Raw genomic sequence first — 67,982 nt, 5'->3', positions numbered from 1 at the left:
CCCGTCCCTTTTGTCCCTTGGGTGTGTGGCTGTGACCCAGAGCCTCTCCGGGAACACAAAGGCTTCAGAGGAACAATGGGAGTGTTTGTGGTGTTTACTCATGACTCATTTCCTGGAAAACAATTCCTATTTATTTGTCCCTGTGGCTTTTGTGTGACTGGTTCCTGTTTGCTGTATCCTGTCTCACTGCCTTTCCTGGTCTTTTGCAGGAGTTCTGCAGGACAAGGATCTGTTCTCTGTGTTTGCAGACCCCAACATGCTGGACACGTAAGTTCCCCGAGCTGGGACAGTGATTCAGCAGTGCCTTTGTGTCCCTGTGTGTCACCTGGGTGGGACAGAGCTCTGCTCCTGCCTGCCAGGCTGGGTCACTCCTCTCTCAGGAAACACGGATCCACCACTTGGGTTAATGCAGAGGGTGTTTGGTGGGAGGCAGGGCCATCATTGCCTCCAGATCGGGGTTCAGACCTGGATGAACTGCTCACAGCAGAGAGCTGCTCCCATGAGAACCTTGGAAAAGTCAGCATGGGTCCAGAGGGATCCTTGGAGAACCATGGAAAGGTCCAGCGTGGGTCCAGAAGGATCCTTGGAGAACCAAGGAACGGTCTAATGTGAATCCAGAAGGATCCTTGGTGAACCAAGGCAAGGCTGGGCCCAGAAGGTTCCTTGGTGAACTGAGGACAGGTCCAACATGGGGTCCAGAAGACTCCTTGGAGAAGTGAGAAAAGGTCCAGCATGGGTCCAGAAGGATCCTTGGAGAACCAAGAAAGGGTCTAATGTGGATCCAGAAGGATCCTTGGAGAACCAAGGGAAGGTCCAACATGGATCCAATAGGATCCAAGGCTGGCTCCACCATGGGTCCAGAAGAATCCTTGGTGAGCCAAGGCCAGGTCCAGTATGGGGTCCAGAATGATCCTTGGTGAACTGAGGAAAGGCTGGGTCTAGAAGGGTCCTTGGTGAGCTGAGGCAATGTCCAGTGTGGGTCCAGAAGGATCCAAGGCCAGGTCCAGCATGGATCCAGAAGGATCCAAGGCCAGGTCCAACATGGATCCAGAAGGATCATTGGTGATCCAAGGCCAGGTCCACCATGGATCCAGAAGGATCCAAGGCCAGGTCCAACATGGATCCAGAAGGATCCAAGGCCAGGTCCAACATGGATCCAGAAGGATCATTGGTGATCCAAGGCCAGGTCCACCATGGATCCAGAAGGATCCAAGGCCAGGTCCAACATGGATCCAGAAGGATCATTGGTGATCCAAGGCCAGGTCCACCATGGGTCCAGAAGGATCCAAGGCCAGGTCCAACATGGATCCAGAAGGATCCTTGGTGAACCAAGGCCAGGTCCACCGTGGATCCAGAAGGATCCAAGGCCAGGTCCAACATGGATCCAGAAGGATCCTTGGTGAACCAAGGCCAGGTCCAGCATGGATCCAGAAGGATCATTGGTGATCCAAGGCCAGGTCCACCATGGGTCCAGAAGGATCCAAGGCAGGTCCAGCGTGGATCCAGGAGGATCCCTGGCTGCCTGGAGGAGTTTGTGCCAGCAGCAGAGGCAGCAGTGGCTGTGCCCCGGGTGCCTCAGGGCTGGTTCCTGGCTTGCCCTGTGCCCTCGCTCAGCTGTGCCTGTTTGTGCCCAGGCTGATCCCGGCTCACCCTGCCCTGGTGAACGCCATCGTGCTGGTGCTGCACTCAGTGGCGGGCAGCACCCCGCTGCCAGCCCCGGACACGTCCTCGCGGGCCATGGCCCTGGGCTCCTACCGCGACATGCCAGGTACGTCCCCCTGCAAGGGGAGCTCTCAGGGTGCTCAGCCAAAAGCTCCACAGGGTTCTCATCTGCTCCCAGTTCCTGCTGGTTTGCCACATCCTTCTATTCCCCTTTCTGGTGCAGGTGGCTTTCTCTTTGAGGGGCTCTCTGATGATGAAGATGACTTCCACCAGGTAAGCAGCCAGGTTGGGTGAGCACTTCTTTTTGGGTTTAATTGGTAGCTCTGAGACTCCCAAGCTCTTCCTTTCCTGTCTGGTGAGCAGCTCTGGCTCCCCAGGGGGATGTGGAGACAAACATATTGATCCTGGCTGCTTCCACGCTGCCCAGGAGAGGGTTTTCCTCAGTACTGAACACACAACAGGAAAATGGAACGGAGGAAATGCCCTCACAGCCATAGTGGAGCGTGGGAGTGTTGATTCCTGCCTTTCTGCACTCTTCCTCTCCATAGGACAAAGGGTTCTGGAAGAAAAACTGGATATTTGGGTCCAAACGTGCCTGTAGCAGGGAATTGTTTTGTTCCAAGCTAACATCACTCTGGTTTGGGGCTGGTGGATGATAGATTGAAAGGTTTCCTGCCAGTTTCCACAGCTGACTCTGTGGAAAAAAAGCACATCCCACTCTGGCATGTTTGTCTTTCAGAAGTGTCACCCTTGGGACATTTGGGTATGGTACGATCTGTGGTTTAACTGGGACACAAACACCGAGAAAGGTCACAGCTGGAGCTTTTCTCTGTCTCCACACAGAGCACCAGGTCCACCCCTTCCAGCAGCACGTCCGGCTCACGCCCGGCCTCGCTGGGCTACGCGGGGGCGGCGGGGCGGCCCCGGCCCATCACCCAGAGCGAGCTGGCCACAGCCCTGGCCCTGGCCAGCACCCCCGAGAGCAGCTCCCACACACCCACCCCGGGCACACAGGTAACCCCTGGGGCTGGCACTCCTGCCTCTGCATTCCCTCAGGGATGGGTTCTCTTCCCTTTGATCCTACTCTGGGCACCCAGGGAACAGCCAGCACCAGCCCTGCTCTGTGCTGGCACACCTGGCTCTGAATTCCCTCAGGGGAGAGTTCCCTGTGTGATCCTAACCCTGGCACACCTGGCTGTGCCTTCTCTCATGGATGGGTTCTCTTCCCTTTGTTCCCAGCCCTGGCATCCAGGGAACAGCCCTGTTCTGGGCTGGCACACCTGGCTGTGCCTTCTCTTATGGATGGGTTCTCTTCCCTTTGATCCCACCCTGGGCACTCAGGTAACACCCAGCACTGGTCCTGATCAAGCCTGGCACACCTGGCTCTGCCTTCCCTTAGGGAAGAGTTCCCTGTGTGATCCCATCCCTGGCACACCTGGCTGTGCCTTCTCTCATGGATAGGTTCTCTTCCCTTTGATCCCACCCTGGGCATCCAGGTAACACCAGCCCTGCTCTGCACTGGCACACCTGGCTCTGCCTTCCCTCAGGGAAAAGTTCCCTGTGTGATCCAAACCCTGGCACACCTGGCTGTGCATTCCCTCAGGGGAGAGTTCCCTGTGTGATCCCATCCCTGGCACACTTGGCTCTTCATTCCCTCATGGAAGTGTTTTTTCCCTTATGATGCCACCCCTGGCACCCAGGACACAGCCAGCAGTGGTCCTGGTCAAGACTGGCACACCTGGCTGTGCATTCCCTCAGGGAAGAGTTTCCTGTGTGATCCCATCCCTGGCACACCTGGCTCTTCATTCCCTGAGAGCACCATTCCCTGTGTGATCCCAGCCCTGGCACACCTGGCTGTGCATTCCCTCAGGGCACAGTTCCCTGTGTGATCCCATCCCTGGCACACCTGGCTGTGCATTCCCTCAGGGGAGAGTTCCCTGTGTGATCCCATCCCTGGCACACCTGGCTGTGCATTCCCTCAGGGAAAAGTTCCCTGTGTGATCCCATCCCTGGCACACCTGGCTCTGCATTCCCTCATGCAAATCCATGTGATCCCTATCTTCCACACAATTCCAGCACCCAGGGGACAGCCAGCACAGCCTGGATCAGCTCTGGGGCACCTTCCTTCCCTCCTGGAGGAGCTCCCTTCCCCATGGGATGGAGGGTGAGGGGTGCTGCAGATGTTGCTGTGTGCTGGTTCCTTCTCCTGACCTGTCACCTCCTCCTAGGGCCACTCCTCCGGGACGTCCCCGATGTCATCCAGTGTGCAGTCAGGGACACCCATCACCAACGACCTGTTCAGCCAGGCCCTCCAGCACGCCCTGCAGGCCTCAGGGCAGCCCAGCCTCCAGGTCAGTGGCATTCCCTGGAATCCTGCATCCCCCTGCATATCCCAGCTGCCTCCTGTGGTGGGACATCAGCCTGGGAGGGGCACCACTGGTGCCTTTTTGGGCTACCTAAAAACAGAGGCCAGACAACACTAAGGGAATAAAAAGCTCTTCTATTTATTGAAGGGCCATTTGGAGCAGATAAAGCCCCCCAGGGGCTACACCCAAAATGGACCAATGATCACAGGTTTTCAGACTTCTGTAAATCTGGGCCATTTGCATATTGGGGGTTAATCTTCTAATTACACCTTGAGGTAATGAAGTCATTTACCCCAAGTTTCTAAAAACAGAGGCCAGACAAAATTAAGGGAAGAAAAAGCTGTTCTATTTATTGAAGAGCCTTCAGTACATTTGGGGCAGATGAAGCCCCCAGGGGCTACACCCAAAAATGGATGATGGCTCACAGGTTTTCAGACTTCTGTAAATTTGGTTCATGTGCATATTGGGGGTTAATCTTCTAATTAAACCTTCAGGTAATGAAGTTATTTACCCCCAGTTTGCTCCTCCAGCTCACTCTTGTTTACATTTCTGGGGCCTGAGGCAGTGAGTTGTCCTTGATTGCCAGGCCTGGAGAGGAATTGTTGTGTCTGCCCAAACAGGGAAAGCAGCAGCTCACACTGTATATGGAGTTTAGAATTATACAAAGAATTACAGGATTACAAATGTATAAATAATATAAAATCTAAAGTCCTAAGGCATCATCACAGCCACTGCAGAAGTACTGGGTGGAATTGGGATGGAGGTGTTATAAATGCACATTTTATTGCTGGCTTTTTGCAAATATTAAGATAAATACTGTATGTATAATGTTAAAAGAACTTTTATTTCTGCTATTAACATAAAATTTAGTAATAGTAGTAGCTAATATAGTTATAAATGAACTGTTCAATCAAGATAACATCCAGTAAACATATAATGAAGACCTTGCTATTAATATACTATCAACATTTATCATCTGAAGAAAGTATAGACAAAGCCCAGACTATAAGTAATAAAGAAAAAAAAGCCAAAACCACAACTAAGAAACATGCATACTCTAAAAAAACAAACCCAAAGAAGAGCCATACAAAATATTCCTAAAACAGATAAACTAGTCTATAGAAAAATATAAATATACATAAAAGTCTATGAATATACAAGCGAATGTAATGGAAAAAGTATTTTAAAAATATCCCTGAAAGTAAGTGTGCTCTTGGCTGAGTGCCAAGACACACCCAGCCATAATCTTTACTATCTTTATCTCCTATTGTCTTTTATTAAACTTCTAAATTTTACCAAAAAAACTCCTACCTTTTTCACAGAGGGGTGGTGGCTTTGGGGACTTTGCAGCATCACTGAGCTTTCAGGAGCTGTTTGCACAGGAGCTGCTGAGGTGGGTAAAACCCACGTTCACTCCTCTATGAAAATGTCAACATTTAAAAACCACATTTTGAAAGTTTAATAAAGGACAGTGGTAGACAAGGACCATAGAGCAAAGGTCATTGTGGCATCAGCCAAGAGCCCCCTGTTATCTTTGGAGTATGTCCTGGTTTAGGGCAAATTTAACCCTAACCCCTTAAATACCTTCTAATCACATCAGCCCTTTGCATATTCACAGACCCTTGTGCACAGTACACTTTTCCCCAAAGTGGTTTACATGTTCCAGGAATTGTTTAGCACATCTCTGCTTTGGATCTACTCTTTTAGAGCGTGTGGATTCCTGGATTGTGGTTTTAGTCCCTTTTTATCCCCTCCAGTTCTGGGCCCTGGCCCACACTGCCTGCAGAGGGTGAGTGCTGCTGGCTGGCACATCTCTCCGGGTGTGCTCACCGGTGTGGCACATCTGTCCAGGTATGTTCACCTAGTGTGGCACATCTGTCTGGGTGTGCTCACCCCGTGTGGCACATCTGTCCAGGTGTGCTCACCCTGTGTTCACTGGGTGTTATCCCATCCCAGCAGGCACTGTGACACTGACAGCAGCTGCTGCACTGAGCTTCATGAACAGAAATAAAACCCGTATCTTTATAACAAAGTCACTTTAGCACCCCACATCTAAAATCCATTTTAATATTTGCAAAAAGCCAATATTATAACGTGTGTCTATAACAGGTGGGACACTGGGCAGTGGGAAGGGCTGCTGGTTTTGCTGCTGGGATTCTCACACCAAATCTGCTGCGATTCTCATCCCTGACTTCTGTTGGCTGTGAGCAGAGCCAGTGGCAGCCCCAGCTGCAGCAGCTGCGAGACATGGGGATCCACGACGACGAGCTGAGCCTGCGGGCCCTGCAGGCCACAGGAGGGGACATCCAGGCTGCCCTGGAGCTCATCTTTGCTGGGGGGGCCCCCTAAACCTTCCTGCTGGACTGGTGAGTTGTGCTGAGGCAGCAGCTGGGCTGGTTCTGTGCATGGGGAGCACTAAAGGCAGCTGCAAATCCTCTCTGCAACCTCCTCAGGACTCAGCATGGAGAAGGGAAGAGGTGGCTCGGTGCTGGAGACGTGGCCCCTCCAGCTGTGCAATGTTTTATCTGTCACCATCCTCTGCCTGAATGTTGTTTCATTCCCTGCATTAAATGGGCCCTGCTCAGCTCCCTGCCTGCTGTGTGGGTCGTGCTCTGTCCTGGCTTGTGTTGCAGATCCCTATCTGGCAGGGGAAGCATTGCTGGCCAGGGGTTGTGTACAAATCATGAACAGGACAGGACTGCTGTGGAGCACGTCTCAAGCTGTTCATTTTCCAGCATCAGTCTCATTACATGGATATGACAATGGGAAGATGCCAACAGCAGACAAAGAACTCAGTGTCACAACTCACTTTAAAAGTTTTTTGGCTAATCACACAAAGCAAAAGCACATTGATATTAGTTCTGTCCAACCACTGTAAACACAGATACCTTTGATTAAAACAATGCGTGCTTATCTCGAAAACAGTACCTGCTTGTAAGCCTTAAAACACAATGCACAGAGCTCCATTATTAAGCTTAGAACTTCCTCCTATCTTGCTAGATACACTTCTCTGTAGCTTAGCGAGTTATTCTAGCCAAGTGTTAATACACAGACCATTGTTCTAGTTGTCCTTATTTTCTACATCTTACATAACTTTTCTGCTGACAAATCTCATGGCTATCACTTAGCTCTAATTGCAGTTCTGCTGTCTCTGAGGCCCTGCCTTTTGCAGCTTTCCCAAAACCCTCTGATTTTAAGGATTCCCACAAACTGCGGGAAAAGCTCTGCCTCGGTGGGACGTGGTGCTTTCAGCAGAGGGCACGGCCACCACGAGGTGACAGTGACAAAGAAATGACGAGGGCTGAGTGGGAGCTGGAGGAATGCCCGGTGTGGGTTCCTCCACGTGCCGCGGCTGCAAAGCCAATTAACGGCGTTCGCCTGTAATTGCAATCAGTGGGGGCAGCGAAAAGCCAGGCCTGGAGCTGGGCCCGGCATCGCTGGGACTGCGCGCCGGGGTTAACGAGGCGTGAAAACGGCGGCGGGTTCTCGGAGCGGAGAGCGCTCTCCGGCCTCACCTCCAGGCTGCTGTGCTGCCCTCTAATCCCCGTGCAGCTCTGTGATCCTCGCTGATAGCATCTCGGTGTCACCCTGCAAACGCGGGATTGTTCTCTGCGGGGAGCCCTGCGCTGATAGGCTTTAATCCTGTCGAGAGGATTAATGCCCGACGGAGGGAGGGGCTGGTTTTGTGCTCAGTCTGGAGCAGATAAGATGTGATGGACATAAATGGCTTTCCTGACACCCTCCTGGGTCCCTGCCCTCGGCACGCACACACGGATTTTATGTGTAAGAAAACTGATTAATCCCTTCCCATCGCTGGATCCTGCCTTTGCAGGGACAGGATAGAGCACATGCACAGCACCCTCCCTGCCCCTGCTGGCAGCCCCAATCCTCCGGGATAACCACGGATTAGCCGGATCACAGATGCTTCTGCCCAAAGCCGGGGAGCATTGCAGGCTCTCCCGGCCACCAGCACGTCCAGTTTGCCTTCCTGCACCACCTGAATTCTCAATTTCGGGCTCACTGCTGTCCCAAAACGGTGCTTTTTGTGTCAGTCCTGAGATTTTTTGATCCCTCTTTTGACCCGCGTTTGGCATGAAGCCTTTTTCGCTGCTATTTCTGCTTCCCAACGCCCCCAGCGAGCTGAGAACTGCCTGGATTTTTGGGGGTTTTTTTTGGGCTGGAAGTGACTTGTGACTTTTCCCAGATTTCCTTTCCCAAACGGCAGGGCTTGGCTGGGAGCAGCAGCTCAGGCACATGCACTGGCTGCAGCAGAGGAGAAGTTGGCAGCGCTGCCGCTCACGACGTCGCTTCCCTCGCCCCGGCAGAGCCGTGCCTGAGCACAGGGGGAGCTGCGGGGAGGGGGAGAGGCTCTGCTGCCTCCTGCACGGCTGGGCAGCGACTGAGCTCTGCTGCAGCAGCTCCTGCAGCAGGTCCTGCAGCACACGGGGAGCTCGGAGGGGGCTGGGAATGGTTCTGCAGTCGCCCCGGGGCTGCGCGTTCCTGCTCCCAGCCTCCTCACGTGGGAGGGATGCTCAGGGGCTCTGCAAGGGCAGGAGCAGCAGAACAGCAGGGAAAGGCTCCAAAGGACTGGGTTAGGTTGGGTATTAGGGAGGAATTGTTCCTTCTGAGGGTGCCCAGAGAGCTTGTGCTGCTCCTGGATCCATGGCAGTGTCCCTGGCCTGGCGGGAGGGGTGGAATGGGATGGCCTTAGGGTCCTTGTCACTAATTGTGAGTGGTTGAGCATGACAGAGACAGAGCAAACTGATGCCTGCTCCTTGTGCTCCATCCCTGTCCTCCCCCTGCCACGCTGGGAGCAGAGTGGATCTGCTCTGCTTGGCTCCCAGTTCATCCCTCCTGCCCCTCTCACACTCCCTTCTCCAGCCAAGCAGCCCTGGCTGGGCTTTACTGGGAGCAGACTGGGAAGTAGGTGTTGCCTGACCCTGGAAGAGCAGGAGGTCAGGCCACAGTTCCCCAACGTCAGCAGGGACCTTCTGTTTGTGACATCAAAGAGCTGCTCTTGGTCTGCTTCCCTGCTGGCCTCACCGGGGCTGCCAGGGGAAAGCTGTGACAGCAGGGATGGGTGGCAGCAGCTGCTTTTCCTCCCCTCTTTTCCATAATCCTGTTTTTCATCCCGCTGCTGGACACCTGGAGGGGGTGGAGGTTTGGCTGGGCCCTGCACCATGTGTTTTCTGGAGCCCTTCTCCTCCTTGTCTCTCTCATTTAGGGCTGATTTCTCTCTGCTGGTTCATTTTCCAGCAAAAAGGTGGAGAGGAGGCAGAGCAGAATCTCCCAGGTGGCTTTTGCAGTGCCTCAAGCAGTGTTGGACAGATTTCCATGGGATAATGTTGGCTCCTTGCTCCCCCAGCTTGACTATTCCCAGTTTGTCCCAGTCACATCCTGGGGCTCCACACCTTGCCCTGAGCACATAAATTCCAGAAAATTGGTGAAGGTGACTTTCCCTGATTCTCCAGGATTCGTTGGGCAGGTACATCCAGCAGGAGCAGCAGCAGGGATTTGTCTGGCACAGCCTTTGCCCATCAACTTGCTTTTTTTTGCAGAGGTTTCCTGGCTGCTCCCAGCTTTGTCCTTGTAGGAAAGTCCAAAACACCCCAAAAATTTGACTTTTTCTTCCTTTCCCAGCTCCGTGCTGGTTCAGGGAGCTGAGGGGTCTCAGGGAAGGGACAAAAGAAGAGGGGACAGAGGTGTCCTTGTCAATAAGGACATTTTGGTCTTACTCTTTCTCAGAGAAACCTTGGAGAAAGGAGCAAAGTTCTGATTTTGGGACAGCTGATGAGGTGAGAGCACGGAGACAGGGCAGGTGACACATGCCAGTGACCTGTGTCCTGTGGGGTTTGCTCCCTTCCCTGCCAAGAATCACCATTTTCCTGTTAGAAGTGACAAAAAGGGAGCTCTGATTTCAGCTCCCTTTTAAGGTTACAGAGTTGAGAGGCCCCACGTGATCCACAATAAGAACCAGGCAACTATTTTAATTTGTGAAAGCAGAAATGGGCTGAAAATGTCACCCTCTGAGGATATTTCTATTTCCTTATGTTCCCTTTTATATTTATAGTGTTCTAATATTCATAAACGTGTCCCAAAATCCCTTTGAGAGGGTTTTTCACCCCCCTCCCTCTATCTCTGAAATAAATTGTGATTTAAGAGCAGGGTCTGCTGGTTCAGCAGGGATGAATTAATTCAGGGGTTGAGTTGGAGCTGTGGGGTTCCACTCCAGGAGCCATAAAAGCATCAGAGGGGATCCAGAATTCCTTTTTTTCCTGCAAGAGCCAAGAACAGAGACTGGATCAAAACTTTGGAGCAGGGTGAGCAGAGAAAAACCCATTTCTAAGGGATTTTCCAGCATCTGCCTGTCAGAGGTTGGGGCACTTTCAGAGCTGGGTGCTGGGAACAGACCCCACACAAGGTTTGTCCTTAAATTGGCCAATCTGTGGCCTCTGTGTCACCCCTGGGGGTGGCCTCAGGTGCCAAGGCTGTGCAGCAGCTGAACAGGAGCAGCTGTGGGACTGGGGCATGTCCTGGGTGCCAGCAAAGCTTTGAGGGTTCCTTTTGGGGTGCTCTGGGGCAGCAGGAGGGGACAGGGACAGGGCAGCCAGCAAGGACATTGTCCCCTGATGTCACTGGGGCAGGAGGAGCTGGGTTTCGTTTTGGGGGGGCTGTGGTCACTGGGGCAGGAGGAAGTGACAAGGACAGCCAAAGGAGTGGAGTAGCCAGCAAGGACATTGTCCCCTAATGTCACTGGGGCAAGAGGAGGTGACAAGGACAGCCAGGGGAGCGGGGCAGTCAGCAAGGACATTGTCCCCTAATGTCACTGGGGCAAGAGGAGGTGACAAGGGCCAGGGGAGTGCGGCAGTCAGCAAGGACATTGTCCCCTAATGTCACTGGGGCAGGAGGAGCTGAGTTTCATTTTGGGGTGGCTGTGGCCACTGGGGCAGGAGGAAGTGACAAGGACAGCCAGGGGAGCGGGGCAGTCAGCAAGGACACTGTCCCCTGATGTCCTGGGGTAGGAGGAGGTGACAAGGACAGGGCAGCCAGGAAGATTGTTGTCCCCTGATGTTGCAGGAGCAGGAGGAGCCAGCCCAGCAGGTCCCAGCATTTCCCCACATGGTGCTGGATTAAAGTTCTGGAATGTTCTGCCCAGGGAGGTGCTGGAGTCCCCATGCCTGGGTGTGTTTAACACGGCCTGGATGTGGCACTGGGTGCCAGGATTTAGTTGAGGTGTTGGGGCTGGGCTTCACTTGATGGCCTTGAAGATCTCTTCCAACCTGGTCATTCTGTGATTCTGTGATTTCTGTGGGTCTGTGTGCTGTTCCTGGGGAGGGAAGCAGTGCTGGCCCCTCAGGATCCCTTTGTGGGGTTTTTCTGGCTGCCCTGAAGCTCTGACCCCGGAGGATTCTCAGTTACACATCATTTAATCACCTCAGCTCCTGCCAGCTGCTGTCTGCTCAGATGAGTTCCCAGCTGTTTTAATGCCTTGTGAAGGCTGACCTAGAGCAGGGGCTAGACAGAGCTCAAGAATAAAGCAGGGATTTATTAAAAGGCCTCCATGGATCCACCTTGGGCAGCACAAGAGCCCAGCCAGGGCTGCACCCAAGATGAACCAAACTGGTCACAAAAACAGACAGCTGGTCATGGGGTCTCTCACTTTTGTAAATTCTGCTCCATTTGCATATTGGAGTTAATTGTCCCATTCCAGCTTTAGCCCATGCAGTCCCACCCTGCTTGTTTTTCTCTCTCCAGCCCACGTTGTTTGTGCCCTTGGGGCTCAGATTTGGATCATTTGTCCTTGGTGCCCAGCTAGAGCAGGAATTGTTTTGTCTCCCTGCTCTGTGCGCAGAGCTCACCATCCCATAATACGAAGCCCAGACCCACACACTAAATCTGAAGAATAGAAAAGCTCAAGCTGAGGCATCAGCTTTGTTCTACCCCCACCCCATTCCTCATGCCCATTTTCCTCCCTGAGCTGATCCCTGTCCCAAAGGGGCCCTGTGGGACCGGGCTGGCCCCACAGCAGGTGACAGGCGGCACCAGGAAGGACAGATGGGACATGGGAAGAAAGCAAAGCTCTTCCCTGCCCAGCCCAGTGCACAAACGAGCCAAAGGATGTCTGGGGACATCCTGCTGCAAGAGATGGAGAGCTCCCCGTGTGTGTGCTGATCCCTGTGTCACCACAGCCACCGTCCCGCTGCGTCACCAGCCTGGGGGTGGCTCTCAGGGGTCACACTGGGGAGGAGAAGCAGGACAGGACCCTTTTCCCTCCCTGTTTTCCTTGTTTCTCCCTTCCTGTCGAGACAGATATTGCTGCTGGAAGAGCTCCAAGGTCACAGCCAAGGAGTTTGCTTTTCCTGAGCTTGGGTTTATGAGGCCTGAGAGGGCTCTGGCACTTGGCCCAGCAGCCTCTCCAGAGCCAGGTGAGTTTGTTTGGACTCCCTGCAGAAGAATGCAGGCTGGAATTCCAGGCAGATTGCAGAGGGGTCAGACCTTAACCAGCTGTGTGCAGGAGGATTTTGTGTCTCTGCTGGGGCTGATAAGGGGGGTTGTCATCTTGGTTAGGGGATGGTGGTGCTGGAGCGTCCCTGGGCATCCCAGAGCTGCTGGCAGATGTGGGAATCCCATTTTGGGGAGCCTGAGACGTGGCCATCCCCATTGCAGTGCTGCCCTGCAGCACAGCACACAGGGAGGGCAGGCTCAGGAGCTGCAGAGCACCTGCTGGAACCTCACAGAGATAATATGGAGCTGCCATGGAGCTCTCATGGTGGCAGTGTGGTGAGCAGAGCCACCCATTCCTGTTCTTTTTGTTGTTCTAACCTTGTTTACCGGCTGAGACTCCACACTGGATTTTGTTAACTCTGCCTTTTTGGCACCCCTGCGTGGTTTCATGCCCCACCAGTGAGTCCCCTCTTGTGGGAAATGAATTTGTAGAAATTTCTCCAAGTTTGATATTTGTTTACATACAAATCCATCCTATGCAAACCTACTATTTTTGTTTACTTACTATGTAAACCTACACACCATGTAAACATACTATTTGTGTGTAAACAAATATCAAACTTGGAGAATTTTCTACAAATTCATTTCCCACGCCCTCTGAGGATGTGACACCTTCAGATGTGATGCTCCAGAGGGGGTTTGGTGACAAGGGTGGGCTGTGGCTGTGGCCAGTCCTCAGGCAGGACCTGTGAGCAGTAAATCACATTGTGACACTGGTCTGGAAGGTGCTGGGCAAGTCCCTGGGCTTTCCTTTGGAGGCACAGGAGGAAGGGGACGCCCAGCTGGGGTTTTGTGCTGCTCTCAAAATCACTGAGTGCAAATCAGCTCGGTCACGAGTTCCCTTCTGGCCGAATCTCTTGGGAAATCTTTTCTGTGGAGGTGAAATCTACTGGGAAATCTCATCTTGGGGCCACATGGCTCCTCCACCCCTTTCCTGAGGGGATTGTAAAGCCCTGGAGGTGGCTCTGAGCTCATTTGGGCCCCTTTGGTGGCACTTGTGCTTTGGCAGGACCCAGGGGGGAACTGGTGCCAACTGCTCAGAGCCCCCAGCCTCAATCCAGCTTGAAGAGGTGAGCCTGGAGAGCTGGGAAGTTCCCAAACTCTGCAGGGCCGTGGCCTTGGGGAGGGATGGCTGAGGTTTTTTTGGTTGCTGCCTGCCAGGAACATGAGCTGGGAGGGAGAATTTGTGTGTGGAGAGCAGAAACTGCAGCAGCTGATCAAGGATCTGCTCTGCTCACTTCCCTCCTCACTCTGTCAGCACCACGAGGAGCTGTGAGGGGGATTTCACTGATTGCCACTCCAAAGCCAGCCTTCTCAGACAGCCTGTTCCCAAAATGAGGGCTGGGAGCTCTGATCTTCCGAGAGTTCTGTCCAACCTCCTGGGCTGTCAGTCCCTGCCACAGCTTTAGCACGGGATTTCCCAGGTGCAGCATCCCAGTCTTGTCTGGGAAGGGTGATGGAAAGGGGGATGAGGATCATGCTCATCCTGTGTCCAGCTCATCCTAATGGAAAAGGGGGATGAGGAACATCCTCATCCTGTGTCCAGTTGATCCCAATGGAAAAGGAGATGAGGAACATCCTCATCCTTTGTCCAGCTGATCCCAACCTTGTCTGGGAAGGGATGATGGAAAAGGGGATGAGGAACATCCTCATCCTGTGTCCAGCTGATCCCAACCTTGTCTGGGAAGGGATGATGGAAAAGAAACATCTTCGTCCTTTGTCCACGTCATCCTAATGGAAAAAGGGGATGAGGAACATCCTCATCCTATGTCCAGCTGATCCCAACCTTGTCTGGGAAGGGCTGATGGAAAAGGGGATGAGGAACATCCTCATCCCAATCTTGTCTGGGAGGGGATGATGGAAAAGGGGATGAGGAACATCCTCATCCTTTGTCCAGCTCAGCAGGGTCCCTCTGGCAGTGTCACAACTGCTTTGTGGCACAGCAAAGGTCCTGCCTGGCTTAGCCAGGGCTGAGATTTCTCTTGTTGTTCCTTTTTTCCGCCCTGTTGGTGCTTCCAAGGGTCACATTCCTGGCCGAGGGAAGGTAACAGATCTGTTTTTGTGGATAAAATCACCACAAGCCTGCTCGGGTGCCAAGTGCAATCTGAGCTCTCTGGGTTGCCTGGGCCACAAACATGATGAATAAAACTGTTCCTCTTGGGGAAAAAAATCTGTGCTTCTGACAAGATTCCTGGGGGAGGCTGCCTCCTGATCCGTGCTGGAAGCGAGGCGCATGATCTGGGAGAGAGCTGCTCACGAGTTGTGCTGGGGAAGTTCTGATCCCAGAGTGGAGCAGATGGAAATTTCTGCAGGAAAGTGCTGAGCTGCTGCCTAGAATCTGATGCTGCCTGTTCTTGAGCTACCAAACTCAATCTGGGAGCTCCTTGCCTGCTTTGGGAAGGGTGTTTTTCATTCCAGCACCTCCTGCACACCGGGCCAGCCTGGAAATGGGCTCTGGGGAGCTGTGCTGCTCTGCAGGGTTGGATTTTCCTGGGGGTTGTGTTCTCCACATCCTGCCCATCTCCTGAAATCACTTTCCCAGGCAATGATCTCATGGTTCTGGGAGCCAGGCTCCCCCCTGGCTGCCCTCACCCTTCCCTCTGAGGCTGCCTAGAGCAGCTGGAAGTGCTCCAGGATGGGCTTGGAGCAGCACCCTGGGACCGTGGGAGGTGCTGGGCACCGAGGTCCCTTCCCCCCCAAACACTCCTAAAATCCTCAGGGAGCTTGAGTCCTGAAAACTCCTTTTTCAGGAGTGGTTTTGGAGAAGAAAACTCATTTTTCAAGAGTGTTTTTTGGGGGAAAATCCTCCTTTTTTGGGGGGTGTTTCTGGGGAAGAAAATGACTTTTTCAGGAAGAAAACTCTTTTTTTCCTGCTGGAAACCAAGTGATAATGGGGTCTGGCAGCTCAGGGAACAAACAGGGACCTGCAGCTGCCCCCAGGGCAGTTCGGGCTGAGCTCAGAACGCTTCAGGGCTGGAAATCACCACGGCCAGAAGTGAGTGTGTGTCTTCCCCCTGTAATTACCCCGTAATTACCCCGGCAGCTGCGTGGCCAAAGAAAGGTGAACCCACACACACAAAGAAGCGCCGGGAAATCCCTGTGGCTCCTTCAAATCCACCATTAGCCGGCTCATTAATTTATTTTTGCTCCTTGCAGCGTGCCCCTCTTGCCCTGCCCCTGCTCGTCCCTCCAGGAGCGCAGCGGGGCCGGGGCCGAGCTTCAATCGCCGCTTTAAAGGGCGCAGCTGCGGCTCCTTCCCGGTGGGCTTCTTCCATTCCGGTCACGTCCCGGCTCGCTCTCCGTGCTTGGAATGCCCCGCTCTTCTCATTAACCACAGCCACAAAGGCTCCCGGGCCTCCCCGGGGGGACCTTTGCGACAAAAAGGTGACCGTGCCACCCGCGGGGTGTCCTTAGGGGGAGCAGCCGCGTCGCCAAGGTTCGGGATGCTCGGGCAGGGCTCACCTTCCTGTGACATCCACTCGGGGATGGCGTTCCCCGCCACGTGTGCCCGGGAGAGGGGGTGTGACAGCGTGGTGACACTCGGGTGTCCCTAGGAGTGGTCCTTTCCTGCTGGCCCGGCTGCATCCCGCTCCTCCTGGATCCAGCTGTGCCGTTCCCCATCCAGCTGTTCCCCTCGTGCCACCGCACCTGGCTCAGGGCACACCCCCGTGTCACACCACCCCCTCTCTGCCCCTATTCGCGGCCCTATTTCCGTTCCCCTCTCACTCGTCCCAACCTCTATTTCCCCTCCGCAGCCCCCGCGGGAAGTTCTTGGCAAACCCCGGCCCAGCTGCGACTTTTCCGCGGGGGACAGAGCCACCGACCCCCGCACCTTCCCCTCACCGAGGAGAAGGATGAAAACCCCCCCAAAAAAGACCCCAAACTCTTGCGGTAAAAGCTGTGCCGGAGCTCAGGTGTGTTAAGCGAGCTGCTGAGGGGTTTACTCCATCTTTCCGACGCAAGGCCCGCCCTCTCCGCACCATTGGCTGCGCCCGGCAGCTCTCCAGCCTTTTGTACGCGGGGAGATGCAGCTGTCAGCCCGCCCGGCTGCCGATCCCGGCTCGCTCCCGGACTAGGAATGGGCAGGAGGAAGTCGCCTGTTGCCCTCCTGGTGGCCCTGTGGCTCGGCCAGCTGGGCACGTGGGCAGCGGGGCGCCCCAAGGTGAACCCCAGGATCATCGCGGCTCCCCAAGGTGAGTCCGGGGCTGCGCCCTCGGCATGCGGCTGCTCCCCGCGCCCGCTCCTTCCTACCTGGGGCTCGTCCTTTGAGCACTCGGGTTATTTCTGTTTCTTTTGTGTCCTCGGGGAGGCTTTTGGCTCTCGTGAAATGCCTGTGGGCTGAGGCTGTTGGCTTTTAATTGGGTTTTTAGACCGTTCTTTCTTTTTCTTTTTTATGTTTTAAAAGCATTTTCCTACGAGCTGGGGACATTAAAGGCTGTCGAAAAGCACTTTTCCTCCCCTATCTGCTGGGTATATTAAAGGCTGTCAAAAAGCTCTGATACATTTCCTAACTTGCAGCTCTCCAGAAAGCAGAAGTATATATTTACATAGTTAATGCATTTATTTATCTGCTTGAACTCGCCCTGCTCGCTGCAGACGAGTTTGGGGAGTAAATATTTGCCGAGGACCGCTGGTCTCAGGGGAAAAAATTTACAAACGGCACGTAAGGACTTTGTAACCAGATTGGATCTGGGCGAACCCGAACAAAGAAATGTTTTCAAGGCTCCGAGCCTGGTGTGTCGGCGCTGGTTTCATCCCGAGTTTTGGGATGAATCCCCTCCGGGCTGGCTGGAACAAAGACCCCGTTGGCTTTGCCGGGCGGGCTCTGCAGCACAAGGGCTCCTCTGTTGCTCCCCATTCCCTGGCAACTTCCGAGAACGCCCATTTCCCCCGCTTCGTTCCGTGCCATCTGTTCTCCTCCGCTGGCATTTGCGTGCCCTTCGCCGGGCTGGCGGAGAGGGAAGGGGGGTGCTGGCCGTGTGCGCGGCTCGGGGGTGGCCTCTGCTGTCACCTTGTCACACAAAGGGGAGCGGCACCGGCGCGCAGGGCAGGGGAGGCTGCTCCGCTATGGCGTCACCGGCGCTGGCTGCGGGAAAAGGGGACGGGAGCTGCTGCTCCGGGGACATTCCTCCTGTTCCCTACAGCGGTGTGGCTGGAAATCGAGGGACAGGGAGGGACGATCCCCACCTGTGTCCCTGCACAATGCTGTCACTCGCGTCTGGGTGGCACTGAAGGCTGCTAGCACCTGTCACCGAAACCAATCAGGACATTCACCTGCTCTCCTTTCTGTGCTTATCTGTGCCTGTAATTATTTCTGAGAACTCGGCAGGGCCCCGGGCTAGAGCGGGATTGCAGTCAGGGAGCGATTGGAGCGAGCCGTGTCCTATTTCACATCTCCTTGGTGTCACCTCTACCCTCCCGAAGCAGGGCACTGGGTGAGCGAGGAGGAGGAGGGTGAGGAAACGGGCTGGGGGCTGCTGTGGCCGCGAACCCCCGCTGAACTTCCCGGTGGCCCGGGCGCACTGAAAGCTCAGCGTGTTCAGCTTTCCGGGCTCAGCACGTGGCTGCCGCAGCTGCAGCCCGCTCCGAGCCCGGCCCTCGCCAGCCGAGCGGGGGGGATGGAGCCGCAGGGCCGATTTCCAGCTCGCAGTGCTGCTTTTCAGCTCGCAGGGCTGATTTCCAGCTCGGCCCCCCTTTCCTGGGGGTGGGGAGCAGCGTTCCGGGCCCGCTGCTGCCTTTGCAGTGGTGCAGGGCTGGCTCTGGGCTCTGCGGGAGCTGCCAGTTCTCCCCTAATTAAATTTCTTCCACGCCACGGCCCCGCACAGGCAGCAGGTGATGCGGCTCGGCAAAGGCACCTCCACGTGTCCCAGCCCCGAGGAGGGCGAGGGTGCGGATTTGTGGGGCTGGGCAGAGCCGGGCTCCTGCAGGAGCGATCCCTCCCTGCCTGCAGCGCTGGAAATCGGGCAAAGCTGCAGCTGCTTTTCCATCCCTCGGCCTTACTCCCCTCACCAGCACCATGCACAGTGAGTCTGTGACACCAGAAAGCTCAAATCCACCGGTTTGGTGACATCTGGAGCTTCCCAGTGTCCCCCAAACCCTGCCCTCCCTGCAGCTCCCGCTGCTTTGGCCCTCATTTCCCAGTAAGAAATATCTGAGGGGACGTGGGGATGTGGGACAAAACCTCCCCAGTTGAGGTGGCACAACCCTGGGCTCACCCCTGCAGACAAAGGGAGCACCGCAGGCCTGTCCTGCTGCTCGGAGCTCCTGCATTAACAATTCCCAGCACTTTAGGGCTCGGTGTTCTGCAGCTCCGTGGCCCCTGCAGCCCGCACAGGTGGCCGTGGGCAAGTGGTCACTGCCGGGCACTCCTGGCCCTGCAGGGTTCCCTCCTCTCACAGAGCAAAGGTCAGCTCCACATCGCTGCTCGAGTCATTTCTGCCGGCAGGGCCTTTGCCACATTCCCTTTGGGGACACGGGGAGTGTCCCGTGTGCCCTTCCCCGTGTCCTGCTGAGGGACGGGCAGCGGCCGGGGACACACAGGGCTGAGGGAGGGCTCCGAGTTCCTGCGGGCTGAGCTCGAGGAGGTTCCCATCACTCCTTCTCTCCCCTGCCTCCCTGGATTTTCCCCTGCCCGGCTGGGCTGCGCTTTGCCAAAGGTGCAGCCGCATCCCGCACGGAGCTTTCGCTGCTCCCGCGTGTCCCGGGGCCGGGGGAGGGTGACAGCGGAGGGGACAGCCCAGCCCGGCTGTCTCCTGACCGGAAAGTCACCGAGCATCTCAAAACGCTGAGCGCGGCACGGAGCCTGGGGCGGGCTCGGGCTGCTGCAGCCCGCGGCCTTTGCAGCGCGGGCTGGGCTGGAGCTGCTGCCACGCTCAGCAATTCGTCCCTGCTCAGCCACACGTGCAGAGCGCCGAGGAAAACTCATCCCACCGCGGGGTGGGCTGGGCTCCGGCTGTTTAATTACTCCCAGCTCATTAACAGGTGAGCTGGAAGCCGCAGGCAGCAGAGATAAGCAGGTCCCCGAGGGAAGGGCAGGATTACACACTTGACCCACGGCTACAGCGGGCCCTTGGATTGGCATTTCTGGGAATCCGCCTGGAACAGCTCCTGGGCTTTGCCAGGCTTGGCTGCCTCCCTGACTGGGAGAGCTGTGTCAGCCGGGCTGGCGGGGAGCTCTCCGTGCCCTGGCACGGCAGGGCTGGGTCCCCCCAGAACCTTCTGGAAAGAGCTGCAGAGGGGCTTGGGGTCAGGGATGAAGCGGCAGGATGCAGAGAATGGCTCCTGGGCAGAGGTGGATGGGATTTTGGGAAAGAATTCCTGGCTGGGATGGGTTTCCCAGAGAAGCTCTGGCTGTCCCTGGATCCCTGGCAGTGCTCAAAGCCAGGCTTGGAGCACCCTGGGACAGTGGAAGGTGTCCCTGACCATGGCAGGGCATGGGATTGAGATGATCCTTGAGGTCCTTATCTCCTCCTGTTGCAGCAAACGAGGGATTTCTGGTGCCAGCATCAGCTTTTCTCCTCGGTGACAGCATCTCTGGGGTTTTTTGTGGTCCCATGGTGTGAAACATCTTTGTAGGACACTTTCCCACCAAGCTCTCAGAGCATCACCATTTCCAGGAGAAAGCTGCTCGCTTTCCCAGCAGTGCTATTTTCTCCTTTTTCACAGGGTTGGGGAATGCTGGGAACTGAAAATGTTAGTTGGGGAAGGAAAAAAAAAGAAAAGGAAAAAGAAATATGTTTTGCTGTGCGCAGATTGAAAAAGAAGAAAAGCAAACCAAACAAATGGAGTGAATCACAGGCACCTCCTGTTGCAAGAGCACGACACAAAAACAACAGGCAGGGCACGATTGATGGAAGTTGTGGCTGGAAAAAGGAGCCAGATGCCAATTCCTGACCAAACTCCCAGCTCTGCACCAGCCAATTTGGGGACAGAACTGCTGAAAAGCGGCCTGGGAAGGTGTTCTGTGGGTGATGCAGTCGGTGCCTTAAATGGGACACACTAAATTTAGACCCGAGCGCTTGAGTACAAACTAAATCTGAGCTTGAGCATGGAATAAATCTAAGTCCAAGGTGCTTTTTAGGGAAAATCTCGCATCCTAAAAAGGGCTGGGAGGTGAGCGAGGAGGGGAAATGGGTTCCAGCCGGCTCCGTGGCTATTCCAGGCTCCTCCAGAAATAGGGCTGGTTCCTCCTGCTGGGCACCCTTTTGCTGCCAGCCCCACCCGTGTGGCAGTGCCAGGGGAGCAGGACGTGGAGGTGTAATTGAGGTGTGCGGTTCGGGTGCTACAGCCCTTAATGACAGCTCTGCCTCTGTCACCTGTTCCCTCCCCGGCTCGGTTCACTGGGCCAGGCAGCGATGATTCCACCTCTCGTTATGCGCTGGGGGCAAATGTTCCCGTCTGGCAGGTGGGAGGGATGGGCACGGCGAGTTTCGGGAGTTGCCTTGAGGAATTCGAGGCCAGACATCTGCCCTCGCACTGCCCCGGCCGCGGCTGTGCTGCGATCTCGGCGTTTTGGCAAGGCCGGTTTCGCATTCCTGCCCCCGGGGCTTTCCGGCTCTGGGGAATGCGGAGCTGCAGCCGGGGCTGGACGTGAGGGGAATGGGAAATCCGTGTCCCGGCTCAGCGGGCACACAGGGGGTGCTGGGGAGGGCATTCCCTGGCACAAACCCGGAATGGCCATGGCTGGCACTTACCTGGAGTTCATGGCAGGTGTGGGAAGTAGCAGGAGAAGGCTGGGAGGGCACAGTGGGGCCATTCCTGATCCCTCTGGGATCCTTCCTGATCCCACTGGGAAGGGCACAGTGGGGCCATTCCCAATCTCACTGGGATCCTTCCCAATCCCACTGGGAGGGGCACAATGGGGCCATTCCTGATCCCACTGGGATCTTTCCCAATCCCACTGGGAGGGGCACAATGGGGCCATTCCTGATCCCACTGGGAAGGGCATGGCAGGGCCATTCCTGACCCCAATGGGATCTTTCCCAATCCCACTGGCAAGGGCATGGCAGGGGCATTCCCAATTCTGTTGGAGTCCTTCCCAGGCACAGTGGGAAGGGCACAGTGGGGCCATTCCCAGTCCCATTGGGATCCTTCCTGATCCCCCTGAGAAGGGCGTGGCAGGGCCATTCCTGACCCCACTGGGATCCTTCCCAATCCCTCTGGGAAGGGCATGGCAAGGCCACTCCCAATCCCATTGGGATCCTTCCTGATGCCGCTGGGAAGGGCACGGTGAGGTCATTCCCAATCCCACTGGGAAAGGCATGGCAGGGTCATTCCCAATCCCATTGGGATCCTTCCCAATGCTTCTGGGAAGGGCATGGCAGGGCCATTCCAAATCCCACTGGGATTCTTCCTGATCCCACTGGGAAGGGCACAATGGGGCCATTCCCAACCCCACCGAGAAGAGCATGTCAGGGCCAGTCCCGACCCCACTGGGATCCTTCCCAATCCCACTAGGAAGGCCACAGCAGGGCCATCCCTGATCCTGCTGGGAAGGGCCTCACCTGCATTCCACAGGGATAAAACCTCTGGATCTTCCCACTCAGAACCTCCCCGGGGACACCAAGGTGGCCGTGCACTGTGCCCCCCTCTGTTCCCACCCTTGCCCTGGAAGGGTTTTCCAGCTGTGGGGAGCTGGGATAGGGAAATGGATGGAGCAGGGTTGTTCTGCTGCTGGAGCTGCCTGGGGCAGTTTTCCCTCTGGAAGGCCTTTCCTGGGAAATCAATGTTTGACTTTCCTGGGCTGGGAGGGGCTCCCGGGATCCGCCGAATCCATCCTTTGTTGCACTGACACAACATCCAGCAGTGCTTGTGCCATTGTTGGATAAAATTCCATCATCACAGCCTGGGACCGGCACTGCAGAGCGGAGCTTTTGGGAAGTGGCAAAACCTGGCTCTAAATTTAGCCCCTGCAGCCGTGGGGTGCAGCCGGGAAGGCCGGACCTGGCGGATGGCACAAATCCACGGAATCAAAGGCTCCGGCCTCGCCTTGCAGCTCCAGTGCTGCATAATTATGGGGGGAGCGAGAGTGGGGCCGTGTTAGTATTCATGGAATTGCTGCCGAGCCCGCCAGCCAGGGGTTTGATGTTTAATAAGGCGAATTCCAGCGTTCCCGGAGCGTGGGGCGAGCAGAACCCCGGCTTTGAATCCAGGGCTTGTTCCCTGCAGGATGCGGGTTAGGGGGTCTCTTTTGTTGCTGGCTGAGTGGGTGTTTGGGATCAATTCCAGCTCCAGCTTGGAGCAGGGATATCAGCAGCTCAGCTCCCAGAAGAGCTTTTGGGATCCCAAATCCCAATCCCAAACCTGGCAGCTCAGTTCCCAAACCAAAAGGGATTTTTTCCCCCCAAGGCGCTCCCAGAAATAGCTCGGGAATGCTTGACGTGCCAGGATATTTCCTTTCGGAGAGTGCCTCTGAAAAAGCGCGTTTGTGTGCTCCGAGAGTGCTCTGCAGCGTGGCCCTGCCGGGCATTGGGATCGCCGGCTTTTGTGGGATGGATTATCCCTGCTAATGCGGGCTCCATTGTCTGCCCGGCTCGGGGAAAGCTGGGAAGGGCAGCGAGCTGCCCAAGGCACAATGAGCACCCCGGGAGTGCAGGGATAGAGGGGAAAAGGGGAAAGGGAAAAGCTGGGCAGGGCAGGGAGCTGCCCAGGGCACCCCAGAGTGCAGTGACAGGGGGGAAAGGAACATGGGAAAAGCTGGGCAGGGCAGGGAGCTCCCCAGGGCACCCCGGGAGAGCAGGGACAGGGGGGAAAAGGGGAAAGCTGGGAAGGGCAGCGAGCTGCCCAAGGCACAATGAGCACCCCGGGAGTGCAGGGATAGAGGGGAAAGGAACAAGGGAAAAGCTGGGCAGGGCAGGGATCTCTCCAAGGCACCCCAGAGTGCAGGGATAGAGGGGGAGAGGGGCCAGGGAAAAGCTGGGCATGGCAGGGATCTCTCCAGGGCACACCGGGAGCGCAGGGACAGGGGGGAAAGGGGCTGGAAGAAGCTGGGCAGGGCAGGGAGCTCCCCAAGGCACAGTGAGCGCCCCGGGAGCGCAGGGACAGGGGGAAGAGGGGCAAGGGGAAAGCGGGATACAGGAATTCCCAGCTGGAGCAGAAAGCCCCTTGGGGTGAGGATGTTGGTGGTCCTGCAAGGCCATGCGCTTAGCTCGGAGGGGAGCTCGGAAGGGCTGGGGAGGCAGAGATGAGATGAGATGAGGTAAGAAAGAGAGAACGCGGTGATGAATCGCCACTCATCTCCAAAGCGTCTCAGGGGGGATGAGAAACTCCGGATGAGCCCCGTGGCCGCCCCTTGCTGGGATCTCAGGGTGAGACAGAGGTTTGGTGTGGCTCAGGCTGCTTTCACACCTCTTCCTTTGGGGTTTCCTGCCAGCTCCTGGGCCCCTTAGTAGGGTTTTAGGGCTGTGTGTCCCCCTAGTCCCTCTCTCCTGTCTGTGCTGGTTCTGAGTGAGCAGCTGGAGCTTCCCCCAGCTGGAGAATGGGAAGGGAAGCAGCCCACAGCCCCAGCCCCTGCTTTTGGGAACCACAGCCTTTCCTGCAGGATGGAGGGAACGGCAAAATTCCCGTCAGGGCTTTTACCCAGCCCGGGCTGATGGGAAAGCACTTTGGAAAACCTTTTAATGCTCCTTCCTGGGATGCTGCTGCGGGAAGGCCCAGCCCAGGCATCGCTGCGAGCCTGGGCCCTGCCCTTCCCTGCCCCAGGGGCACGAGAGAGGCTGGGCTGGCTTTGGAACACCAGGGATTCCACCAGGACTCGCCGGTCCACGTTCCAGCCTCGGGGTGGGATGGACACACAGCCGTGGCAGGGAGCTGCGTGTTGCCCTGCCGAGGGAAGCAGGGAATGGCTCACCTCACTTTCTGTCTGGTTTCCCCAGGAGTTTTTTGGGAGTCCCTGCTCCTTTCAGGGACAGGTGACCACGATCCTGTCAGCTCCGAGCTGGGCAGGAGAGGGGAACGTGGAGGGAGTGAGAGCCGGGCCAGGGTGGGATTTGGACCAGGAGGGAGCTCCTGGGGGATGGGACAGAAACCTGGAGGTGTCACTATCACTTCTGCTCTGCTGCTTCTGCTTCCTTTGTGAAATGACTCAGGTTGTGGCACGGGACAACCCGAAACACCACAGGGCTGCCCTGGGGTGATCCCTCAGCCTGGGGTGATCCCTCACCTTTCCTTCCAGGCTCTTCTTCTCCAGAGGGGCGTCCCTGGGGACTCTGGGGATGCAGGGCCCTGCTCCTGGGGTGCAGCCCTGGCAGAGGCTGGGAACAGGGGGGCACAGCAGAGGAAGTGGCCTCCACACATTTCTCGCCACTAACGTTTCTCCTTTCGCCTCCTTCTCGGAAACCCGTCCAGAAAATGAGAAATGTGTCACTTCTCGTGAGGTGTGGGGTGGTGCTGGGACCTCACAGTCACAACCCTTCAAATTTTCCGTGGCAGGTCAGAGCAAACCTGCCCAAAACTCCTGAAATGCCTCATTTACAGTCAGGCTGTTCCTATAAAAAACCCCATTGCTGCAGGCTCTGTCCCAAGTGGCTGCCAAGGCTGCCTGAAGCTCCATCCCATGGGAATGGGACATTCCTGTCCCACAAGGCTGCCTGAGGGGTCCATCCCATGGGAATGGGACATTCCTGTCCCACAGGGCTGCCTGAGGGGGTCCATCCCATGGGAATGGGACACTTCTGTCCCCACTGTGCCCTCCCCCTCGGTGTCACACTGTTCCCTCGTGTCACTCTGTTCCCTCTGAGCAAAGTCACGCTGGAAGGAAAACTTAGCACAGCAGCTCCTTGGAGACATATTTCCTCTTCCTGAAATGCCTCAATTTGGGAATTTATAGAATGTCTAAAAAAAAAAAAAAAAGAGAGAGAAAATGCAGCTTGGCTTCTTGCTGGAGCTCGGGGAGGAGGGAGGCAGCAGTGTGGTGACTCCAGCCCTGCTCTGGGGACAGAGGGGACCCTGGGGTGTCCCTGTCCCCCTGGAAGAGGGTGGGAAGGTGGGAAATGCAGGGATTGTGCTCCTGACCCAGCCTGGACTGAGGGATGATGAAACTCCAGCCGCACTGCGGAGTTCGGGAGCTGGGATGGAGTCCTGAGTGACTCAGGGAGCGGCCCTGAATCACATTCCCGGGAAAAGGGGACCTGGGCTGCTGTCACACATCCTGCGGGAAGAGGGAGTGGGACAGGGATTGGTGTCACTGCATTCAGACTGGCAATGGGACAGGGATTGGTGTCACCACATCCAGATTGGCAGTGGGACAGGGATTGATGTTGCCACATCCAGATTGGCAATGGGACAGGGATCGGTGTCATCACATTAGGAACAGGACAGGGATTGGTGTCACTGCATCCGGAGCGGGACAGGGATTGGTGTCACTGCATTCAGACTGGCAATGGGACAGGCATTGGTGTCACCATATCGGGAGTGGGACAGGGATTGGTGTCACTGCATCCAGACTGGGAGAGGGACAGGGATCGGTGCCACCCCATCGGGAGTGGGACAGGGATCAATGTCACCACATCCAGACGTGGAGTGGGGCAGGGATCAGTGTCACAGCACTGGGAGCAGGGGCAGGACACAGATCAGTGTCACTGCATCCAGACCAGGAGAGGGACAGGGAATGGTTGTCACCACATCCAGACTGGCAATGGGACAGGGATTGGTGTCACTGCATCGGGAGTGGGACAGGGATCAGTGTCACTGCATCCAGAGCGGGACAGGGATTGATGTCGCTGCATCCAGACTGGCAGTGGGACAGGGATCGGTGTCATCACATTAGGAACAGGACAGGGATTGGTGTCACTGCATCCGGAGTGGGACAGGGATTGGTGTCACCGCATGCAGACCCAGAGTGGGATCGGTGTCACCACATCAGGAGTGGGACAGGGACTGGTGCCACTGCATCCAGACTGGCAGTGGGACGGGGACCAGTGTCACCTCATCGGGAGTGGGACAGGGATTGGTGTCCCCACATCCAGACTGGCGATGGGACAAGGATGGCTGTCACCGCATCCAGGCAGCTCCCGGTGCTCTCCCGGCAGCCGGATCGATGTGGAGCGCCGGGGTTGCTCCCCAGCCCTTCAGTCAGCGCTTCCTGCTGCCTCCCGCGCCGATCCCAGCCGGCCGCGCTGTCATCGAGGTGGGAACGTGTCACGGCGGTGGGGAAAGGAATCCGAGCTGGGGAATGTTTGGCGGCTGCGCGGGCAGCGGAGCAGGTGGCAGTGCCATCGGGGCCACCGCGAGTGACAGCGCTGCCACGCGTCACAGCGACACTTCCCGGGGCCGCCTGGGCGGCGGGGCTCGGCTGCCAGCGCTCGGCACCGCGCCCGTGCCAATCCCGGTTCCCCGTGCCAATCCCGGTTTGCCCCGTGCCAACCCCGGTTTGCCGCATGCTGGCGGCTCGGCCTCGTGTCCCCGTCCTGTGACAGCGACAGGAGAACTCGGGGTGGCACGGCTCAGCCGAGGGGCCGTGTGGGAATGGGCAGTGCCAGGGGAGGGCAATTCCAGGGAGAGGGTATTTCAGAGAAAAGGACAATTCCAGGGAGAGGGAATTCAAGGGAAAGGGAAATTCCAGAAGGGGGCAATTCCAGGGGTAGGGAATTTCAGGGAGAGGACAATTCCAGGTGAGCGCAATTCCAAGAGAGGGCAATTCCAGGGGCAGGGAGTTCCAGAGAAAGGGCAATTCCAGAGAAAGGGCAATTCTAGGGGAGGGCAATTCCAGGAGAGGGCAATTCCAGAAGGGGGCAATCCGAGGGGCAGGGAATTCCAGGGACAGAGAATTCCAAAGACAGAGAATTTCAGAGAAAAGGGCAATTCCAGTGAAAGGGCAATTCCAGGAGAAAGGGCAATTCCAGGAGAGGACAATTCCAGGAGTGGACAATTCCAGGGGTGGACAATTCCAGGGCCAGGCAGACTCCCTTCCCTACTCTCCCACCTAACAATCCAAGGTTTTCCCCACTTGGAAGGGATTTAAGGGCAGGAAATGAAGGAAGTGCCTGATGCCCGCCCCACTTCCCAGAACCCAGCAGGTTCTGCTCCCATCCCACTTCCATTTATTTCAGATAAATATTTCAGATCAATGCTTTACCTCGAATCCTGATTTTAGCCGTTCAGTACCACCCCCTCCACCCTGCTCCGCATTCCCACAGAATTCCTGTCGGATTTAACGGTTTCCTGACCCAGAGATGGGGCAGCTGAGAGGCGTTTTAAAACCTTTTATTCCATTTTCAATCTCGTGCGAAAGGTGAGGCAGTACAGATTGATAAATCACGCCATAGGAATCAGAAGAAGTCAGAAAAGGGCTTAATCCCAGAAATTCCTTTTTTTTGTTTCCGGAGCCGGGAGCGGCGCGAGCCGGTGACTCAGGAGCGTCTGGGCTGCGGGAGGCGCTGCCAGCCGGGAATGCTGCGGAGAGGAGGGGAGAGGGAGAGGGAGAGCCGGGGCTGACTCAGCCCCAGGCGGGCCGGGAGATGGGCTTTGCCGGGAGAGGCTGCAGCCCACGCTGCCCCTCTGCTCCGGGGGTGGGGACAGCCGGCTACGGGATGCTCCAGGATGCTTCAAGATGCTCCAGAATGCTCTGAGATGTTCCAGGATGCTCTGCGATGCTCTAGGATTCTTTGGGATGCTCCAGGATGCTTTGGGATGCTCTGGAATGCTCTGGGATGCTCCAGAATGCTTTGGGATGCTCTGGGATGTTTTGGGATGCTCTGGAATGCTCTGGGATGCTCCAGGATGCTTTGGGATGCTCTGGGATGTTTTGGGATATTTTGGGATGCTCCAGGATGCTCTGGGGTGCTCCAGAATGTTCCAGGAGGCTCCCAGATGCTTTGTGATGTTCCGGGATGCTTTGGGATACTCTAGGATGTTCCAGGATGCTCTGGGATGCTTTGGGATTCTCCAGGATGCTCCCAGATGCTTTGGGATGTTCTGGCATGCTTTGGGATGTTTCAGGATGCTCTGAAATGTTCCAGGATGCTTTGGAATGCTCTGAGATGTTCCAGGATGCTCTGGGATGCTCCAGGATGCTTTGGGATGCTTCAGGATGTTCCGGGATGCTCTGGGAAGCTTCAGGATGCTCCAGGATCCTCCCAGATGCTTTCGGATGCTTGGGGATGCTCCAGGATATTCCGGGATGCTTTGGGATGTTCTGGGATGCTTTGGGAAGCTTCAGGATGCTCCAGGATGCTCCGGGATGCTTTGGGATACTCCAGGATACTCTGGAATGTTCCCGGATCCTTTGGGATGCTCTGAGATGCTCCAGAATGCTCCAGGGTGCTCCCAGATGCTCTGGGATGCTCTGGTGCTTCTCAAGGGGCTCTTGGTCCCACTGGGAACCGCTTGCTCTGTCACCAAAGATGTGTCCAGGTGTGCTCACCCCGTGTGGCACATCTGTCCGGGTGTGCTCACCCTGTGTTCACTGGGTGTTATCCCATCCCTGCAGGCGCTGTGACACTGACAGCAGCTGCTGCACTGAGCTTCATGAACAGAAATTAAACCCATATCTTTATAACAAAGTCACTTTAACACCCCACATCTGAAATCCATTTTAATATTTGCAAAAAGCCAATATTATAATGTGTGTTTATAACACCTCCATCGCATCTGGAGCATCTCCTGGTTCTCATCTCTGCTCCCCTCTCTCCCCCAGGCACTCTCCAGGATGTCCCTGTCCCCGATTTGATGTCCCTGCTCCCTCTCTCTCCCCCAGGCACCCTCCAGGATGTCCCTGTCCCCGATTTGATGTCCCCACTCCCTCCCCTCTGGTGGGAGCTCAGCCGAGCACAAAGCTGCCCTTTCTCCCATTCAGGCCCCGCAGCGGGGACATTTCCAGCGACAGTGGTGCCATTGATTGTCACCCGAGCCGCGGGGCTGGCGGCAAACGCCGGGCACGGGGGCTCGGAGGGGTCAGCCAGGCTCTGGGAATGAGCCCTGTGTCCCCCGGAGCTCCGGGGATGGATTTGGGGACAGGGGTGACGGCAGGGCCAAGTCCTCCAAGGGCATGGGCCTTTTCTTTCCAGCGTCAAAAGCAGCTTTTGAGAGATGTCGCGTTCTTTGGGGACACAATGGGACATGGCCCCATCCCTGGAAGTGTCCAAGACCAGGCTGGATGGAGCTTGGGGCACCCTGGCACAGTGGAAGGTGTCCCTGCCCTTGGCACAGGGTGGGATGAGATGAACTTTGGGGTCTCTTTCATTGCCAGCAATTCCATGCTTTTCTGGCACGGAGATGATGCCCTCTGCCTCCTCATTCTCATCTTCTGATGCTGTTCAAACCCCAGACTCGCAGCTTGGGGTGCAGAGATATTCCCCCATCCCACCAGGGAAGAAAGAGTTCAAACCCCAGACCCGCAGTTTGGGGTGCAGGGATGTTCTCCCATCCCACAGGGATCCAAACCCCTTCCCTAACCCAAGCTGCTGCAGGCAGAGCAGGACTTGGAACCGGCTCTGCAGGGCTTAGGTAGGACCAGCTCTGCACGGCTTAGGTAGCACCAGCTCTGCAGGGCTTAGGTAGGACCAGCTCTGCAGGGCTTAGGAGCAGCCCTAGAGGAACCCCCAGCCCTACAGGGACCTCAGCGGGCGCTCCTGGAAGCGCTCGGAGGCTCCGTTGCCAGCTCCGAGCCCAGCCCAGGCTCGCTGGAGGCTGGCAGAGCTGTTTCCACTCTCGGCTCTGATTCAGTCCCCGGGGAGCTGCAGGATAAACAACAACCTCGGCGCCGGCCAAATGATTGTTTAGGGCTGCTTTGTTTGCGGCTCCGCAGCTCGGCGGGGCTCGGGGAAACTCAGGAAGAGCCCCCAAAGGAGCCTCAGGGCAGCAGGAGAGAAATGTGGGAGAGGAGGAGGAGGAGCTTGGTTTGGAGCTCCAACTCAAAACTTGGAGATTTGCCTGGTTTAGCAGAGATTTAGGGGCTGGGGTTTCAGACCCAGTGAAGTTTGGTGAGGTCTGGGCAGACCCCCTCGGGGTGTGTGTTGGTGATGGGGTCACGGCACTTTAATGGGGTTTTTGGGAAGGGAGAGGGTGTGGAGGGGATTGTGCCTGTCCTGGGCAGGCTGGGACTGAGCCTGGCTGCAGAATCAGCCTGGAAAGTTCTGTGCCAGCTTCTCCAGCTCGGGCTCAGCGGTTTCTCGGAGCCTTTGGGCACAGGGAAGGCTGGGCAGGGCACAAGGGAGGGTGGGCAGGGGACAGGGAGCTGTCCCCTCATTGTGTCCCCAAATTGGACCCGGGCAGTTCTGGCAGCTTCCCCAAGCCCTGCTGGGAAAACTCTGCTTGTTTTAAGGGATGAGAGACCCACAGGAGATGGGAATAACCCACAAACCCAGCGGGAATTCAGCGCCCCGCTGACCTCCGAGGTGCCGCTTGCAGAGGGAGCGCCGGGCTGGGCAGTGCCAAGTGCCAGCCCTGGCAATTAAGAGCCACGCGCCGCTGATTAATTGCCCGGCGGTGCCGGCTGCCAGCTCCAGCGGCGCTCCCCGCCTTTGGCCGAGCGCTGGGAGCGCTGCCCAGGGCAGAGGCCGCTGTGTTTGGGAAAGGGAAAAGCGGGAATGGAGAGCTGGGAGCGCCGGGCAGAGGGCGGCCCTGAGCCCCGGAGCGATCCCCGTGCACACCGCGGGTTTTGGGATCCCGGGGGGGGAGCAGGGCCAGCCTCGCCCAGCCCACGCAGCGGGAACGGAGGGGGTTTGCAGGGAAGGGGGGCTGGAGAAGGTGGGGTGTGAAAGAGGAAGGGCAGAGGGGCAGACGGCTGGATCTGCTGCCAGCTGGGACGTCTGAAGGCTGGCTGTCACTTTTTGTTCCTGTCTGGGACATGGAGTCTGGGGGTGGTGGTTTTGGGTGGAACTTTCATCTGTCAGACATGGGCTCTGGCCTGGGATCCATTCCTTCTGGGATCCAGACCCTGTCCAACCCTTCTGGGATCCAAACCCTGTCCATCCCTCCTGAGATCCAAACCCTGTCCATCCCTCCTGAGATCCAAACCCTGTCCATCCCTTCTGGGAGATCCAAACCCTGTCCATCCCCCTGGGATCCAAACCCTGTCCATCCCTTCTGGGATCCAAACCCTGTCCATCATCCTGGGAGATCCAAACCCTGTCCATCCTCCTGAGATCCAAACCCTGTTGATCCTCCTGGTATCCAAACCCTGTCCATCCCCCTGGGATCCAAACTCTGTCCATCCCTCCTGGGATCCAAACCCTGTCCATCATCCTGGGAGATCCAAACCCTGCCCATCCTCCTGGGATCCAAACCCTGTCCATCCCTTCTGGGATCCAAACCCTGTCCATCATCCTGGGAGATCCAAACCCTGTCCATCCTCCTGAGATCCAAACCCTGTTGATCCTCCTGGTATCCAAACCCTGTCCATCCCCCTGGGATCCAAACTCTGTCCATCCTCCTGGGGTCCAAACCCAGTCCATCCCCCTGGGAGATCCAAACTCTGTCCATCCTCCAAGGGCATGGGAAGGGATGGGCTCAGCGGGTGCCCCCAGAGCAGCTCCCTGAGGTGTGTGCCCTTCCCAGGTGCCAAGGAATATGTGTTCCCACGGAGGGAGAGGTTCCCAGTGTTCTTCCACCAGGAAAACTCCTCCTCCATCTACATCGGGGGTGAGGGGAGGCTCTACTACTACGACTTTGCAACGCGTGAGAACTACACGGTGAGGGGCGCCGCTAACGGGTTTGGAGCAAAACCCCATAAAAAGGATCTGGGATCCATCTCCCAACCCACATTCTGGGCCTGGATGAGCCTGGTCTCTGCCCAGCTGGCTCCATCCTGCCAGGAAGCAAAATCCCAGCAGGAAAGAATGGCTAGGGTTAGGTTGGTGTTGGGGCTGGGGTTCAATCTCCCCTGTTGGCCATGGGCAGGTTCTTCCCTGGGTGGGATCCCTCCGGGTTAAGTTTAGGGTTAGAGTTATGTTTAGGATTAGGATTAGGCTTAAATCTCCCCTGTTGGCCATGGGCAGGTTCTTCCCTGGGTGGGATCCCTCTGGGTTAGGGTTCGGTTTAGGGTTATGGTTAGGATTAGGATTAGGATTACTGTTAAATTTTCCGTGTTGTCCACAGACGGGTGGGATCTACCTTGGGTGGGATCCCTTCGAGCTTCTCACTGCCCCACAGGGCAGATGTTTCCAGCCTGAGATCCTTTCTGGATCCATCATAGATATTGCCAGGCAGGGATCCTTTCTGGATCCATCCTGAATGTTGCCATCCAGGGATCATTTCTGGATCCATCCTGGATGTTTCCAGCTTTAGATCCTTTCTGGATCCATCCTGGATGTTCCCATCCAGGGATCATTTCTGGATCCATCCTGGATGTTTCCAGCTGTAGATCCTTTCTGGTTCCATCCTGGATGTTTCAGCTTTAGATCTTTTCTGGATCCATCCTGGATGTTCCCATCCAGGGATCCTTTCTGGATCCATCCCAAATGTTTTCATCCTGGAATGCTTTCAGGATCCATCATGGCTCTTTCCATGGGATCCTTTCTGGATCCATCCTGGATGTTTCCTGCTGGGGATCCTTCCTGAATTGAGAGCAGCAATGCTCAGATTTCGTCACTGGCATCCAGCCTGGCCTTCCTGCTGGATTTCAGGCGCCAGGGGTGGGGGACAAGGACACCTCGTGGGTTTTGGTGACCTTGTGGCATGCTGAGCCCACGCCTGGTGGCCTTGGGAGAGCAGGAATGGAAACGTTTCCCTCTCCTTTATCCTAGGAAGAGTTCCCAGTGAGAAATGAAGGCCAGTGCATGTCCTCTGGGAATTTGGTAGGTCCCACCCGTGAGGGAGTAATGGGATGAGGAGGGTTTAGGTTGAAGGAGGGAGCGATGGGATGGGGAGGATTTGGGTTGAAGAAGGAATAACAGGATGGGGAGGATTTGGGTTGAAGAAGGAATAACAGGATGGGGAAGATTTGGGTTGAAGGAATAACGGGATGGGGAAGATTTGGGTTGAAGGAGGGAATAATGGGATGGGGAAGATTTGGGTTGAGGGAGGGAATAACAGGATGGGGAAGATTTGGGGTTGAAGGAATAACAGGATGGGGAGGATTTGGGTTGAAGGAGGGAATAATGGGATGGGGAGGATTTGGGTTGAAGGAATAACAGGATGGGGAGGATTTGGTTTGAAGGAATAACGGGATGGGGAGGATTTGGGTTGAAGAAGGAATAATGGGATGGGGAGGGTTTGGGTTGAAGGAATAACAGGATGGGGAGGACTTGCATTGAGGAGGGAACAGCAGGATGGGGAGGGCTGGAGTATTTGGTTGAAGGAGCTGTGTGTGCTCCTCATGATCTCCCTCCGGATGAGGAGATCTGGGAAATCCCAGGAAGGATCGGGGAATTGGCGTGGTGCTGGGGGCTCTGTGCCATGGGCAGGCTCCTCTCCCCGTGCAGGAGGACAGCCGGAATTACCTGACCCTGGTGGAGCAGTACGGGGACGGGCTCCTGGTGTGCGGGACTGGCGCCTGCGCTCCCACCTGCTGGAATGTGGTACGGATCCTTCCCCCTTCCTGGCTGGGGAAAACCCGGCCTGACCCCACTCAGGATCCCCTTCTGTCCTTCCCCAGACGCAGAGGAAGGAGAGCCAGCCCTGGGATGGGAGAGGGATCGCTCCCTTCACCCCTGACTCCAACACCCTTGTTGTTGTCGATGGTAAGTGGGATATTTTCCCATTTTCCTGTTTTCCTGTGGTTTTGTTGTGCTCAAAGCCTCCCTGGCACAAACAGCAACCTCCTGAGGCTGCTCTGAGGGCTTTGTCCCCTTGGCTCTCCTCATTTTGTTCCCATGGAAATGCACATCCCATTGGGACAGAGGTTGGAGATTCCCATGGGAGGCGTGAGATGGGGACCCTGTGTGGGAGGAATGTTGGGAATCAGGAGTGCTTTGGGTCAGGAGGGACCTGGGCAGGACCTGAATCAGGAATGTTTTGGGTCAAGAGGGACCTCAGAAGGAGGGACCTGAATCAGGCATGCTTTGGGTCAGGAATGCTTTGGGTCAAGAGGGACCTGGGAAGGAGGGATCTGAATCAGGCATGTTTTGGGTGGGGAGGGACCTGGGAAAGACCTGAATCAGAAATGCTCTGGGTCAAGAGGGACCTTGGGAGGAGGGACCTGAATCGGGAATGTTTTGGGTCAGGAGGAACCTTGGAAGGACTTGAATCAGGAATGCTTTGAGTTGGGAAGGACCTTGGGAGGAGGGACCTGAATTGGGAATGTTTTGGGTCAGGAGGGCCCTGGGAAGGAGGGACCTGAATCAGGAATGTTTTGGGTGGGGAGGGACCTGGGAAGGAGGGCCTGCAGTGATCCCACTGCTCCAGGCCTGCTGTGGGGACACATGAGGATCCTTCCAAGAATGTGTCCCTGCCACGCTTCAAGGACTGGGTGTCAGCACTGGGATTCCTGTTCCATACCCACCATCCCTGCGACGCCCAGGAAGCCCTGGCTGCTTTCACTCCTCCTCATCCCCTCCCCACAGGCCAGGACATCTACTCCACCATCAAGAAGAGCCAGCAGAACGGGAAGATCCCTCGATTCCGCCGCGTGAGGGGCGGGGGAGAGCTCTACACCAGCGACACCGTGATGCAGAGTGAGTGGGGACATTCCCACCGAGGGGACATTCCCATCGGGGGGACATTCCCAGCAGGGGGACATTCCCACTGGGGGGATCCCCACCGGACTCTGCCCCCCACAGCTGGCAGGGGGCAGGAGAAACTCCAGAGCCTCTTGTGGGGGCTGATCGGTGTCAGATTAAGCAAAACTTGTTAGTTTTGCTTTGCTGCCTTTTGCAGCGCAGATAGGGCTGGAGATCCACCAAAAAGGAATGTTTGGGTTGCTTTAGCCAAATCAGCAGGCTCAGACACCAAATGTTTGACCAGCTCAAGCCCAAACAAACCCTTTGTGACCTGTTTGGTGTGCCGGTGCTAGCCAAGGATTGGCCAGTACCCAATGGTCATAAATATTGGTGTAAAGCTGCCAACGAGATAAATCCCATAACCAGTTAACATCACTGGGTCCCTGATCTTCTTAAAGCACCTTCTGAACTGGAAATTCCTGGTTCTTTGGCAATGGAATTTTGTGCTGAGGGAGATCCACAGTTAAATGTTGCTCCCCACCATCCTGTGTAGAGAAGCTCCAGTTTGTGGTGCAGCTGTACTGCCCCAGTGCCCCCTGAGCTTAATCTGAGTGATGGGTGCCCTCGGTGCCAGCCAGGAGGGAACCAGCTGTCTGCTTCCCCTGAGCCCTGTCCCAAACCAGCGCAAAAGTGACTCCCCCGTCCTTGGGGCATGGGGAAACGAGGCTGGCAAGTCCCCTCTGCGGGGTGGAAGGAAATTGGGTTGTGCAAAATGCCCGGCAGCTGCCCCGCAGCGTTGGGCAACTTCCACTGCAGGCAGAGGCCCTGGGCAAACACCAGCCAGGTCAAACCCAGGGCAGGGACAGGGAGGGGACACGGGGAAAGGACCCTGCTCCACTTCCCTGGGCTTGTCGTGGCTGCTGTGGTGGCTTCCGGGGGGGAAATGGGGCATTAATGGGATAAAAAATGGAATTAAAATGACAGCGGGATAAAACAGGGAGGGGAAAACCAAGCCAGGCCTGAGAGCCCCAGGGCTGCCAGACTGAGCCTGGGACATTCCCTGCTGTTCCCACAGCAGGGCTCTGGTCCCTGGAGATTCCCTGCTATGGAAACAGCAGCTCAGGATGCTCAGAGGGACCCAGGGGTGCATTAATAGGAACGGCATTACGGGGTTTTCCCAACGCACAGCACGGATTGCTCCTCCTGAGGGATCCTTCCTTCCTTCCTTCCCACAACACTCCCAGAGCCAGGGGGGCTCAGGTTTCTGTGGCTGCCAGGGCTTCCCAGGCTCCAGGGAATGAGTCTGTGCAGGCAGGCAGGAGGCACTGGGAAGGTGGCACTGATGCCTCAGGCTTAGCTTTCCTATTTTCACATTCTGCGCTGCTTTAGTGTGTGGGTCTGGGCTTCATGTCAGGGGATGGTGGGCTCTCCTCACAGAGCAGGGAGACAAAACAATTCCTGCTCTACCTGGGCACCAAGGACAAATGATCCACATCTCAGGCCCAAGGGCATGAACAACATGGGCTGGAGAGAGAAAAACAAGCAGGATGGGAGTTCATAACCTGAAGCTGTAATTGGACAATTAACTCCAATATGCAGATGGAGCAAAACTTATAAAAGTCAGAGACCTTTGTGTCCATTTTTGTGACCATTTTGGTTCATCTTGGTTGGCTCTTGTGCTGCCCGAGGTGCATCCATTGAGGAGATCCTTTTAATAAATCCCTGCTTTATTCTTGAGCTCAGTCTAGTCTCAGTTCTAGCTCAGCCTTCCCAAGGATCAGCAAGGCCAGCCTGGGCTCGGAGCTGTCCTTTCCCTGGGCCACAGCCATGTCCCACTCCCTGCCCTGTCCCCACTGCTGGCTTCCCGGATGAAACCAGGTCCAAGCTCTGTCCCTTGCCTCCCCAGACCCTCAGTTTGTCAAGGCCACCACGCTGAGGCACGAGGAGCCTCACCAGGACAAGATTTATTACTTCTTCCGCGAGGACAACCCGGACAAGAGCCCCGAGGCGCCCCGGAACATCTCGCGGGTGGCCCAGCTGTGTAAGGTACCTTGGGGACAGGCTGGGGTGGCAGCCAGGACAGCTCCGGGGGGGACAGGGCACGTGCCAGCTCCCCTGGGCTTACCCAGGCTCGGTTTGGCCCCTCTGAGTGGGGCACAGCCTGGTCCCTCAGCCTCGTAGGGGAGAGAATTCCCTGCTCGGTCTCACCGGGATGGCAGGAACGGGATTGTGGCAGCATCCCCATCAGGATGGGCATTTTGGGGTGTTCCCCCCCAAACCCTGACCCTCTCCCTGCTGTCCCTGTCCCCCAGGAGGACAGGGGAGGAACCAGCTCCCTCTCAGCCTCCAAGTGGACCACGTTCCTCAAGGCCACCCTGATCTGCGTGGACCCCGTCACCAAGGGCAACTTCAACTGGCTCCAGGACGTCTTCTTTGTCCCTGCCAGTGACTGGCGGCACTCCAAGGTCTACGGGCTCTTCACCAACACCTGGTGAGGGGCCCTGGCCCAAATCCTCCCTTCCAGCCCTCTTTTCCCTCTGGAAAACAGCACGGCGGTGAGCACAGCCCAGTGTCCCCCCTGACCCTGTCATTGTCCCCTCAGGGGGAGCTCTGCCGTCTGCGTCTACTCCTTCGGGGACATCGACAACGTGTTCAGGACATCGCGGCTCAAAGGCTACAACGGCCCCACCCCGGAGGTCAAACCCGGCCAGGTGAGGGAGGGGCAGGAGCCGCCCCGCGGGAGGCCCGGGGGACCTCGGGAAGGGGACATGGAGGGAGGGACGAGCTGGGAACGGGGGGAGGCTGGAAAAGCTCCGGTCCTTTCGCGGAAAGCACGGGGAGAGAGGATCTCAGAGGGCACCTGGCATGGGCACAGTGACAGCACCCCCGGGGTAGAGCTGTCCCCTTCTCCCGCCATCCTCAGCGCCCCGCCCACCTCTGACTCTGGTCCCTTTTGTCCCCTCTGCCCGCAGCGCGTCCTCTCGGGGGCAGCACCCTCTGACTCCGGTGCTTTTTGTCCTCTGTGCCCGCAGTTTGTCCCCTCCGAGCAGCACCTCTGAGTCTGGTGCCTTTTGTCCCCTTCTATCCCCGGTCCTGCAGTGCGTCCCCTCGGGGCAGCACCCTCTGATGGTCCCCTTTGTCCCCTTCTGCCCCCTCTCCCGCAGTGCGTCCCCTCCGGGCAGCACCTCTCACAGGACGGTCCCTTTTGTCCCCTTTTGTCCCTTCTGCCCGCTGTGTGTCCCCTCGGGGCTTCACCTTCTGATGGTCCCTTTTGTCCCCTTCTCTCCCCTGTCCTGCAGTGTGTCCCCTCGCGGCAGCACCCTCTGATTCCGGTCCCTTTTGTCCCTTTTTGTCCCTTCGCGGCAGCACCCTCTGACTCTGGTATCTTTTGTCCCCTTCTGTCCCCTGTCCCACAGTGTGTCCCCTCGGGGCAGCACCCTCTGATGGTCCCTTTTGTCCCCTTCTGTCCCCTCTGCTAGTAGTGAGTCCCCTTGGGGCAGCACCCTCTGACTCCGGTCCCTTTTGTCCCCGTGGGGCTTCACCCTCTGAGTGTCCCCTTTGTCCCCTTCTGTCCCCTCTCCCTCAGTGCGTCCCCTCCGGGCAGCACCTCTGACAGGACGGTCCCTTTTGTCCATTTTGTCCCCTTTTGTCCCTTCTGCCCGCTGTGTGTCCCCTCGGGGCAGCACCCTCTGACTCCGGTCCCTTTTGTCCCCTTTGTCCCCTGTCCCGCAGTGTGTCCCCTCGGGGCAGCACCCTCTGACTCGGTCCCTTTTGTCCCCTTTTGTCCCCTGGGGCTTCACCCTCTGAGTGTCCCTTTTGTCGCCTTCTGCCCCCTGTGCCCGCAGTGCGTCCCCTCGGGGCAGCACACGCCGAGCGAGACCTTCAAAATCGCGGACAGCCACCCGGAGGTGGAGGAGCGGGTGGAGCCGCTGTCGCCGTCGCGGAGCCCCCTGTTCCACAACAAGCACCGCTACCAGAAAATCGGCGTGCACGAGGTGCCCGCGGCCGACGGGCGCCGCTACAACGTCCTCTACCTGGCCACAGGTGCGGGGACACCGCGTAGGGGACGTTCCCCGCGGGCAGGGCTGCGTGCCCAGCCTGGCATATGTTCGTCAGGCAGCGGCGAGCTGCCAAATTTCGGGAAGAGCAGAACGCTGCCAGGCTGGCTGTGTGGGCACAGGCGGGATCCGGGCAGCGTCCCAGGCACGGGGGAGGCAGGCACGGCTCGTGCTGGGGGGCAGAAATCCTTCCCCAAGGAGCAGCTCCGTCGGTTTTTGGTGCTTCCCGAGCTGTCCTGGTGCCTCCCATCTGTGGGATGTGTTCCCTGGTGCTCGTGGAGGGACCTGCAGGGGTTTAAATTCCCGATTTTGTGATGGAGACAGTGCAGCCGGCTCTCGGTGGGTGGCTGGGGTTGGATTGGGGCCCACGAGTGATGGATTTGGGATTTTACAGCTAGAGAGAAACAGAGAGAAATAGAGAGAATTAGGGAAACAGAACAAGAGAGGTAGGAACAGAGAAATAGAGACAGTTGGAGAGAAATAGAGAAAGAGAGAAACAGAGAGAAATAGAGAGAAATAGGGAAACAGAACAAGAGAGGTAGAAACAGAGAAATAGAGACAGTTGGAGAGAAATAGAGAAAGAGAGAAACAGAGAGAAATAGAGAGAAACAGGGAAACAGAACAAGAGAGGTAGAAACAGAGAAATGGAGACAGTTGGAGAGAAATAGAGAAAGAGAGAAACAGAGAAATAGAGAAACAGAGAAATAGAGAAACAGAACAAGAGAGGTAGAAACAGGGAAATAGAGACAGAGAAACAGAAAAAGACAGAAATAGAAAAATAGAGCAACAGAGTTAGAGAGAGACAGAGAAACAGAGTTAAAGAGAAACAGAGAAAGAGAAATGGAAAAATAGAGCAATAAATAGAGAAACAAAGAAATTGAGAAACAGAAATAGAAGAACAGAGAAACAGAAATACAGGGACAGAGAAAAAGTTAGTGAGAAACAGAGAAATTGAGAAATAGAGAAACAGAGCAATAAAGTTAGAGAGAAACAGAAATAAATACAGAAACAGAGAAACAGAGTTAGAGAGAAACAGAGAAACAGAGAAATAGAGTTGAAATAGAGAGAAACAGAGGGACAGAGCAATAGAGAATTTGCAGAATCCTGGGTCTAAACACAGCCAGTGCCCTGCAGGGTCCCCCTGGGCAGCTTGATCCACCAGGAAGGGCTGTGGGATGGGCACAGAGTCACCTGGGGTCCTGCCCAAGCTGGGCTTCCCCTCCCCCTGGCTGAGGGGAGAAGGGATCTCTTTGGGAAGGGGGAGCCCCGAGGAGTCCCAGCCCCGTTCCCTCGGGGTGCTGCTCCTGCCCTCGCTGGGTGTCAGGTCCAGGAGGCACCGGCTGGCACCGTCACCCCCTCTCAGGGTGCCTCACCGGGGCTGTGCCCTCTCTCTCCCCAGACAAGGGGTCCATCCACAAGGTGGTGGAGCTGCCAGATGGGGTGCAGAACATCGTGGAGATCCAGGTGTTCCCCAACAAGGATCCCATCCAGTCCATGATCCTGGACCACGCCAGGGTGGGTCCCGGCTCCGGGGGTGGGAGAACAGGGTGGGACAGGCATGGGTGGGTCAGTGCCAGCCCCGGGGTCTGGGACTGAAATCATGGAACTATTTGGGTTGGAAGGGACCTTTATTGATCACCCTATGATGACCTTTAATGATCAATTCAATGATCACCCTGTGACCTTTAATGATCATCCAGCCCCACCTTCCACTATCCCAGGGTGCTCCAAGTCCCAGTGCCCACCCTGGCCTTGGGCACTTCCAGGGATTCAGGGGCACCCACAGCTGCTCTGGGAATTCCATCCCGGCCTCTCCCCACCCTCCCAGGGAACAATTCCTTCCCGATATCCCATCCATCCCTGCCCTCTGGCAGTGAGAAGCCATTCCCTGTGTGCTGGCACTCCAAATTCCCTCTCCAGCTCTCCTGGAGCCCCTTCAGGCCCTGGCAGGGGCTCTGAGCTCTCCCTGGAGCCTTCTCTGCTCCAGGTGAACACTCCCAGCTCTCCCAGCCTGGCTCTAGAGGAGCTACACCCTCAGAACATCTCCTTAGCCTCCTTCCAGCAGCTCCAGCTCCTTCCTGACCTTCCCTGGGACACGGAGTGACCGTTCCTGTGCTCTCCTCCCGCAGGCCGTGCTCTACGTGGGCTCCAGCAGCCGCGTCCTGGAGCTGCCCATGGACATGTGCGGGGCCTACCGCAACAACTGCCACAGCTGCGTGCTGGCCAGGGACCCCTACTGCGGCTGGGCCAACGGCTCCTGCCTCTCGCTGGCCCTCAGCAGGTGTGTGGGGCCATTCCCACCCCAATCCCACCAGGCAAACACCCACAGCCCCAGCATTCCCCTCCTGGGCTGAGCGCGTGCGTGGGTTTGGGGTGGATGCGTTGTCCACAAAGGTTTGGGGTGCTCTGTGTGGATTCATCCCTCCCTTGAAAGGTTTTGGGCACCCAAATGCCTTTTCCCAAAACTTTGGAGTGCTCTGTGCGGATCCATCCGTCCCTTTAAGGGTTTTGGACACCCAACCCCTCTCCCTGAAAGTTTGGGGTTCTATGCATGGATCCATCCTTCCCTTGAAGAGTTTTGGACACCCAACCCCTCTCCCTGAAAGTTTGGGGTGCCCTGCATGGGTCCCTCCCTCCCTTGAAGGGTTTTGGGCACCCAACCCCTCTCCTCAAGAGTTTGGGGTGCTCTGCACAGATCCATCCCTCCCTTTAAGAGTTTTGGGCACCCAACCCCTGTCCCCAAGAGTTTGAGTGCTCTGTGCGGATCCCTCCCTCCCTTGAAGGGTTTTGAACACCCAGTCCCTCTCCCTGAATGTTTGGGGTTCTATGCATGGATCCATCCTTCCCTTGAAGAGTTTTGGACACCAACCCTTCTGTCCAAGAGTTTGGTGTGCTCTGTGTGGATCCCTCCCTCCCTTGAAGGGTTTTGGACACCCAACCCCTCTCCCTGAATGTTTGGGGTTCTATGCATGGGTCCCTCCCTCCCTTGAAGGCTTTTGGGCACCCAACCCCTCTCCCCAAGAGTTTATGGTGCTCTGTGCAGATCCATCCCTCCCTTAAAGAGTTTTGGGCACCCAAACCCTCTCCCCAAGAGTTTGAGTGCTCTGTGCAGATCCATCCTTCCCTTGAAGGGTTTTGAACACCCAACACCTCTCCCTGAAAGTTTGGGGTGCCCTGCATGGATCCCTCCCTTCCTCAAAGGATTTTGGGCACCCAACCCCTCTCCCCAAGAGCTTGGAGTTCTCTGTATGGATCCATCCCTTCCTTGAAGGGTTTTGGGCACCCAACCTCTGTCCCCAAGAGTTTGGGTTACTCTGTGCAGATCCATCCTGACCCTGAATGGTTTTGGGTACCCTATCCCTCTCCTTGCTGCTGGGTCTCACGTTGATCATCTCCAACCTTCTGGAATTGGGATGGGAAGGGGAGATTCCCGCTCATCATGGGGGATTCCCATCCCTGAACCACCGCTTCCCGAAGTTCTGTTGGTGCTTATTCCCATTCCCATTCCCCAGGGACGTGCTCCAGAACCTGAACTTGGACTCGTGGCGAGGAAGCTGCCAGAGGGGCGACGTCAAGGAAGGTACGTGGAGATGTTGTGGTTGGGGAAGGAGCTGTTAGATTCTCCAGGCTTTGGATGGGTTTGGGTGGGTTTGGGTGGGTTTGGATGGGTTTGGTTTGGTTTGGGTGGATTTGGATGAATTTGGATGGATTTGGGTGGGTTTGGGTGGGTTTGGAGGGATTTAGGTGGGTTTGGATGGGTTTGCATGGGTTTGGATAGGTTTGGATGAGTTTGAATGGGTTTGGGTGAGTTTGGATGGCTTTGGATAGGTTTGGATGGATTTGGGTGGGTTTGGATCAATTTGGAAGGGTTTGGATGGGTTTGGACGGGTCATTTGTCTCAGTTTGAACAGACAGGTGTGTGCTAAGGAAGGCAGGAGCCTCCCCTGAAATAGAAAATGCAAACCCCCTTCCTCCGAATTATAATTTTGAAATTAGGGGGCTCTCAGGCAGACATGGGAGCAGGAATAACAGGGCAGAGCAGGAGTTTCGAGGAGTTCTCTCTCTCTCTGAGTCTTCCTCCACCCCACTAAAACCCAGACTGCTCCCAGCTAACTCCCCCTCACCCCGTGTCCCCGCAGACGACTTCCGCAACATCTCGGTGATGCCGCTGTCCCGCTACTACCTCAACTGCTCCATCGAGTCCCACTACGCCACCTACAACTGGTACCACGAGGACGTGCTCATCAAGAGCTGCAACACCTCCCACCCCCAGCACGACTGCTTCCACTTCATCCCCAGCGTGCGCCGCGAGCACTACGGCCACTACGTCTGTGTGTCCGAGGAGGACGGCTTCCGCCAGGCGCTGGTCAAGGAGCGCCTGCTGGACCGCCAGCGCTTCCTGTGGCAGCGGGGCCGTGCCCCGGCCGTGCTGGCCTCGTGGCTCCAGCTGCTGCTCGTGGTGGCCCTGGCCGAGCTCTTCCACTGACGCCGTCCCGCTCGCCCTTGCCCGCTGCAGCTCCGTGGACTTGGAGCCTTCCTGCCCGCCGGCCTCGCTGGCGGAGCCGCGGGAGGAGGGCGCGACACGCGGCGCGGCCAGCCATGCATGCGCTGATGCTCAGGGCGCGGCCGCTCCTTGCATGTGATGAAGATGAAGATGAGGAGGAGGAGCCGCCCTCCGCCTCCTCCGGACTGTGGGATGCCCGCTGCCTCCCGAGGTTTTGGGGGGTGATGTTGGGGTTGGCAGCGGCTGGGACACCCCCGGCGAGTCCCCTCCTGCTTGAGGGGGGCTGGGGTCGTTGTTTTTTTCTTTGGTGTGGGAGGGAGGTCGGGAATCGGCGGCGCCGCCGCGTTGGGAATTTGCATGGAAAAGCCTCGGAAGGTGACTGGATTTGGGGTGTGGGGACGGGAAGGGGAGGTGGGAGCAGAGCCCGGAGCGGAGCGGGAGGCGCTGGGAAGACGCTGGAGACGCACAAATGCTCTGCAGGCAGCTGAGGGGCAGCGCAGCGGGGCCGTGCCCGCTCCCACCCTGGCCCGGGCGTCCTCAGGGAAAGCGGCCGCGGATCTCAGGGCACCGGGGGGCTGCGCCTGTCCCCGCCTCTGTCCCTGTCCCTGTCCCCGGGGGCAGGCCCGGCTCCGCTTCCCCCGCGCTCTCGGAGGTCTCGGAGCGAGACTAAACTGTGAAAATCGGGATTTTCCCCCTGCAAAGGGGGGTCCCGCTCCTTGTCCCAACCTCGCCCAGCCCGGAGCGGCCCTGCCCTGGGCGGGGACACCCAGGGGACACCCTGGCCGTGCTTCCAATGCCTGTCCCGGCTCCTGCTCACTCAGGAGAGCCCGAGGGGCCGCGGGGCCACGTCCAGAGCCCGCGGGCAGCGGGCCAGAGCTTCCTAGTGCACTACATGCCCGAGATGTTCCCCATCCCCAGTCCAGGACAGAGCTTCTCACAGCCCTTCTCAAAGCACTTTAACTTTGTGGACTAACAGATATTTATTATATCGACTGCTCGTTTCTGTCTTGTAGGATTTTATAATATTACAGCAGGTGGGGGCGGATCACAGGAGAGGAAAATTTTAAAAAATCCACCACAACAGCTACCAAAAAAACCCCCCCAACCCTTTCAGACCTGTAACCAAAGCGGATGGTTGGAATAAAGAGTGGAAAAAAGCAGGAGAGCGCCGTGGTTCTCACTGGGAATGATGGGGGTCGGGATCTTCCCTGGCCTTTTTCCACATCCTGTTCTTTCCAGCCCCTGTTTTGGGGCTCCTGTTTTGATCCAGCAGCAAATTCCCGCTGGAAATCCCAAAGGAGGGAGTGAGCAGCAGCCCTGGGAAGGGAGGGGTGGGAGTTGCGGCGGGGTTCGTGGTGTGGAGCCATCCCCCCTCCTCCTGCCTGGGATGCTCCGGATTTTCGGGAAAAAAGGGCTGCGGGAGGCGGGGAACTGGAATTCGGGATTTTGGGAGGTGCTAAAAAAGGCAGGAGCGACCGAAGCCTCCGTCAAATCGGCCCCGGCACAAAGGCAGAGCCGGCTCGGGGCACGTCCCGGTCCATTCCCGGCTATTCCCGGTGCTCCTGCTCTCAGGGAAATATTTCGGGATGGGCGAACGAGCTGCAGCTCAGGACTGCAGTGACACACAGCCGGGTGGCGCTGGGGACACGGGGGTGGCGCTGAGGGGACCCGGCCGTCCCCGCTCCTCACCGGAGGGAGGTTTGGCAGCAGAAAAGCGAAACCTTCCCTTGCCTCCATCCCTCTTTTGGCACAGGATTCCCGCTGGCGCCGGCAGGCTGCGGGAAGGGAGAGGCGGGAGCCGGGAGCGGGCGATTCCCGAGGCGGGAACGGGAATTTTGGCAGCCCCGTGGGGTGGGAACGCCGGGGAGCCCAGAGCCCGAGGGGAATTTTTGGGTGCAGCGCACGGACTCCGATCTGTTCTCATTCCCAGCCTCACCGGTGGGACCCCAAAGCTCCAAAATCCCGGGGAAGAGGCTCGGCAGCAGCGCACGAAGGCGACGCTCAAGAATTCCCTGCCAGAATTCCAGTTTGGCCGCCCAAAATCCCTTTCCTTGCCCAAACACCTGGCTGAGAGAGGGGGGCCGAGCACCGCGGGTGACAGCGACACAGGCACGGTGTCCCCTCGCCGTCACCTCCCCGCCCCTGGGGGCAGCCAGGACAAACCGCGGGGCTTCTTTTGCCGAATTCCCGCAGGAAAGCAGCGCAGGCCGAGCCCTGCGCGTGTGTTTTATCCCGGGACACGCTCCCAGTCCCACCCGCTGCTTCCCGAAATCCAGCGAGCCGAAACCCGGGATTTGCTGCGGCCTCGGGGCTGCCCGAGGGGGCCGCGATGTCCCCGCGCTGTCACCTCGCTGTCCCCGGGGTTATTCTGGGATCTGAGCTCGCTCCAGCACACTGGCTCAGATATTCCAGCGGCTCTTCCAGCCTTTTCCCGGCACAGGCACAGCGGAGAGCTCCCTGCCCCACAGATACCCCTATAGGGACCTCCGGAGGGAGCCCCCTGCCCTATAGAAAACCCTAAACAACAACAAAACCACCGGGAGCCTTTGGGGCTTTTTCCAGAGCCATCTTTGGGGCTGTTCCACACGACTCAAACAAGGGAGTATCTGGGGTTTTTTCCCCATTTTTGGGGCTGTTCCACACAACTCATACAAAACCCACCAGGAGCATTTGGGGTTTTTTTCCCATTTTTGGGGCTGTTCCGTACAACTCAAACAATAACCACCAGGAGCATTTGGGGTTTTTTCCCAAAGGTCATTTCTGGGGATGTTCCACACAACTCGTACAAAACCCACCAGGAGCGTTTGGGGTTTTTTTCCCCATTTTTGGGGCTGTTCCACACAACTCAAACAAAACCCACCAGCAGCATTTGGGGTTTTTTCCCCAAGGTCATTTTCGGGGATGTTCCACACAACTCATACAAAACCCACCAGGAGCATTTGGGGCTTTTTCCAGAGCCATTTTTGGGGCTGTTCCACACGACTCAAACAAGGGAGCATTTGGGGTTTTTTTCCCCATTTTTGGGGCTGTTCCACACAACTCAAATAAAAACCACCGGAGCGTTTGGGGTTTTTTTCCCCATTTTGGGGCTGTTGCAGCCCGGGGGTGCTCCAGGAAGAGGACTTGCCATGCAGGACCATCCCATATGCCCACGGGTGGAATTCCAGAGCTGCTGGGACCCCCCAGAGCAGCACCCCGGGAATCTTTCCCGCTGGGATGGGGATCCCCCTGGATCCACCAGAGCCGGGATTGCAGGCATTATAAATTATCAAAATGTGAAAAGTTTTTCTTTTCTGTGACAAAAATACAATCCTCAAAACCCCATAGCCAAAGGGACAGCGCTGATCCTGGGATCGGGTCAGTGCTGGGTGAGCCTGGATCCGCCTCCATCCCATCAGAGCTCTCTCTGCTCACGAGCGCCGTTTCCAGCAGGGATATTTTATACAGTTTATTACGCTTGAGGCAGAGGAATCCCGATTCCTTTTGTAACCCTGCATATGCATGAGTTTCTTTCACTGTGTGTCCCTCGGTGTCCCCCAGTGTCCCTCTGCGTCCCTTGGTGTCCCTCCACATCCCTCAGTGTCCCTCAGTGTCCTCCAGTGTCCCTCAGTGTCCATCTGCATCCCTCGGCGTCCCTCCATGTCCCTCGGTGTCCCTCGGTGTCCCTCCATGTCCCTCCATGTCTCTCCATGTCCCCCAGCATCCCTTTGTGTCCCTCCGCGTCCCTCCATGTCCCTCCATGTCTCTCTGTGTCCCCCAGTGTCCCTCTGTGTCTCTCGGCATCCCACAGTGTCCCTCCATGTCCCCTGGTGTCCCTCCATGTCCCTCAGTGTCCCTCTGCATCCCTCAGTGCCCCTCCATGTCTCTCTGTGTCCCCCAGTGTCCCTCTGTGTCCCTCGGTGTCCCTCTGTGTCCCTCCTTGTCCCTCAGTGTCCCTCCATGTCCCCTGGTGTCCCTCCATGTCCCTCAGTGTCCCCCAGTGTCCCCCAGTGTCCCTCAGTGTCCCTCCATGTCCCTCAGTGTCCCCCAGTGTCCCTCAGTGTCCCTCAGTGTCCCTCTGTGTCCCTTGGTGTCCCTCCATGCCCCCTGATGTCCCTCAGTGTCACTCGGTGTCCCTCCGTGTCCCCTGGGCCCAGCGCAGGGGGACAGGAGGGGGTGGCACTGTGTCACCATGTCCCCAAGGTGTGGGGCTGCAGCCGGTGGGGTTTGGGGCTGGGACAGCAATGGGGACAGGGACAGGAAGGGACAGGGACAGCAGGGGACAGATCCTGGACCTCGGAGGGGACAGGAGGAGACAGGGACCATGGGGACGAGGGGACAGGGCCCGCAGGGCAGGAGGGGACAGCTCCTGCGGCCTGGCAGGGGACAGGAGGGGACAAGGACCATGGGACAGGAGGGGACAGCCCCTGCGGCCTGGCAGGGGACAGCTCCGCGCTCCGCGCAGGGAGGGGACCGGCGCTGTCCCCGCGCGGTGGCACTGACGGGCCCGGCGCGCCCCCCGGTGTTTGTCGCCGATGTCGCATCCGCCGCCAGCCCCGCTGCTCATCCCTGTCCCGGGGACACCCCAAAGAGGGGACCCCCGTGTCCCCCTCCCTATTGTCCCCCAGCCCAGCACCTGGGGACAAGGGACAAGGGACAAGACAAGGGACAAGGGACAAGCTTTGTCTCCGGCTCGGGACACCCCAAAAGTCATTCCCAAAAGCTCCCAGTGGGTGTTTGGGATTTGGGGCTTGGGGTTTGGAGCTTGGGATTTGGGATCTGGGGTTTGGAGTTTGGAGTTTGGGATTTGAGGTTTGGGATCTGGGTTTTGGGATTTGGGGTTTTGGTTTTGGGGTTTGGAGTTTGGGAATTGGGGTTTGGGATTTGGAGTTTGGGGTTTTGGGGTTTGGGGTTTGGGATTTGGGGTTTGGGATTTGTGATTTGGAGTTTGGGATTTGGGATTTGAGGTTTGGGATTTGGGGTTTGAGGTCTGGGGATTGGGATTTGAGATTTGGGGTTTGGAGTTTGGGAATTTGGGGTTTGGGATTTGAGGTTTGGGATTTGGGATTTGGGGGTTGCGGATTTGGGGATTGGAGTTCGAGATTTGGGATTTGGGGGTTGCGGATTTGGGGTTTGGGGTTTAGAGTTTGGGATTTGGGGTTTGGAGTTTGGGATTTGAGGTTTGGCATTTGGGGTTTGGAGTTTGGGACTTGGCATTTGGGGTTTGGAGTTTGGGGTTTGGCGTTTGGGATTTGGGACAGAGCCCGGGCATGCCGGGCCCGCCCCCGGCTCGGGGCACGTGAGGCGCCCCCAGCAGTGGCACCGCGTCCCCAAGGCCACCCCCGCCGGGGTGACCCTGGCTGGCGGCCCCCAAGGCTGTCCCCGGCCGGGGTGCCCTGCCCCGCGCCTCGTTATCGCTTTCGGGGCACATCCCGCCCTTCTCCCAAGGCCACCCCGCGCTGTCACCTGTCCCGGGGCCGCTCTGGGGCGGGCTGCGCCAGCCCCGGCCGTGTCGCTGTCGCTGGGGGCTGTCCCCGGCGGGAGCTCGGCATAAGAGCGAGGCCACCGCGTCCCTCCGGGCCGCCCTCCCCATGCTCGCCCAAGTTGTCACCAAGGCCGGAGCGCTGCGGGGATGTCCCCGAGCCTCAGCGGGGCCGTGTCGCCGGCTCGGGGGGGCTGCGGGCGCTGTGCCCCCGGCTGTCCCCCCGGCTGTCCCCTCGGCCCCCCGGCCCTTTAACCAGGTGCCGGGCGAGTGGCGGGCGGGCTGGCTCAACCTGTACCGCTTCTGGCGGGAGGGCGGCCTCAGCACCCTGCACCTCAGCATGGCCGGCAAGTTCCGCCGCTTCGGGCCCATCTACAGGTCAGCTGGCCCTGTCCCCTGCCCGTGTCCCCTGCCCGCGTCCCCTGCCCGCTCCTGTCGCTGTGTACCCTGCTTCTGTCACCCCCCTGTGTCACCTGCCCGCTCCTCTCCCTGTGCACTCTCCTCGCGTCCCCTCCCTGTGTCCCCTCCCCGTGTCCCCTCCCCGTGTCCCCTCCCTGTGTGCCCTGCTTGGTCCTCTGCCCGTGTCCCCTCCCCATGTCCCCTCCCTGCATCCCTTCCCTGTGTCCCCTTCCCATGTCCCCTGCCTCTGCCTCCACCCGTGTCCCCTCCCTGTGTCCCCTCCCCGATACTCTCCTCGTGTCCCCTCCTGTATCCCTTATTAGGTCCCCTCCCGTGTCCCCTCTGCGTCCCCTCCCTGTGTCCCCTCCCGTGTCCCCGCTCTGTGTCCCCTGCCCGGTTCTCTCCCCGTGTACTTTCCTCGTGTCCCCTCCCTGTGTCCCCTGCTCGGTCCCCTGCCCCTGTCCCCTCCCTGTGTCCCCTCCCATGTCCCCTGCCCATGTCACCTCCCGTGTTCCCTGCTCCTGTCCCCTGCCCGGTCCTCTCCCCGAGTTCATTCCCCGTGTGCCCTGCTCGTGCCCCCTCCCATATCCCTTGCTCGGTCCCCTGCCTCTGTCCCCTCCCATGTCCCCATCCTGTGTCCCTTCCCATGTCCCCTCCCGCGTCTCCTGCCCAGTCCCCTGCCCCTGTCCCCTGCCCTCTCCCCTCCCCGTGTACTCCCTCTTGTCCCCTCCCTGTGTCCCCTCCCCGTGTCCCCTCCCTGTCTACCCTTCCCCTGTCACCCCTCCCGTGTCCCCAGCTCGTGTCCCCACCCCGGGTCCCCTCCCCGTGTATTCTCCCTGTCTACCCTGCCCCTGTCACCCCGCTGTGTCCCCTGCCCTGTCCTCTGACCCTGTCCCCTGACCGTGTCCCCTCCCGTGTCCCCACCCTGTGTCCCCTCCCCGATCCTCTGCCCGGGTACTCTCCTCGTGTCCCCTCCCGTGTCCTCTGCCCATGTTCCCACCCCCTGTCCCCTGCCCGCTGCCCTGCCTGTGTCCCCTCCCTGCATCACCTCCCCGTGTCCCCTGTCCCCTGCTGTGCCCCCTCCCGTGTCCCCAGCCCTGCACTCTGCCCCGTCCCCTCCCATGTCCCCTGCCCATGTCCATTGCCTGTGTCCCCATGTCTGTCCCCTCCCTGTGGCCCCTGCCTCTACCCCCACCCATGTCCCTAGCCCGTGTCCCCTCCCTGGTCCCCTGCCCTGTCCCCTGCCCTGTCCCCAGCCCGGCTGCTTTCCCAGTCCGGGGCTGAGCTGCTGGAGGAGCCTGGCCCAGCTTGGGGACACCGTGAGGGACAAGAGGGAAGGGGACAGGGACTGAGGGACAGGAGGGGACAGGTCCTGTGCCCAGGGAGGGGACAGGGAACCTGGAGCAGGAGGGGACAGGGACCGTGCCCAGGGAGAGGACAGGGTCTGTGGGGTGGGAGGGGACAGGGACCGTGAAGGTCAAGAGGGGACAGGGACTGTGGGTCAAGGGGGACAGTCCCCATGCCCAGGGAGGGACAGGGACTGTGGGACAGGGCCCTGTGGCTGCGGGATTTGGGGATAACGGGGACAGGGCATTGCCATGGGGACAGGACATTGCCATGGGGACAGGACATTGCCAGGGGGACAGGACATTGCCAGGGGCACAGGACAAGACATTGCCACGGGGACAGGACAGGACATTGCCATGGAGAATGGGACAGGACACTGCCATGGGGACAGGACATTGCCAGGAGAATGGGACAGGACACTGCCATGGGGACAGGACAGGACACTGCCATAGGGGACAGGACAGGACAGGACAGGACATTGCCATAGGACAGGACATTCCCATGAGGACAGGACATTGCCATAGGGACAGGACACTGCCATGGGGACAGGACAGGACAGGACATTGCCATAGGGACAGGACAGGACGCTGCCATGGGGACAAGATGGGACACTGCCATGGGGACAGGACACTGCCATGGGGACAGGCCCCCCCAGGGCAGGGGTGCTGATTTTGGGGTCCCCAGGGAGAAGCTGGGCACCTACGAGAGCGTGAACATCGTCACTCCCGGCGACGCGGCCACGCTGTTCCAGGCCGAGGGGGCCCTGCCCGAGCGCTTCCGCGTCCCGCCATGGGTGGCCTACAGGGACTTCCGCAACAAACCCTACGGCGTGCTGCTCAAGTGAGTGCCACCCCAAAAACCCCAAACCCTACGGCATGCTGCTCAAGTGAGTGGGGACCCCAAAAACGGAGCAGGGACTCCAAACCTGGACTCTTCAAGGGAATGGGTACCCCAAATCCAAGCTCCTCAAGGGAGTGCCCATCCCAAATCCTCTCCACTGAGTGCCGACCCCAAGTCCCCAGGAGTGGGGACCTCATATCTGGGCTCCTGACACTCCTCAAGTGAGTGGGGGACCCCAAATCCTCTCAAGTGATTGAGGACCCCAAATCTGGGCTTCTATTGCTCCTCAAGTGAGTGTGGACCCCAAATCCCCTCCAGTGAGTGGGGACCCCAAATCTGGGCACCTGTCACTCCTCAAGTGATTGGGGCCCCAAATCCCAGCTCCTGTTGCTCCTCAAGTGAGTGGGGACCCCAAACCCAGGTGCCTCAAGTGAGTAGGGACCCCAAATCCCCTCTAGTGAGTGGGGATCCCTAATCTGGGCTCCTCAGATAATTGGGGACCCCAAATTTGGGCTCCTCAAGTGATTGGGGGACCCCAGTTCTGGGCTCCTGATGCTCCTCAAGTAAGTGGGGACCCCAAATCTGGGCTTCTGTCACTCCTCAAGTGAGTGGGGACACCAGGTCCCCAGGAGTGGGGACCCCAAATCTGGGCTCCTCAGGTGACTGGGGAGACCCCAAATCCAGGCTCCTCAAATAAGTGGGGACCCCAAATTTGGGCTCCTGAAGCAATTGGGGGACCCCAAATCTGGGCCCCTCAAATAAGTGGGGACCCCAAATTTGGGCTCCTCAAGTGATTGGGGGATCCCAAATCCAGACTCTTTAAATAAGTGGGGGCCCCAAATTTGGGCTCCTCAAGTGATTGGGGGACCCCAAATCCAGACTCCTCAAATAAGTGGGGACCCCAAGTTTGGGCTTCTGTCACTCCTCAAGCAAGTGGGGACACCAGATCCCCAGCAGTGGGGACCCCAAATTTGGGCTCCTCAAACGATTGGGGGACCCCAATTCTGGGCTCCTCAAATAAGTGGGGACCCCAAATCTGGGCTCCTCAAGCGATTGGGGGACCCCAAATCCAGACTCTTCAAATAAGTCGGGACCCCAAATTTGGGCTTCTGTCACTCCTCAAGTGAGTGGGGACACCAGATCCCCAGGAGTGGGGACCCCAAATTTGGGCTCCTCAAGCGATTGGGGGACCCCAAATCCGGGCTCCTCAAATAAGTGGGGACCCCAAGTCCAGACTCCCAGCGCAGGGCGCGTAGCACGGCCGGAGGGCCTTGGGGACACTGTCGGCGCTCCGGGGGTGACAGCGGCCGTGTCCCCGTGCAGGACGGGCGAGGCGTGGCGCTCGGAGCGGCTGCTGCTCAACAAGGAGGCGCTGGCGCCCGCGGCCGTGCCCGGCTTCGTGCCCCTGCTCAGCGCCGTGGGCGAGGATTTCGTGCGGCGCGCGCGGGCCCAGGCGGGGCTCAGCGGCTGCTGGAGCGGCGACTTCAGCCAGGAGCTCTTCCGCTTCGCCCTCGAGTGTGAGTGACCAAACAAAACACCACCAAAGGAGCCCAAAGGAAGCCCAAAAGAACCCCAAACAGACCCCCAAAACCCCCTAAAAGAACCCCAAACAAACCCCAAAACCTTCCCCAAAAGAAGCCCAAAAGAACCCCAAACAAACCCCCACCCTGCTGACAGAGCGGCCATTTGTCCTTCACTGGCCACCAGCTGGTGACAATGCCAGCCCCTCGGGGACAAACATGGCCACGGCAAGGCTGGAGGTGGCCTTGGGAACAGGGACGTGTCCCTGAGGGTCACTGGGTGCACCTGGGCCAGGTCTCCATGGCCCTGGGGACAGGGACGTGTCCCTGATGGACACTGTCCCCCAGCCATGTGCCACATGCTGTACGGGGAGCACCTGGGGCTGGTCCCTGTGCCCATGGGGACAATGACAATGACAATGACAATGACAATGACAATGACAATGACAATGACAATGACAATGACATGTCCAGTCCCCAGCGGTGTGCCACATGCTGTACGGGGAGGTCCCTGTGCCCATGGGGACAATGACAATGACAAAGACAATGACAATGACATGTCCGGTCCCCAGCGGTGTGCCACATGCTGTACAGGGAGGTCTCTGTGCCCATGGGGACAATGACAATGACAATGCCATGTCCAGTCCCCAGCGGTGTGCCATGTGCTGTACGGGGAGGTCCCTGTGCTCATGGGGACAATGACAATGACACGTCCGTATCCCGTCCCCAGTGGTGTGCCACGTGCTGTACGGGGAGTGCCTGGGGCTGGTCCCTGTGCCCATGGGGACAATGACAATGACAATGACAATGACAATGACAATGACAATGACAATGACAATGACACGTCCCTGTCCGGTCCCCAGCAGTATGCCACGTGCTGTACGGGGAGGTCCCTGTGCCCATGGGGACAATGACAATGACAATGCCGTGTCCCGTCCCCAGCGGTGTGCCACGTGCTGTACGGCGAGCGCCTGGGGCTGCTGCAGGATTTCGTGCAGCCCGAGGCGCAGCGCTTCATCGAGGCCGTGTCGCGCATGTTCCACACCACGGCGCCCATGCTGTACCTGCCGCCCGCGCTGCTGCGGCGCCTGCGCAGCCACACCTGGCGCCAGCACGTGCAGGCCTGGGACGCCATCTTCTACCAGGGTCAGTGCCACCACCCGTGTCACCTCTGGGGACACCTCACCCTGTCACCTCACCCTGTCACCCCGGGGGACACCTCACCCTGTCACCTCACTCTGCCACCTTGCCCTGTCTCCTCACCCTGCCGCCTCACCCTGCCACCTCTGGGGACACCTCTGGGGACACCTCACCCTGTCACCTCACCCTGCCACCTCTGGGGACATCTTGCCTTGTCACCTCTCCATGCCACCTTGCCCTGTCATCTTGCCCTGTCACCTCACACTGCCACCTCGCTCTTCCACCTCTGGGGACACCTTGACTTGTCACCTCACCCTGCCACCATGCCCTGTCACCTCTGGGAACACCTCGCTCTGTCACCTCGCCCTGCCACCTCAACCTGTCACCTTGCCCTGTCACCTCTGGGGACATCTCTGGAGACACCTCTGGGGACACCTCACCCTGCCACCTCAATCTGTCACCTCTGGGGACACCTTACCCTGTCACCTTGCCCTGTCACCTCTAGGGACACCTTACCCTGCGACCTTGTCCTGTCATCTCACCCTGCCACCTCACCTGTCACCTCTGGGGACACCTCATCCCGCCACCTCTCCCTGCCACTTTGCTCTGCCACCTCTGGGGACACCTCTCCCTGTCACCTCACCCTGTCATCTCTGGGGACACCTCGCTCTGTCACTTCACCCTGTCACCTCATCCTGCCACGTCTGGGGACACCTCGCCCTGTCACCTTGCCCTGCCACCTCGACCTGTCAGCTCTGGGGACACCTTGCCCTTCCAACTCTGGAGACACCTCTCCTTGTCATCTCGCCCAGTCACCTTGCCTTGTCACCTCACCCTGCCACCTCTGGGGACACCTCACCCTGCCACCTCACCCTGTCACCTCACCCTTTCAGCTCTGGGGACACCTCGCTTTGTCACCATGCCCTGTCACCTCTGGGGACACCTCGCCCTGCCACCTCTGTGGTCACCCCATCACCATTTTTTCACCCATTTTCCCCACCCCACCCCACAGACACCTCAAACCATCTGAAACTGCTCCCGATAAATCCCACTCCAGCCCACCTTCCATCGTTCCACTTCTCCAGAATTCCCCACCTTTCTTACAAACCCACCCTCCAAAACCCGCTCCCAGTCCAACTTCTCTCTCAACTTCACCATCCTCTTCCACAACGTTCCTAAATCGGCGTTTCTTACCTCAAAATTTACACATAAATACTAAAATCTCCTACAAACCCGTTTCCCCCGCGCTGACGCCTCTGGGGCGGTTTCACCGCCGCGCCACCCCCAGGGCGGCGACGCTGATGTCCCCTCCTGCCCCGCGGTGTCCCCTCAGCGGACAAGTGCATCCAGAACGTGTACCGGGACCTGCGGCTGCAGCGCAAGAGCCGCCAGGAGCACGTGGGCATCCTGGGCAACCTCATCCTGCGCGACAAGCTGCCCCTGGACGACATCCGCGCCAGCGTCACCGAGATGATGGCTGGGGGCGTGGACACGGTGCAGCCTGGGGACGGGACAGGGACAAGGGCCTGGCTGGGGTGGGGAGAAGGTCCTGGGTGGGGCTGGGACAGGCAGGGAGAAGGTCCTGGATTGGGCAGGGAGAAGGTCGTGGGTGGTGATGGGTGGGACAGGGAGAAGGTCCTGGATTGGGCAGGGAGAAGGTCCTGGGTGGTGATAGGACAGGCAGGAAGAAGGTCCTGGTTGGCACAAGGAGAAGGTCCTGGGTGGTGATGGGACAGGCAGGGATAAGGTCCTGGGTGGTGATGGGTGGTTCAGGGAAAAGGTCCTGGCTGGTGATGGCCGGGGTTGGGAGGGAGAAGGTCCTGGGTGGTGCTGGGTTGGGTAGGCAGGGAGAAGGTCCTGGGTTGGGAAGGGAGAAGGTCCTGGGTGGTGCTGGCTGGGGCAGGGAAAATGTCCTGGGTGGTGATGGAGGGGCAGGGAGGGAGAAGGTTCTGGATTGGACAGGGAGAAGGTCCTGGGTGGGGCAGGGAGAAATCCTGGTTGGTGCTAGGGCAGGCGGGGAGAAGGTCCTGGGTGGGGCAGAGTGGAACAGGGAGAAGGTCCTGGTTGGTGTTGGTACCGACAGGGAGAAGGTCCTGGCTGGTGATGGGTGGGACAGGGAGAAGGTCCTGGCTGGTGTTGGGGCAGGCAGGGGGAAGGTCCTGGTTGGTGATAGGTGGGACAGGCAGGGAGAAAATCCTGGGTGGGGCAGGGAGGGAGAAGGTTCTGGATTGGGCAGGGAGAAGGTCCTGGTTGGTGTTGGGACAGGCAGGGAGAAGGTCCTGGCTGGTGATAGGTGGGACAGGCAGGGAGAAGGTCCTAGGTGGGGCAGGGAGGGAGAAGGTTCTGGGTGGGGCAGCGAGAAGGTCGTGGATGGTGTTGAGTGGGTCAAGGAGAAGGTCCTGGCTGGTGATAGGTGAGACAGGGAGAAGGTCGTGGATGGGGCTGGCTGGGGCAGGCAGGGAGAAGGTCCTGGGTGGATCAGGGAGAAGGTCCTGGCTGGTGATAGGTGAGACAGGAAGAAGGTCGTGGATGGGGCTGGCTGGGGCAGGCAGGGAGAAGGTCATGCCTGGTGCTGGTTGGGTCAAGGAGAAGGTCCTGGTTGGTGTTATGTGGGGCAGGAAGAAAGTCCTGGATGGGGCAGGGAGAAGGTCCTGGATGGTGTTGGGTGGGGAAGCACCAAGCTGGGCAGGAGAAGGTCCTGGCAGGGCTGAGCAGGTCCTGGGAGCTCTGGGCCGGCAGGAGCAGGTCCTGGCAGGGCTGAGCAGGTTCTGGGAGCTCTGGGCCGGCAGGAGCAAGTCCTGGAAGGGCTGAGCAGGTCCTGGCACAACTGAGCAGGTCCTGGGAGCTCTGGGCCGGCAGGAGCAGGTCCTGGCAGGGCTGAGCAGGTTCTGGGAGCTCTGGGCCGGCAGGAGCAAGTCCTGGAAGGGCTGAGCAGGTCCTGGCACCACTGAGCAGGTCCTGGCAGCGCTGAGCAGGTCCTGGCACCACTGAGCAGGTCCTGGCTGCACAGAGCAGGTCCTGGCAGCGCTGACTAGGTCCTGGCAGGGCTGAGCAGGTCCTGGCAGGTCTGGGCCAGGCAGGAGCAGGTCCTGGCAGGGCTGAGCAGGTCCTGGGAGCTCTGGGCCGGCAGGAGCAGGTCCTGGCAGCTGTGTGCCCTGTGTCTGTCCCCCAGACGTCCATGACCCTGCAGTGGGCCATGCTGGAGCTGGCGCGGGCCCCGGGCGTGCAGGAGCAGCTGCGGGCTGAGGTCCTGGCAGCCAAACGCGAGGCAGGCGGCGACCGTGAGAAGATGCTGAAATCCACACGGCTGCTCAAGGCCACCATCAAGGAGACACTCAGGTGAGGAGGAGGAGGGCTCAGGTGAGGAGGACACGCCCTTCCTCCCCGGAGTGTCCCCAAGGCCGCGGTGTCACTGTCGTGCAGGCTGCACCCGGTGGCCGTGACCCTGCAGAGGTACACCACGCAGGAGGTCATCCTGCAGGACTACCGCATCCCGCCCGGGGTGAGGGGACACCGGGACACCACCGGGACACGGGGACACCACCGGGACATGGGGACACCACCAGGACATGGGGACCCGGGGATGGGGGGACACGGAGACACGAGGACACGGGGACATGGGGATAGGGGGTGGGGAGACATGGGGACACGGGGACATGGGGACATGGGGACATGGGGACATGGGGACATAGGGACACAGGGACACGGGGACATGGGGACATGGAGACATAGGGATATGGGGACACGGGGACATGGAGACATAGGCATATGGGGACACGGGGACACAGGGACATGGGGACACAGGGACATGGGGATATGGGGACATGGGGACATGGGGACACGGGGACATGAGGGGATGAGGACACGAGAACATGGGGACATGGGGATGTGGTGACATGAGGACAGGGGGACATGGGGAAGCGGCAATGTGGAGACACAGGGACATGAGGATTCAAGGACACCAGGACAGAAGGACACGGTGACACAAGGACACAGTGACACGGTGACACGCTGCCCTGTCCCCACCACTCCGCAGACGCTGGTGCAGGTGGGGCTGTACGCCATGGGCCGTGACCCCGCCGTGTTCCCGCGGCCCGAGCGCTTCCTCCCGCAGCGCTGGCTGCAGGCCGGCCCCAAACCATTCCTGGGGCTCGGCCTCGGCTTCGGGCCCCGCCAGTGCCTGGGCCGCCGCATCGCCGAGCTGGAGATGCAGCTCTTCCTCATGCACGTGAGTGTCCCCTGTCCCCTGCGCCGGGGGACAGCGCCGTGGCCGTGGGGTCTGTCACACAGGGTCCCTGACATCAGTGGACAGTGTAGTGGCCGTGGGGTCCATCCTGCAGAGTCCCCAACAGGAGGGGACAGCATGGTGGCCGTGGGGTCTGTGCTGTGGCGTTTCCAGCATGAGGGGACAGTGCCATGGCCATGGGGTCTGTCACACGGGGTCCCCAATGTGAAGGGACAGTGCGGTGGTTGTGGGGTCCATCCTGTAGGGTCCCCAATGCCAGGGGACAGCGCGGTGGCTGTGGGGTCTGTCCTGTGGGGTCCCCAATGGGAGGGGACAGCACGGTGGCTGTGGGGTCTGTCCTGTGGGGTCCCCAATGGGAGGGGACAGTGCGGTGGCTGTGGGGTCTGTCCACAGGGTCCCCAATGGGAGGGGACAGCACGGTGGCTGTGGGGTCTGTCCCACAGGGTCCCCGATGGGAGGGGACAGCGCGGTGGCCGTGGGGTCTGTCCCACAGGGTCCCCGACGGGAGGGGACAGTGCGGTGGCTGTGGGGTCTGTCCCACAGGGTCCCCGATGGGAGGGGACAGCGCGGTGGCCGTGGGGTCTGTCCCACAGGGTCCCCGACGGGAGGGGACAGCGCAGTGGCCGCAGGGCCCGTCCTGTGGAATGCTGGTTTGGCTCGGCTCAGAGTGGCCTCGAAGGTCACCCTGGGCCTTGCTGCGGTGTCCCCAAAGCCCCCCGGCCCCACGGCCATGTCCCCTCCACCCCAGATCCTGGAGAACTTCAAGATCGAGACCATGCGGGCCGTGGAGATCGGCACCAAGTTCGACCTGATCCTGGTCCCGGACCAGCCCATCCAGCTGACCCTGCGGCCCCTCGAGGGCCAGCCCTGAGCAGGGGACACCCCGGGGACACCGCCACGTCTCCCGCGGTGGCCTTTGGGGACAGCGGGGACTCTGCCGGGGCCGCGGCCTCGGCTCGAGGCTGCGCTGTGCGGGGCAGGCAGAGCTGGGCCGCCCCGCGGGGAGGGGGATTTGGGGTGGGTTGGGGGTCCCCTCTGGCTGCTGGGGGTCCCACCGAGCTCCCCCGAGCCTCTGGAATGTCCTGGAACCTCTGGAATGTTCTGGAATGTTCTGCCTGGCCTCTGCTCCATGGGAAAGGCGCTTGGAAAGGGCCTGGGGGGTCTGGGGGCACAGGGGGGCACCCATGGGGGGAACCAGCCCCTTCTGGGGTGGGCAGGGGACACTGGGGACACTGGGGACATTGGGGACACGGGGGACATTGGGGACACCAGGGACATTGGGGTCAGTGGGGACATTGGGGACATGGGGACACCAGGGACATAGGGGTCAGTGGGGACACTGGGGACACCAGGGACATTGGGGTCATTGGGGACACTGGGGACATTGGGGTCAGTGGGGACACTGGGGTCAGTGGGGACATTGGGGACATTGGGGACACCAGGGACATTGGGGACACTGGGACACTGGGGACAGTGGTGTCACTGTAGGGTCACTGTAGGGTCACTCTGTAGGTTGCTGTAGGTCACCGGTGTCACTGTAGGTCACAGGTGTCCCCTGTCCCCGCGCTCACCAGGCCCAGGCCGTGCTCCCGCAGGCGCGTCCCCAACTCCTGCTGGCCCCGGGCCCAGCTCCGGGCGGCGTCCTGCAGCTGGGACAGACCCCAAACGGGCTGGGACTGACCCCAGACGGGCTGGGACTGACCCCAAACGGGCTGGGGAACCCAAACGGGCTGGGACTGACCCCAAACGGGCTGGGACTGACCCCAAATGGGCTGGGACTGACCCCAAACCCCCATGGGAGACCCCACACCACCATGGGGACCCCAAAACGGGCTGAGGGACCCCAAACTGCCATGGGGGACCCCAAACCATGATGGGAGACCCCAAACCGGGCCGGGGCATCCCAAAAAGGGCTACATGACCCCAAAACGGGCTCTGGGACCCCAAAACACACTGGGTGACCCCAAACCCCTGTGGGTCACCCCAAACCACACTGGGCGACCCCAAACCACGCCAGGTGATCCCAAACCACCCTGGGTGACCCCAAACCCCTGTGGGTGACCCCACATGACCCCGCGGTGCCCACCTGCCTCTCCAGCGCCCGGGCCCGGCCCCGCTCCCGCTCCAGCTGCGCCAGCAGCTCCAGCTTCTCCGCGGGCCCCGGGAGCCACTGCGGGCACGGGAGCGGCGGCTGGGCACCGGCCCCGCAGCGCTGCCACCCCCGCGGCGTGTCCGGCTGTCCCCGGGGTCACCCCCGTGTCCCCTCTGTGCCCGGTGCCACCCCCGCGGCGTGTCCGGCTGTCCCCGCTGCCACCCCCGTGTCCCCTCTGTGCCCTGTGTCGTCCCTGTGTCCCCTCTGTCCCGGTACCACCCCCGGTGCCGTGTCCCCTCTGTCCCCTCTGTCTCCGGTGTCACCCCCGTGTCCCCTCTGTCCCCCGTGCCACCCCCGTGTCCTCTCTGTCCCGGTACCACCCCCGGGCCTTGTCCCCTCTGTCCCGGTACCACCCCCGGGCCTTGTCCCCTCTGTCCCCCGTGCCACCCCCGTGTCCCCTCTGTCCCGGTACCACCCCCGTGCCGTGTCCCCTCTGTCCCGGTACCACCCCCGGTGCCACCCCCGTGTCCCCTCCCGCTCTCACCGCGGCCCGGGCGGGTCCCGCCGGCTCCTCCCGCAGCCGCTTCTGGGCCAGCAGCGCCGCCAGGGTGGCACCTGTGGGGTGGCACCTGTGGGGTGGCACCTGTGGGGTGGCACCTCTGGGGGGACAGCGGGACGTGTCCCGCGTCCCTCCCTGCGCAGGGACAGGGGGACAGCGAACCCCGGCCTCTGCCCTGCCCGGGGGCTCGGGAATGAGGGAATCCCTGCCGGGGGACATCCCTGAGCGTTGGGGACATCCCTGAGTGTCCCTGTCCGCTCCTGCCAACCCGGGCCATCCCAGGGACAACTGGGGACCCCCCGAGTGTCGCTGTCCCCTCCTGCCCACCCTGGACCATCCCAGTCCCCAGGGAGGGTTGGGGACACCCCTGAGTGTCGCTGTCCCTTCCTGCCCACCCCGGGCCATCCTGGGGACAGTTGGGGACATCCCTGAGTGTCACTGTCCCTTCCTGCCCACCCCGGGCCATCCCGGGGACATCCGGGGACATCCCTGAGTGTCGCTGTCCCCTCTGCACTCACCCGCGGCTCTCTCGTGCCCACCCTGGACCATCCCGGTCCCCAGAGGGTTGGGGACATTCCAGGGAGGATCGGGGACATCCCTGAATGTCGCTGTCCCCTCTGCACTCACCCGCGGCTCTCTCGTGCCCACCCTGGACCATCCCGGTCCCCAGAGGGTTGGGGACATTCCAGGGAGGATCGGGGACATCCCGGAGCGTCACTGTCCCCCGCACCCACCCCGGACCATCCCAGGGAAAACTGGGGACACCCCCGAGTGTCGCTGTCCCCAGCACGCACCCGCGGCTCTCTCGGCGCTCCTGTCCCGCAGCAGCAGCCGCTCCATGGCCTCGATCACCTGGGCACAGGGCACCGCTGTCCCCGTGTCCCCAGCGCCGGGACAGGGCCGGGGAGGGGGGGCTGGCGGTGTCCCCAAACCCGTCCTTGTCACCCGGGCCGTGTCACCTTGTCCTGCTGCCTCAGCGCCCGCTGCAGCGCCCCGGCCTCGGCCGCCCTGTGCTGGCAGCGCCTCAGTGCCCACTGCTGCCGCCGCTGGAGCAGCACCAGCTCCTGCTCGCGGTCGTTCCTCTGCGGGAGAAGCCCCGCGAGTGCCGGGCACGGCCCCGGGACAGCCCCGGGACAGCCCCGGGTGCCCGCCGTGCCCGCGGGGCCGTACCCGGATCAGCTCGTTCTGCAGCCGCTGCACCCGGTCCAGCAGCGCCCGCAGCTCCGCCGCGCCCGCCGCCAGCTCGCGGGACAGGATGGCTGCGGGGACAGACCTGTCACCCACCCGGAGTGGCTGCGGGGACAGCCCTGTCACCCACCCGGGGTGGCTGCGGGGACAGCCCTGTCACCACCCGGGATGGCAGTGCCCAGCATGGCCCTGCCTGTCCCCATGGTGACACACCACGTCCCAGTCACCCACCCAGGGTGGCAGTGCCCAGCTCACACCCCAGGGTGGCTGTAAGGAAGCACTATGTCCCTGTCACCTGTCACTGTCACCCACTCGGGGTGGCAGTGCCCAGCGTGCCCTGCCCGTGCCCAGGGTGACATGCCACACCCCTGTCACCCACCAAGAGTGGCAGTGTGCAGTGTTTCCTGCCTGTCCCCAGGATAATGTGCCTTGTCCCCATCACCCAGGCAAGGTGGCAGTGCCCGGCCTACCCTGCCCATCCCCATGGTGACACGCCACATCCCTGTCACCCCGGCAGGGTGGCAGTGCCCTGTGTGCCCGCACGCACCCAGCCTGTCCAGCAGCTCGTCCCGGGTCAGCACATCGCTGTCGGTGCCGCGGAGCTGGGCCGGCTCCCGCAGCCGGGCCAGGCTGTGCCGCAGGTGCCCGTTCTCCGCCTCCAGGCTGGCGACACGGCGGCGCAGGGACAGCAGGTCCCCCGCCATCCTCTGCAGCGCCAGGTGGTGGCTGTCACCCCCCTAGGGACCAGAGCACAGCTGGCACTGCGGGACACACAGGGAGGTACCCCCGGAAGGGGATGTTCCCCCCTAAAAGGGATGGACCCCCCCTGGTCCCAGGGATTGGCTCGGGATGAGGGTCAAATACACCATGGGGGAGCTGGGAGATGGGCAGATTGTCCCCTGCTCTTGTCACCATCCATGGATCCATCCATCTGTCCATCCATCCATCCATCCATCCATCCATCCATCCATCCATCCATCCATCATCCATCCGTCCATCCATCCATCCATCCATCCATCCATCCATCCATCCATCCATCCATCCATCCATCATCCATCCATCCATCCATCCATCCATCCATCCATCATCCATCCATCCATCCATCATCCATCCATCATCCATCCATCCATCCATCCATCATCCATCCATCCATCCATCCATCCATGGATCCATCATCCATCCATCCATCACCCATTCCTCCATCCATCCATCCATCCCTCCATGCATCCATCCATCCATCCATCATCCATCCATCCATCCATCCATCCATCCTTCCTTCCTTCCTTCCTTCCTTCCTTCCTTCCTTCCTTCCTTCCTTCCTTCCTTCCTTCCTTCCTTCCTTCCTTCCTTCCTTCCTTCCTTCCTTCTGTCTTTCCCAACCTTCTCCTCTCCTTCCATTTCCCCATCTCCCTCTTTTCCCTTTTTTCCCACTTGCCCCCTGTGGAATTTCCCAGGGATGTGGGGCTGGACCTGGGACCCCCAAACTCTGAGATTTTTGGGTATTCCAGCTCTTTAACAGAGGGATGGGGTGAAGAACAACAGAGGGATGAACATTCCCGAAGATTCTCTGGGATATTTTTTTGGCTCATAAGTGGCTGGAGATGATGGGGAAGAATTCCTGAGGAATTATCCTGGATCCCCTTGGGAAGGGTCTCCCCAAGCCTGGGCTGTCCCCTCCCAGGCCACCTTGGGGACGTGGCTGTCCCCCCCGTGTGTGTCCCCCGTGTCACTCACCGGCTCCTGGGGGTGTCCCGTGCTCTCCTGGGAGTGGCCAGGGACAGCTGGGAGGGCTGGGGCAGGCCGGCGCTCCAGTGGGGGCTCCAGGCTCGGGATGTTCCCGCGCCTCCGGAGCGGCTCCTGCGCGGGCAGGGCCCGGCCCGGGGCTGGCAGGGACATCCCGGGGGGCACAGCTGGCGGGGACACCGGGGACAGCGGGGACACGGTGGGGACGGGGATGGGGGCGAGGATGAGGATGAGCAGGGTGAGGGTGTCCCAGCCCTGTTCCTGGTTCTCCCACTCCCAATCCTGCCATGTCCCATTCCTGATACCACCCTGTCCCCTTCCCAATCCCAGCATGTCCCATTCCTGATCCCATCTCCCATTCCCATTTCCATGCTGTCCCATTCCTGATCCTGCCGTGTCCTATTCCCATTTCATTCCCATTCCCAGTCCTGATCCCATCTCCATCCCGATCCCCATCCTGATCCTGAGCCCACCATGTCCCATCCCCATCCCCATTCCTGATCCCACTGTGGCCCATTCCCGTTCCCATTCCCGTTCCCATTCCCCCTTCCCCATTCCCATTCCACACCATTCCTATTTCCTGTCCCAATCCCGTTCCCATTCCCAATCCCATCCCTGTTTCCACTGTGTCCCATTTCCATCCCCATCCCCATTCCCATTCCCATCCCCATCCCCATCGCCATTCCCATTCCCTGTCCCAATCCTATTCCCATTCCATTCCCATCCCTGATCCCGCTGTGTTCCATTCCCATTCTATTCCTGTTCCCATTCCCATTTCCCATCCCCATCCCCATTCCCCTTCTCATTCCCTGTCCCAATCTCATCCCCATTCCCAATACCATCCCTGATCCCGCTGCATCCCATTCCCATTCCCATTCCCATTCCCATTCCCATTCCCATTCCCATTCCCATCCCCATCCCCATCCCCATCCCCATTCCCATTCCTGATCCCATTCCCATTCCCGAACCCAAACAATTCCCAAACCCTTCCCAAAAAATTCCCAGGAATCCCTGGAATCCCGGGGACCGCGGGGATCGCGGGGATCGCGGGCACTCACGGGGCGGTGCCGAGGCCCCAGGGGGAGCAGGAGCCGCCGTTCCCGGGATGTTTTCCCGGAGCAGCCGCCGCCGTTCCCGGGGCTCGCGCGGCTCCCGGCGCAGTTGCCACAACAGAGCGGAACCGGCCCTTGGCAACCCCGCCCCGCAGCGGCTCCGGTCCCAAAACCCCGCGGGGATCCCGACAAACACCACAGGGATCCCAGATCCGCACGGGGCGATTCCAGGGGTGATCCCAAAATCCACCCGAGGCAATTCCACGGACACCCCGGGGATCCCAAAAAACACCCAGATGATCTCAAAATCCACATGGGGGAACTCCTGGGGATCCCAAAATCCACACGGGGCAATTCCAGGGGTGACCCCCAAATCCGCACGGATGAATTGCAGGAACACCCCAGGGATCCCAAAATGCACACAAGGCAACTCCAGGTGACCCCAAAATCCACACTGGGGAATTCCAGGTAACCCCAAACCCCACAAGGATAAAATCCCAGTGACCCCAAACCCACAAGGATAAATTCCCGGTGACCCCAAACCCCACCTGGATAAATTCCCAGTGACCCCAAACCCACAAGGATAAATTCCAGATAACCCCAAATCCCACCTGGATAAATTCCAGGTGACCCCAAACCCACAAGGATAAATTCCCAGTGACCCCAAACCCCACCTGGATAAATTCCAGGTGACCCCAAAGCCACAAGGATAAATTCCCAGTGACCCCAAACCCCAACTGGATAAATTCCCAGTGACCCCAAACCCCCCCGGATAAATTCCCAGTGACCCCAAACCCACCTGGATAAATTCCCGGTGATCCCCGATCCCTCCCCATCCCAGCCCGCTTTGGGGTTGATTTCCCCGCGGTTTTGGGGATTTTTCAGGCATTTTCCCCTCCATCTTTTCCCCGAATTCCCCCCGGATCTCTCGGCGCCGCCGCTTCCTGCGGGAGGCCGGGATGAAAGGCCCGGGAACGCAGCTTTGAAATTCCACTTTTGAATATTTATTCCTTTTTTTTCCCCCCTGATCTTTCCCGAGCCTCTGAAGCTTTGGGATCCTTTCATCCCTTCCCGCTCCATTCCACATTTGCTCATCCCGAATATTTATTTATTTTTTATTCAGGTTTTTTTTTCCTAATATTTGTTTAACAAATCGCTCCGCGGGGTTTCCGTGGATCCCTCTGCAGGCGGGATGGGAAATCGACCTCAAAACCACCCCAGGAGGCCCCAGAGTGCCCCCAAAACAGGAGGATTTAGGAATATTTTAGGGACAGAGCGGGGGAAGCAATGTTATCCCGGTTTTCTGCATTTCCTCCCTATTTTTCCCTGTTTTCCCCCATATTTTCCCCATTTTTCTGGGATTTTCTGCACATTTTCCCCACATTTCTCCCCCCCGCCCCCATTTTTTGCCACATTTCCCCCCATTTTTCCAGATTTCCTCCCATTTTCCTCCACATATCCCCACTTTTCCCCCCTGTTTTTCCCAGAATTTCTCCACATTCCCCCCAATTTCCTTCTCCATTTTTTTGCCACATTTTCCCCCTATTTTTTTCCCAGATTCCCCCCACATTTCCCCCCCATTTTCTTCCTCCACTTCCCCCTACTTCCCTCTCATTTTGCCCAGATTTTCCCCTATTTTCCCCATTTCCTCACACATTTTCCCACAAATTTCCCCCCTATTTTCCCACATTTTCCCCCTATTTTTTCCAGATTCCCTCCTTATTTCCCCCCTTTTTTCCCCCAGATTTTCTTCCTCCCTTTCCCCTCATTTTTCCTGGATTTTCCCCTATTTTCCCCTATTTTCCCCCCATTTTTCCCCTCATTTTCCCCCCACTTTCCCCCATCCCACCCTTCATCCCACGGGAATATCTGAGCAAATGAAGACATCCCAAATTCCCCAGGGCCTCACGAGCTGCTGTGACAGGTGAAAATAAAAGGGAAAAATGGAATTTTTCCCCCTCTCTCATCTCCTTTAATCCTCATTTTCCCCCTTTTTTTCCCTCAGATATGTAAATGGCAGTTTATCCCATCTTCCCAACAATTGGGGAATTAGGGCCGCCACTCCCCCGTGGGATTATCCCGGGATTATTTTGGATTATCCCGCTGAGCCAGGAAATCCCAGCGGGAATTTGAGGTGGGGATCCCTGGAGAGAGGGGTCCCAGCCAGGCAGGAATGGGGGGAAAAAATGGGGAAAAATGGGGGAAATGAGGGAAAAATCTGGGGAAAATAGGAGGGAAATTGGGGAGAAAAATATCGGGAAAATTGGGGGGGAAATATGTGGGGAAAAGAGAGGGGGAAATTGTGGGGAAAATTGTGGGGGAAATGGGGAAAATCTGGGGAAAATGGAGAGGGAAATGGGGGGGAGATCTGGGAAAAATAGGGGGAAAATGGAGGAAAAGGTGGGGGAGGAGGAATTCGGGGAAAATGGGGAAAATGTGGGAAAAATGGGGCGGGAATGTGGGGAAAATCTGGGAAAAATGGGGGGAATGGGAGGGAAAATTGTGGGAGAAATGGGGAAAATTCGGGGAGAATGGAGAGGGAGATGAGGGGGAGGTCTGGGAAAAATAGGGGGAAAATGGAGGGGAAATGTGGGGAAAATCCGGGGAAAATGGGGGGAGAATCTGGGAAAAATCAGAGGAAATGGGGCAAAACCCCAGGAGAAATCGGGGGGAGGGTTGGGGGAAAATATCGGGAAAAATGGGGGAAAATGTGGGCAAAATCCGGGGAAAATGGGGGGAAATCAAGGAAAATAGGAGGGAAATGT

The 67,982-nt window shown here is 58.6% G+C and overlaps 3 protein-coding genes across 6 annotated transcripts in view; all 3 read left to right on the top strand.

Moving 5' to 3' along the window:
- Positions 1-6,618, top strand: part of UBL7 (ubiquitin like 7) — a 10,296-nt gene extending 3,678 nt beyond the window's left edge. For 3 of the 4 annotated variants that reach the window (XM_030955213.1, XM_030955211.1, XM_030955214.1), the window contains exons 6-11: positions 210-267; positions 1,635-1,768; positions 1,886-1,935; positions 2,506-2,676; positions 3,891-4,013; positions 6,240-6,618. In XM_030955213.1, coding sequence (XP_030811073.1) covers positions 210-267; positions 1,635-1,768; positions 1,886-1,935; positions 2,506-2,676; positions 3,891-4,013; positions 6,240-6,377 — 674 coding nt within the window. In that variant the 3' untranslated portion in view covers positions 6,378-6,618. The remainder of the gene's footprint in view (positions 1-209; positions 268-1,634; positions 1,769-1,885; positions 1,936-2,505; positions 2,677-3,890; positions 4,014-6,239) is intronic. The other variant, XM_030955212.1, reaches the window with a different exon arrangement.
- Positions 6,619-16,421: 9,803 nt separating this feature from the next.
- On the top strand, positions 16,422-44,790 carry SEMA7A (semaphorin 7A (John Milton Hagen blood group)). Its single transcript, XM_030955624.1, has 14 exons — positions 16,422-16,726; positions 32,028-32,161; positions 33,215-33,265; positions 33,893-33,988; positions 34,066-34,150; positions 34,973-35,083; positions 36,975-37,114; positions 37,381-37,559; positions 37,671-37,779; positions 38,914-39,112; positions 40,526-40,641; positions 41,256-41,407; positions 42,639-42,706; positions 43,266-44,790. Exons 1-14 carry the CDS (start codon positions 16,612-16,614, stop codon positions 43,610-43,612), a joined length of 1,902 nt encoding a protein of 633 aa, XP_030811484.1. The 5' UTR covers positions 16,422-16,611; the 3' UTR covers positions 43,613-44,790.
- A 4,408-nt stretch (positions 44,791-49,198) lies between these two features.
- On the top strand, positions 49,199-59,695 carry LOC115907533 (cholesterol side-chain cleavage enzyme, mitochondrial). The gene is made up of 9 exons (XM_030955483.1): positions 49,199-49,469; positions 51,522-51,677; positions 53,001-53,194; positions 54,140-54,343; positions 55,671-55,831; positions 57,510-57,676; positions 57,761-57,839; positions 58,374-58,565; positions 59,332-59,695. The coding sequence occupies exons 1-9, from the start codon at positions 49,201-49,203 to the stop codon at positions 59,452-59,454; spliced, it is 1,545 nt and encodes a 514-aa protein (XP_030811343.1). The 5' UTR covers positions 49,199-49,200; the 3' UTR covers positions 59,455-59,695.
- The last annotated feature ends 8,287 nt before the right edge of the window (positions 59,696-67,982 follow it).

The sequence above is a fragment of the Camarhynchus parvulus genome, chromosome 10, assembly GCF_901933205.1.
Source record: "Camarhynchus parvulus chromosome 10, STF_HiC, whole genome shotgun sequence".
In the NCBI taxonomy this organism is placed as follows: domain Eukaryota; kingdom Metazoa; phylum Chordata; class Aves; order Passeriformes; family Thraupidae; genus Camarhynchus; species Camarhynchus parvulus.
The sequence above is the reverse complement of the archived record's forward strand: the minus strand, read 5'-3'. Positions and strand labels throughout refer to the sequence as shown.

Excerpts from the sequence above, each read along its gene's own strand:
- LOC115907533 (XM_030955483.1), top strand. The coding sequence starts at position 49,201 with ATGCTCGCCCAAGTTGTCACCAAGGCCGGAGCGCTGCGGGGATGTCCC. Across the intron at positions 54,344-55,670 it reads GGACGCCATCTTCTACCAGG|CGGACAAGTGCATCCAGAAC; the intron begins GTCAGTGCCACC and ends GTGTCCCCTCAG. Across the intron at positions 58,566-59,331 it reads TGCAGCTCTTCCTCATGCAC|ATCCTGGAGAACTTCAAGAT; the intron begins GTGAGTGTCCCC and ends CCTCCACCCCAG.
- SEMA7A (XM_030955624.1), top strand. The coding sequence starts at position 16,612 with ATGGGCAGGAGGAAGTCGCCTGTTGCCCTCCTGGTGGCCCTGTGGCTC. Across the intron at positions 33,989-34,065 it reads CTCCCACCTGCTGGAATGTG|ACGCAGAGGAAGGAGAGCCA; the intron begins GTACGGATCCTT and ends GTCCTTCCCCAG. Across the intron at positions 40,642-41,255 it reads TGATCCTGGACCACGCCAGG|GCCGTGCTCTACGTGGGCTC; the intron begins GTGGGTCCCGGC and ends CTCCTCCCGCAG.